Source organism: Fistularia commersonii, chromosome 10, assembly GCF_037954325.1.
Source record: "Fistularia commersonii isolate RoL2024-O1a breed Wild chromosome 10, RoL_Fcom_v1.0, whole genome shotgun sequence".
Classification (NCBI taxonomy): domain Eukaryota; kingdom Metazoa; phylum Chordata; class Actinopteri; order Syngnathiformes; family Fistulariidae; genus Fistularia; species Fistularia commersonii.
Window position 1 is genome coordinate 9,689,368 of NC_141293.1, and position 60,948 is coordinate 9,750,315.

The 60,948-nt window shown below is 39.9% G+C and overlaps 1 protein-coding gene across 2 annotated transcripts; it reads left to right on the forward strand.

The window, feature by feature from the left end:
- The first annotated feature begins 23,924 nt into the window (after window positions 1-23,924).
- slc9a1a (solute carrier family 9 member A1a) lies at window positions 23,925-55,306 on the forward strand. Of its 2 annotated transcripts, XM_086153668.1 has the most exons (13): window positions 23,926-24,747; window positions 37,246-37,718; window positions 39,314-39,564; window positions 41,947-42,164; window positions 42,870-43,075; window positions 45,420-45,509; window positions 47,091-47,161; window positions 47,322-47,498; window positions 51,418-51,544; window positions 51,767-51,868; window positions 53,945-54,026; window positions 54,280-54,336; window positions 54,785-55,240. In XM_086153668.1, the coding sequence occupies exons 1-13, from the start codon at window positions 24,456-24,458 to the stop codon at window positions 55,105-55,107; spliced, it is 2,469 nt and encodes an 822-aa protein (XP_086009794.1). In that variant the 5' UTR covers window positions 23,926-24,455; the 3' UTR covers window positions 55,108-55,240. The 2 variants fall into 2 exon arrangements, with proteins under 2 accessions (XP_086009795.1, XP_086009794.1); XM_086153669.1 differs by lacking the exon at window positions 54,280-54,336 and having other exon boundaries at window positions 23,925-24,747; window positions 54,785-55,306.
- The last annotated feature ends 5,642 nt before the right edge of the window (window positions 55,307-60,948 follow it).

Sequence of the window (60,948 nt, forward strand, 5' to 3'; positions counted from 1 at the left end):
GTCTTACATAAATAGCTATGATAAACCATTGTGTTACTAATGAGAGAACTGAGGTATTAAAGCTTTTATACTTTTCTCAGTACAGATGATCATTTCTAAAATGTACTTTTCAAGCATCAGTGTAAATGCAGTCTTTCTCTCTGGCTCTTCATCCCGAACTCAACCTGTCCACCCGTACCTGTCAGATACATTACTTCTAAAGTGAACTCCAGTCGGTATGAGTGTGTGTGATTTTCCAAGTCTCGCTCTTATTTTTCTTCCTAGGGTGAATCCGGACAGTCAGCGCTGACTGGAAGCAGGTCAGACTTCAAAGATCTTGTCGATAGTACGCCTGCCAAACCGCCTGCCCATGCGTTCTGAGAGGAATCTGTCAAACAGCTGGCACAAAGCAGCTTTGGTTCCCCACTCTAGCTAATCACCTCAGTCAAAGCAAAGTCTTCCCCCTGGAGAAATGAAACCTATAAATGTGGCCCTGGCCTACATGAGATGATTTACATTACCAATTAGTTAGATTATGGTGGGTTCCACATCCTAAAGAGCTACTTCCACCTTAACTGTACCCCTGCAGGTTCAATCAAAATGGTTTCCACATGTCTCCCGGTTGCCGGGTGATGCATTGCGCCTGTATCGACTAATAGGCGATACCAAGCAGCGAGTCACCTGGGAGAGATGATTTGCAGACTCGGCCCTGCAGTTACAAGCTCCACACACACCTCGAAAGAAAGCCCTCAACATCTTTTCCTGTTGTGTACCACGCAGGATGTAGTCTGCTGAATGGAGCTGTTGTGTTTCTGTGATCTGATGTACTCGTGCCTCCCCGAAGAGGACACAGGCCTCACCTGGCTGACGCCAGAGGTGTTGAGAAGCATAAGTGGCTTCGTGACAGGTCCAATTGTCTCCTCGGGCCTTGGAAGTCCGGTTCTCCTTTTGTGATCGTTCCTAAACAGGAGATACAGACCTTTTACCGGGTTGCGTGTCCGAGCCTGTGGCAACATGTTCTGTTTCATTCTGGTGTCCTGAAGCAGCGAGGCTTTTTGAACAGTTGGGTGGTCAGCTGCATATAAATGGTCCTTGTCAACACTGATCTTGTCCCAAAACATGAAAGTTAAGTGGACAAACCTTGTCAGGATGTGAGCCATGGTGATGCGCTTGTCTGCTGTCTGTTCCTTCTCATCACCTCAAACTGATGGCTTTCAACTATTGTATTTTATTCAGTTCATGGTCCTATTTCTGATGTTTAAAATACAATGGGATACTCAAATAACTATTCAAATTCATGATTTTGAACTGATTTTTTCAATTGATTTATTTCTAAATTTAGTCTTGTCATATCTAAAGCCAAAAGTACTCCAGGTGATGAACAATAAAACATGTAAAGCATGTAGATCCAAAATTATTTTAAACATATTAGGGTATTTTTTGGTAGACCATTTTTGTACAAGCAAAAAATCTGACTCAATGACATAAAATCACAAAAAAAACAAAAAAAAACAAAGTGTTATAATATTGTGTAAAATATATTCCACTGGATTTTAAAACATAAAGTTGTACAAAGATTCAGAGGGGCCATATGTGCACCAAATGTTGTTCCAGTTAATAGGATGGAGAGCAGCAGCTTGGTGCCGGGCCAGAGGATTTGGACTCAGGTGCCAAAGTGCTTGTTGAATTGTTGATCGTAACAGCTAGCTGGTGTTTTCGCCAGAATCGAGGTAACAGTCTGTCCAACAGATCGTAAAACCTCAAGTCATGGACCGGTGCCAAGCGTTTGAAGTCTTTCATGTCCCAATCTTTTTACCGATGTGTATTCATTTTGATGGATTTATGGTCGTTGCTAATAGCCATGTGGCAGAAGAGGGGCATTGTTACTGTTGCTTGAACTTGTTACTATCGTTTTATTTACATTGTTTAATTCTAGAGACAATTTCATTGCTCTCGATGGATGCAAAAGCTCGACAAAGGTACAAAACTTTAAGCCTGCTCTTTTGCAAATATTTCCTCAATCCTGCTGTCGTGTGATGTACAGTGTTTCATGGCTGAGAGTAACAGAGGTGGTCCCCGGCTTTTTCGACCCTGTGAAGTCTCAGAGAGGATGGATTTCCCTGATGCCATCGCCCTTAATCAAAATCACATTGTCTACAGCTAGTGACCCACAGTGAAACCAAGAGGTTTATCCTGAATTTTACTTTAATTAGCCCGGCTCCTCAAATTGAGCGGTTCCCCCCCATCCTCTGCACTTTGATCTACTAGATCTCTTGCAGCTTTAGTGCCCCCTAATCAGCAGTGGGTGGACTGGTCCAAGCCTCCCCCAGGGGTTGTATAGACAAAACTGACCCACAGTACAAGCATTGAGGGGTGAGTCTCAGTGAGAAAAACAAGGCCAGATTGGCAGACGCGGTCTGGCTCCAACTTCGGATAACCTCAGGGTACTCCCAGGCCTCATGTCACATGGTTATTAAATCAAAGAGCTGCCGTGAAACTACTTGCAACTGCTTTTGACGCCTGTGTCTCAAACACTGACAGCCTTTATTAGTCCATTATGAGGACGACAGGCCAATGCAAACTCGATGGTAGCCTAACATACCCGTTCATCAACCATGACACATCCTCCCAAATCCTGTCTTTCAGTTTTATGATATATTTGCGGTCACGGAAAAGATTATCCATCATGAATAAAAAATGATAAATTTATCCTAGAAAACCTGTTTACAGCCAATGCTGATCTATGAATCACCTGTATAAAGTTTATTAGCCGTTTGATATCAAATGATGCAGGAAAAGAGTTTCACAGCATTGTAATACGCGTGTGTGCGCTCCCTAAAACCTCCAAACAATACAATGGATGTCTCACCCCTATTCTTTTTAATATAATAAGTACTGTTGGACTATCAAAAGCATGTAGATTTTTCATTAATTCTCCACTTCTTCCCAACACACAATGACAACATCAAATTAAGAGAAATTCATGAGCATAGAAATAGAAGCTTGAGCTTTAAGTCGCAGAAGAATAAACACGCTATCACTTTCAGGATAAATCAACAGATGAAACAGATGGATCAATGACTTGTTGCCCTCTAATTGTACTCTACTGATACTTAAATTCATATTTATTTTGACTTATCACTGTTATGCTGCTGTGACAAATGAATTTCCCCTATGGGGATCAATAAAGTTTATCTTATCTTATCTTATCTTATCTTATCTTATCTTATCTTATCTTGTTACACACTGGTTTAAATTATTTTGTGTTCAAAGACAGTGCTCTGGTTAGATGGTTGTTACATCTCCACTTGGTGAGAATAAATTTAAAATTAATAATAATAAGAATTCAGGTCTCAAGAGGTAAATAACATTAATAAATGACAGGAAAGCACACTTTGGTGTCACAGAAAAAAACACTTTAGCTCAGCAGGTACTGTGCATCAGACAGAAATGCTTAATTTGGTCCCCCACTGAATATGGTATGTTCAAACAATCACTCAGTTTGAGAATGACATTAGATTTTAGTTTGATATCCAAAGCGAATGCTTTAATCAGTTTTCTTCTCTCATTTTGGTAATGATACCAAAAAAAAAAAAAATAGAGGTCAAATTTAGCAAGGTTACCATGAAGAGCATTTTCAGAGCTTCATTTTGTAAAGTCAACAGTCCAACAGAAGGCCTTTTTCTTGGTCAACATCCTTGCAAATTGAACTCTGTCACATCTTCGAGAAACAAGCTAGACTGAATCTGTCCCGTGGGTCTACTGGTCATCTATCAAGCAGCTCTCAGAGGTTCTGTGGCGTAAACAGTTTGGGTTAGACCCTGGCTGGAGACCTGGGACCTTTATGCCCTCAAAACAAGGCCAAATGGAGCTTGACGTCCATCTTTGCCATTTGCCTCAGACCTCCCACTCACAGGTTGTTTTCCAAGGGTCAGATGTCTGCTATGGTCCATATCTTCTGTCACTCTGTGTGGGACAATTGCATTAATTGTGCCTTGTTGTAATCCCACTCAGGTAGGTCCTTCATGACCTTTTCTCATACTTACTCCTCCAGTCTGTACTCACATTTAACCTCTCAGAAAGATAGACACATTCTACGATCTTCTGAAATGTTCCTCTAATTAGGACGACAAGACAGACAATCAAAAACACCCTCTTAAAAACAAACGTGACTTAAACATTGAAGAAGCACCATGTTTTGAGATAGTAATACACAACTACTGCTCTGATATCACATACGGCAAAAAAAACACCCACCCAGGCTTTGGATCTGTGCATCCTCCCGTTATTCTTAACCTTTCTAGTACTGCCTTTATCAGTTGGAGGTTTCTGTGTTTTCTCCAGGGACAGGACATTCACAATGAAGACGCTATAAACAGGAAACAGAGAACTCCTTGGTATTGTCTCACGGCTCCCAGGAAGAGACAATTCCATTTCAGTGAGTGATACAAACCATGACACACGCACGCACGCACGCACGCACACACACACACACACACACACACACACACACACACACACACACACACCTATAACCCACACAAACTCCTTATTTACCTACTTGACACCATAAAAGTCCAACTTGTTGACGCCACAAGTGAAAATTTATCACAGTGAGTCTTGCTTCCTGAGGAAGCACAAGGAGAATTGATCAGAATTCCAAGGAGGCACATGCAAAAATGTTTGTATATTACTTCTATAAGTCTGTGCTATTCAGGAACACGGAAAAGAAACAAAGTTTAGGTCAGGCTTTTCCATTTTTATTTCATTTCCTCGTTATGTAGGTTTGCAGGAGACGTTTTATTTTAATTTGCCGGATTTGATATTTTGGCGTGTTGCAAGAATAGTGAGGGCAAACATTTCCTTAGAAGGTGATGATTTGAGAGTCCCTGACCATTACAGATAAACTCTTCACTGAATGTTTTACAGGACGTCCTCACATTATTGAATAGAACATGTCTCTCGAGCAAAACTCCTGCGGTTTTAGCCTCTGCGGCTTAAACAAACACACCCACACACCAATGCAGATCATTGGAGTTCAACCTGACTGGCTCGCAGCTGTGTCAGCAGGACTGCAGAGATCATGGCAAAAAAACCAAGGGGTGAGGGATGAAGGGAGATAAGAGCAGAAGTGGAAAGGAAATGCTGGCCCCACTCCTCTCCCTGGTTGAGAGGACTTATTGAAAATGCATGAAACAAGTGTTTATTCCAAATTGAATGCAATGTTATGATTAGCTGCCATAGAATGGCTTGGTGTTTGCTGGTTTTTGTTGCTGATAGCAATATCTCAAAACTCTAAGACGGCAATGGGTCAAATTGACCTACACTGAAAGGCATCAGTACACTTTGGAGTGAAGACACACATTTACAATCTTTATCAAAAACAGACCAGAGTGTGCGTTGTGGTGGTGGTGCAAAGTTAGTCAAGGGTCAGTCGGGTTACCGACTTCTCTTTGCCATGCATGTTTTCCCCGTACTCAGGAATACCCAGTATAATCAATGATTTATCTCAAAGTGGGGAATTCTGGGGGAAAAAGAAACGCAAATTATTTGGGGGATGAAATTCTTGTAATGTTGAGTTGCAAAATGACACTGGAGCCCAATGGCTGGTTATTAGTGCTAATGCATTTTTACGTGTCTGATCTGTACGATCATAGGTCAAAACTGAAAAAATATAAAATAAAATAAAAAGAGGGAAATAGAGAACATAAAGCCTATGATCAGTAGTTCTGAACTGGTGGGTGTGTTGCAAATGTGAAGCCGGAAACAAAAGTTATCGCAGAAATAGTACTTTGTACTTCAGAGTGAGAACTTATGAGTCATGCTTTGGTTTTATGTTGAAGAAGATACATATCCAACAACACTGAATCTGGAACAAACATAAACATCTTGTGGATTTTATTCAACCAAAGGCAAAAAACAGGAACCAAAGTCAGTTTGTATAGTCTGCTATTTCAACTGGTTTCTACCGATTCATGATTCAAGATAAATTCCTCTATATTCCACCAACTGTTGTCATTACCTTGTACCTTCATAATATAGCTCATTTTCTGCTTTAAATTCATGAAAGCACTGTGTATTAACGCACTATATTTTGTGAATAAAAAAGTTGTTTCTAAAATGTCAAAAAAATTTGGGACCAAATTTCATTCTAAGTTTGAATTGTATGTCCTGAGGCAGGAGCGGTGAAAAACTGCTTTACCTGAAACTGCATCTGTTTTGTCATTTGCTGGACATGAAGCTGATTTTGGGTGGCACAAGAAAGTCCCTGGTTTGATTCTGACTGGAAGCCAATCTCCGTGGAATATGCACATTCTCTTGATGTCTGCATGGGTTTCCTCTGGGTTCTAAAGTTTGCCCCCCACAGTCCAAAAGCATGAATGAGGTTCATCGGAGACCCCAAATTGCCCAGACGAGTGGAAGATGGTGAATAGTTGTATGTCTCTACTCGTGGCCTTGCTTTTAAATAAGAATCCTCGCGTACCTGTCATTCTGGCAATAATTAGTTGCAACGTTTGATTTGGCATTTGATACATTTGTTATATCTGAAACCTGCCCTGAGAGAAATAGGCTTGGACACAATGATCCTGGCACCGGTCTGAAAGCAAAAGTGGCCCAATGAGTAAATTGTCAGAATGGAAATGTTATTGATTGTTTCCCTCTTTCTGTGTGCAGAAAGGAAACAAGTGCAGCCATGCATCGTTATTCCCGCTGTGTGTTCAACAGACTGTGACCATTAAGCTATTTTGTTCATCAGACTTTAGGACATTAAATTACAAAATAGAAACATACACATTTCTGAGGTGATCGTGCTACAAGGCACACACTGAGCTGCGTTTAATATCAAAAACTGAAATTCGCCCCTAACACTGTGGCCCATTTTCACTCAGAAACATAGCTCATCAATAATTCCGTATGTGATGGTAGCTGTGATAGACCGAGTCTCATGTTGCATTCTGCCAGCGCAAGGTACCTAAGCATGATGGCTGTCCTCTGATAAACTCTGCAAAATGAAACCCGGTGACTGCAAGAAGTCAGGATTCACCAATGGGGATCTGGAGAGTGGCTCCTCTAAAATGTTGAGTTAATTGATATGTTTTTATTTAAAAATCCTTGCATAGAAGTTGCACAGAGTAATGCTTCTTATATGTGGACTAACATCAACTCTACAGTACGGTGTTGAGGCTGGTGACCTCTGTTTTATGATATCTATCATTTACAGGGGACATTTAACACTGGCATGTATTCCTGTAACCCATACAAGCACAGAGCACCTGCTGAGGGGTATTTTGTGTTTTTGCATTGGGTGAGCGTCATATTCACGTGAGTAACTCAGTCGGGTGTCTGAGGAAGAGTTCTCGTCAGGTGATATTCAAGCCCTTTTCTCTATCAGATGAGTGAGGACTGTAATGGTTGCACAAAATAGGAATCATCCATTTTTACAGAGGATTTTCCTCTTGCAAAAGCTCAGGGTTCATGTTTTCTGCCATAACACAGTAAAAAATGGGGAGTGGAGTGTACGCTATGAGGACTTCAGAGAGATTAAAGAAGATTAATGCTGAGGGAAAAAGGCTGGATATGAAAGTTGTCACACTCTGGTTGACAGGGTCAAGAGGAGCCCAGAAGTTACTGTACTGGAATTTTTTTGCAATCAAATTAATAGTGTGTTTGAAGTGAAACCCCCTCACTTAGAGTCAGACCTCTCACTCGCAGTAAACTCTTATGTGTTCTATTATGTTTTCCATCTTAACAGTGTCTCATATATTTCATTCTGACCTGCACACTGGGATTAAATCTGTTGTCACTTATAAAATGAAACACGATACAACAGTTGTTACTGCAAGTAAAGTCTTTATTGTAGCAACACCTTACTTTTGTGCAGTCAAAAATTTTAATGCGTGGATAGTTTCCTCCTAACCATGGAAATACTCTTGTGAAACCTTAACAACAAGGAGTGCGGTTCATGCTCTTGTGCAAAGAAATCTGTGTTTCTTCATCCCACTCCTCGCTGACGTAGAGAAATCCCCACAAACATGTCCTTTAGTCACTTCCAAAACAAAAAATGGCACAATCGTTACTTGTTTGTGTAGTCTTTTTTTTCTGCATGTGGCTTTTGCTTTCGTGCTGCGACCGAAGACAATGGTTCTGTCAGAGCAAGCCTTGTTGTGAGTGAGACACAGATAATGTGGTCAGCCAGCGATGACAAAAGAATGTCTCAGAGCAGACACTTAGCGCATCTGAATAACCCGATTGTAACCGAGACGACATGCTTATGTCCTCAAACAAATAACCCTCAGCCACCTGCTGAAGTCCCAGTGTGAAAGTGTGTCTTTAACAATTCAGATGAGGAACATCTTTCTACTCATTAAAATGTCGGAATTAGGATGTCGACACACATATTTCAGATATTTTCATCAAATGTTGTGTTTATTTAGATTTACTGAAGGGGCTTTTTTTACTTGGGACTTTTTCTACTGGTCATATTGGTTAAACAGGTCGCTGGTCTATCCTGCACATATTATTCATGACTGCATACAAGGTCAATGTAATGATGGCATGAGACAAATCTGAAAATGAATTAGTAGTTGTCATGAAATAAAGACATGGAATCTACTTTTTGAAAGCTGCAGCTTTCACTCGGAGTTCATTTGTGATTAATGACTAAGAGTGAATATTCCTGACCTTTGTTTCATGAATGCAACCTAATTGTAGCCTTTTAATTTCAGTTTTTCTCAACTTTTGTTTCCTTGTCACTAAAATGTCATGCATCAAAACATATTCCCTACATTACCGCAGCACGAAGTGGAGTGTTGCCTTTACGTAGTTCCAGGATGAGCCAGCCTGCCATCCCCAAAAAGCGCCATTCTACACTCCATGCTAATATTTCCCTTATTTTGCATACAGAATAAATTCCTTTCAACATTATTGCTCTGCACTCGGATTTGTACATCTGGAAATTCATCACTGGGCCGTTGATCACAGTTTGCCTATTGTGTTTCCTCCTGGGTGGCGACGGTTTGTCCGGCGAGCATTGTTCTTGGCAGTGACTAAACAGAACGGTTGTTTTGAAAGGTCTCTATCACTTCTGAGGGTTTGGCATGTTTCCATTGTCGGTAGCTAATGGTTTAATCTTCAGTTTGGGTTCTGCTTCCCGTCATGTTTGCCATCTTTTTTTTCTGCCTGGTTATATCATGATGTGCGCTGACTGATATGACTCATGCGTCTCTCTTTTACCACTCAGAAGATGGTCCTTTCATGAGAGCTATTATTTATTTATTTTTCCCCTGTGAGCTTACTAATTGTTTAATTTCAGCATAATAGTAATGTTTTCATACCTGAATGTATGTTTTTTTTTTTTTCCCAAGAATCTCTGACTTTCATGTCCTCGGCCACCCTCCGCAGTCCTGAAGAGTTCAGCTCGGCCCACTTCACTCTGCTCACCCACCTCTGCTGTGGTTTTGGGATTTGTCCAGAATGCTTCTCTGCGGTCGGCCTCCACTCAGCCCAGCTGAAACGGAATAGGAGCTGTGTTTCCTCTCATCACAGTAACGCCTGCCTGACACGCTGTCACATTTACACACACAAACACACAGATTGACACATAATGGCTCGCAGTTAGACCTGGGAAAGTAAAGTACACCGGTCCGTCAAGTGTTCAGGTCAGCTGAGGCTCTGCGGACGCTTCCTGCAGGATGCGCTGTTGGCCTCCGGGTTGCAGGGAGGCAGCTTCAGTGCCCTAATGCAATATTCAAATCCAACGCCGGGCGCTGTAAAGCTGTCCTGTCTCATCACCGTTCACGGTGAGTCACGCTCCCCACGCAGCCTCGGCCTCCGCTGCCTCTTGACATTCTCTGTAACGCCGCAGGGCAGTGAAGGCCGACACACAGGCAGAGACATGGAGGAGCACGCACACACTCATGAGTAAGCAAGAATGTATCTAATAGACAAGCTGACACACCTGATTCAAACTGAATATTCCGATAGATTTCTAGAAAAACGGGGAAAAAAAATTATTTGGTTTTAGAATTTGTGTTTAGCATTAATGAAATGTTTTAAAAATCATTAACAGTCCAAATATAAATTTCCTGATTCTTTTCTAAATATTTACTTTCACATGTATATCTATTAGCTGCCGTGAGATATCGGTACCTCAAGTTCAAAACATTAATTCTATAGATTTCATCTTATTACTTGTTATTCTATCATTGTGTTAAAGATTCTTTGAATGTATTTAATTTTCAGTTCTACTTTTATCATGACATGGCATATCTTCTTACAATATTCTTTGAGCTTTCTGTGGTGTTTCATCTCTGAAAATTCATTAACGTTTCCTCACTTTACTTTAATGTTTAGCTTTAACGGTTGACTTTCATTACATTGATGTGATATGAAAGTGCAGCAGAGAAATCAATCAATAATGTATCTCCGTGCATGTCTTTCAAAGACCGGGTGACATTACTGCTCTGTTTTCTTTCCACTTTGTTGAGTTATCTAAATACATATTCCAGTGCTGTGGGGTTTTTGCACTGACTGTGGTAGCACTCTTGAACCTTTAGATTCTCTATTGTCCCTGTGAATTTCAATACTACTGTGTGATATGTATGATGAAATAAACCTGGCTGCATTTATACCAGCACCCCTGCATGTTTAAGCATGGAAACATAACTCAAGATGTAGGTTTTGGTGGACGGAGACGATGTCGGAGCTGAAAGGGATCCAACGTACCTTGAGCTGTTGGCCAGCTCTTCCTGCCTCTGTCCATGAACTATATCTGTTCACAGACACGGTTGTTTCGAATTCTCTCTCAGCCATAAAACAAGTCATCACATTCTCATGGCAAGCCTTTAAACTTGTTTCAGTCCTACTCCGATAGGTCCCATAGTTCCCTTTATTTTAACATGCTGCCTCCCAGAAATAGCCGCCTGCATATTTCATGAGTACTGATATTTTTGTCGTCCCTGTGCTTAAATTGGAGCGGAGTGTGGCTCCGGGAATGGCTGCTCCCTTTTTATATATCCACTGGTTTTCCCTCATGTGGTTTCACTATGGGGCAGAGCGCCACTGAACTCTGGAATGGACTCGTCACCCGGAGCTGACACAGCAGCCACGGTTGTTTGGGTAAAACTGAGGCGGGCCAAAGAAAGTGACAGAGCCTTGCGACACGTTTGGAGAAGAGAAAAAGGAAAAGACAGTGCAAGAGTGACTTCACCAGTGAGGGGAAAAAAAGAGAGTGAACTGTCGATGTTTAAGTCACTGCAGATTATAGGCTCAGCAGGAAAATTTCAAAAAACACTCCATTTTGAATACAGAACTAAAATAAAATATATCTGTAGTTGTATATATGTAAGTATATGTTGAATATGATATGTTATCGTCTGTTTTTTAATTCGTTTGTTACGATAATCATGTCAGCAATTTAAATGTAATTTTATTGCCATGACGGTATTGCTGATGCCACCTCAGGGGGATAAGGTTACTCTCACCAATTTTCATATCCCAAAGCTTAGAAGGCTTAGTCAAATCCACCTTTAGGTAACCATTTGTCAGTGAAAGTGTAGTCTGTAAATGCCACATGCATTTCAAAATAGTTTTTGTGACTGAAACCAAATGCATATCTTTGCTAAAATCACTTAATTTCAACATTTTGACTATTTTCCGACATTTGATGACCATTACAGTGTACTAAACTGGCTCTACAAACAGGCCGAAGTGGGTGCGACTGCACAATTTTAATGGTACTCTAAATGATGGGTTGTTCTGTTTAATAATACACAAAAGAAGGAATTTTGTGGTGTTGTAAATTATACATGAAAACAGTCGTGGTGAATAACAGAGTTGCCGTGTTAAGGTACATGCTGGAACATCTCTTGCATGACTGCACCTCAAGGTAGGTGGGTGGGTGGGTGATTTTCAAGAGCAAACGTTGAATCAGAACGTTAAAAGTCAACAACTTTCTCAGTGGTGTGTGGCAGGAGTGTAAATTGTATTTACTGTATTGAATGCATTTATTTGGAGTGATACTATGTTTTTTTCCACACCATATGATTAATGTCAGTTGTTTAGCCTGTAGTGATGATAATATATTGCTTATATCATAAGTGGCCTTGGCTCGTCCGACTTGATACAAACCATTCACCGTCACTCTCCTCCCCCAGCCTTGCTGATGAAGTCATAACTCCTACTTGTTGGAAAAACAGTCTGGGATCAGTAGGGCCCTCTACAGGCGAAGTAAAAAACTCCTCTAATAATCTACAACCGATGGGGTGATCGGTGTTCTGATGTAATGAAAAGCTCTGGGATGATAATCACATGTGAGATGCTTTGCCTCCAAACTGCTCAATCCCTGCCGAATATGCTGTGTGTGTGTTTCTGTGTGTGTGTGTGCACAGGGAAATACCTCTGAGCCAATTTTACAGACCACTTTGAACTTCAAAGCAGATCCCCCTCCACCCACCTAGCTCTTCTGGGTAGTGCCAGATGTGACCTGGGCAGAACTGCTGAGTGAGTGCACTGTTCATGGTAATGAGGTAAGAGTTATGGTGGGCCCCGGAGCCACAGATCTACCTGGAGCCCAAAAGAGAGGAACACCTTTGAAACCTTGACTTGACAGAGCGGAGCAAAATCTGGCTTGTGTACCGACAAACCTTTATTGAAACTGTGTGCAAGCGAGTGTGTGTTTGATATGCAGAGAGAAAACAGGAACGGGGGAGGCGGTAATTGATGTTTCATTTTCGATTCTGGCCCTTCAGCTCCCAATTTAGACCGACCAAGTGTGTTCCTCCCAAAGTTCGGAAAAATCAAGACAACTTGTTCCTGTGAGTTCTCCCGTCTAACAGAGAGTGAGGCTGATGTTTTTTTGAATTTATCCCACCCAGAAAAACCTTTCGTGTGTCACTGTCAATTTAAGTTCCCAACCTGCAAGGAAAGGACATTACATACAGTATCCAGACTAGTACTAGTGACAGGTAACTGATATTTTCTTAGTTGATTTAGTTCACTGTGAATGTCCAATCTCTCCAAGGTAATTGAGACCAGGAAGACCTACATATGTACAATCTCATTATTGTATTTGAACATCATATATTACATATATAAGTGTAAATGATTTATATCACACATATAAATAAGTCCCATGCATATCAAAAAATAGAAAAAACCCTACCAAGCAATTAACAAACTGTTGGGGTGATGACTTTCTGTCTTGGTAGTGTTAAAGTTATTCATTCATTTACTCATTCACTCATTCCTGCTGGAATCTATCCCAGCTGTTATTGGGCGATATGCGAACTTCATCCCGAGCCTGTTGCCAGTCGATCACAGGGCCACATGTAGTGAAATACAAAAATTCAGCCATCTTGATAATTTTTAGGATTCCAAATGATCCCTCACTAAGAGCAACATTGCCTTGGGAGGTTTTGCCAATCCTCTGTTTTTCAGCTACCACTACATGTAGAAGTATGTTGTCTCCCAGTAAAGCAAATAGAATGGAACTTTATTAATCCTGAAGGAAAGTATTTTGCCGCAAGGCTCTAACATTACATACATTCACTCGAAACATATTGATTTTATTGCTGTTAGGTTTCCTTCTTGCAGAAAGGGGAGGAGTTATATATTTTACTGGCCACAGGTAAGAAAGACCTTCTGTGCAGTTCTGTGTAATATTCCCTCAAATTTTTCATATGTCTGTGCATACAGACAACCTCCCTGAGCACACTGAGGACCCCTATGAGCAACATTAGATGTGCACGCTGTGGCCACACACCAGTATCACACCTGGGATCATAGCTTCCATTTGGTCCATATTTTTCCATCAGAAATCTAGCTTACTACTTTAGCTTTACTGCATGTTTTGCAGCGCAGACCTTTCTCACTCAAAAAAAGAAAAAAATCTCACCCAGTTTCACCGCTTGTTCTTCTATTTTGCACATACTCCGACAGCCATTCCAACTTAAAAGAGGCGCATTTTTCACTGCCCGCTTGTTTCGCCATGATAAGAGGTTAGCATGTTAGCATTAGCGTCACATTACTCCGCCACACTGTATGATTGTTATACATCTTGTATGGGCAAAGCATATGCGCAAGTACTGTCAATGCCGTGATTGGCGGCATAGCGTGATTGCATCGTATGATTGGCTGGACACCTTTAAATCACAGAGTTACACAGCAAAATGATACAGAAAAAAATGTTGTATATCTTATTCATTTGCAGTGCGCTAACTACGCTCGATAGGTTTTCATGAGCACTGAGAGTGTGCGAGCAGTGCGCAATTGCACAGTTGCGCAACTCGGAGGGAACATTGGTTCTATGGTGCTCCTTGGTGGTCTCGGTCTACGGCTGAAAGTGCTCTGGTAGGACTTCAGTACAGCATGAAGGGGGTGAGAGGCCTTGTCCCTGATACAGAGCAGCTTCTTCTGCATCCTCCTCTCAAAAACCTCCACTACTGAGTCCAATTCAACTCCCAGGACAGAGCGAGAGCTTATTTGGACTGTTAGCGTTGTGATAAAACATCTGCGGCATGGCTCTGCAGACATTGAAAGACCCAGATCTCCTGGGAAAGAACCGGTGGCTCTGACCTTTCTTGTATACGGCATCTGTGTTTTTAGTCCAGTCTCATTTGTCTATATGGACTCCTAGATACTTGAACTCGTCCACAACTGTCCTGATGATGGAGATGGGGTTTTGGACATGTTGTCTGTTTCCTAGTCCACCACAAACACCTTTGTTACATTGAGTTGCAGGTGGTTTAGTCCACATCACAAACCTGTCCACCATACTACTGTATATACACACTCCATGCACAAATATTTGGCAAGTTGTATTTTTTAGTATTTTGTGATATACAACTGCAGTGCTCTTGGTCAATCCAAAATGTTACCAAACCCTCAAACCTGAACATTTAAGAAAAAGGGAAGTTTTGGCTTTCTTAAGAGAATATCTATATGTACACCATTATTAAGCAACGATAAGTGTGAATAATTATGCAACTAAATGAAAGAGGTTTTCAAAGATTTACAAATATATCTCAGATTTCAAAAAACACCTCAGTAACCAATATAACCAACCGTCTTTTCATTAGCAGTCACAAGCCTTCTATTCATGGAGTCAGTCAGTTTCTTGATCTAGTCAGAATCAACCTTTTGTGCAGTTGCAACCATAGCCTCTCATATACTGTTTAGATAGGTGTACTGTTTACCTTCACTATAAATTTCCTGCTTAAGAAGGGCTCAAAAGTTCTCAATAGAGTTTAAGTCAGGTGAAGAACCGGGCCATGTCATTAATTTTGTTTTTCTTTAAGACCTTTACTGGCCAGCCACGCAGTGGAGTACTTCGATGCATGTGATGGAGCGTTGTCATGCATAAAAAAAGTCTTCTTGACAGATCCAGACTTTTTCCTTTACCCCTACTTGAAGAAAGTGTCTTCTAAAAATTGGCAGTAGGTCTGAGAGTTGAATTTGAGTCCATTTGCAACCCGAAAAGGTCCAACTAGCTCATCTTTAATAAAACCTGCAGATACCATTAACCCACCTCCACCTTGCTGGCATTTGAGTCAAAGTGAAGCTCTGTGTCTGTTACTGATCCAACCACAGGCCCATCCTTCTGCTCCATCAAGAGTGGCTCCCATCTCATCTGTCCACAAGACCTTTGGAAAATCTGCCTTCAGATATTTCTTTGCCCATTCTTGACGTTTCAACCTATGTGTCTTGTTCAGAGGTGTTTGGGTTTCAGCCTTTCTTACCTTGGCCATATCTCTGAGACTGAACACCTCGTACTTGTTGGCATTCCAGATAGGTTTCAGTTGTGGAATATGGCAGTACTGGAGGATAATGGATTCCTGGTAGCTTCATGTTTGATTCTTCTCAAATCTTTTCCAGTTAATTTGCGTCTAATTTAGCTTTGATATTTAAAGAGTGCTACATCTCGCTAAGAGACTCTTTACAATTTTGACTTTCAGAGTCAATTAAATCTCTCTTTGAGCCTATTTTTCCTCAGGAGAAGAATCTGCCTGATAATAATGCACACCTTGATGTAGGGTGTTGATCTCCTAAGGCAACACCCTCCCACAAATTTACATCATCCCATATGCATTAAATCCAGTAAGCATTCAAGTTTATACATCTTGGAGTTGGAAATTGTGGCCAAAATTATGATGAAATAATAGCTTATCTAATAATTGTGCGCACAGTCTATATACCTAAATGGATAATATGTAACAATATAGTCGGATCAACCTGCATGGCGTCCAAATTAATATTTTTTGGGAGAGGGCGCCCTCCGCTGATAATTTGTTGCCAATGCATGTTTTCACTAAATCCAATAGTGACATGTGTCTGGCTTTTGGAGGCGCTGCTGGATCGTCAGAAGATGGTATGTGAATTTTTGGGATACATTTTTTTTTGTCCTCTGATATATTTTGTATCTGGAAAGGAAAAAGGAGATTAATACTGTTATCAACACTCCTTGAAGCAATTTGTTCACTTTGTTTTTGTTATTTGGTTTATATTTATGTAAATTGCAAACCAGTTCCTTTCTGACTGCAGCAGTTTCTAAAATATGTCAGTAATTTAGGTCCTATTTCCAATATGAGTCATAGACAAAAGCTCAGTCGCTAAAGATTAAATCATAGCAGACACATTATTGTTGTTGGTCTGTAGGGGGGGAAATCATTTGGAAGAGGAAATAGCTTGGAGACAGAGAAGATAAATGTGGAAGCAGATTCTACTCATGTACAATGTATCTAAGTATGTAAATAAAGAAGACAAGGCTGTATAGTGTACCCAGTGCATAAATGTAAAAGGCACATCCAATAACATTTTACAAAAATGTATATTAACTTTGATCCTTTATACATATAACTTTATAACTTTAAGCTAATGAACTTGAAACATCCTGATCAACATAGACCATATACTGTCATTTCACAGTTTGTTTTATGGCAACAGATTCATTTTGTATAAGGCAAAAATACAGTTGTTTTTTTTTTCTGAAGGCTTAACAGTATCAAAGACTAAAGGAGCAGACAAGAATATAGAGCGAACAAGATCTTGTTGTTTATTGTCAACTTTTAACTTTGACCTATTGCTCTAATTTGAAAACTATATTTGTGCCTGCTAGTGGCAACATAACCCATAATCAGTGTAAATATCATAGTGAGCCGTCTCTCAGCAGATCCAGGCATGAAAGTGGACAAAACACAAAAACTGAAAGATAAAAATACAATTCAGTCTTGTTGATATCCTTTTACCACACACCCTGACACTTTTCTCTACCTGTTGCAATCTGCTTGCACAAGATTCTCCTTGTTTTTCCACACTATCCATTGCTCTGGACTGTTGACCTTAAGTACTTACAATCCTTATCTCTACTATCTGTAAGCTCACTGTTCCACTCCGGCCCCTCTCATTTGCACACATGTACCTGTGTACACACAGAATTATTATTACTATTTTAATTTTTGTGTTTTTTTATGTACAGCCAATCCTATATAATGTGGAGGAAATTAGAATTAAAGAGAAATCAGGGATGCCTGAGTTCAGAATATAGTAAAGATAAAAATTGGGATATTTTGTCCAGCCTCTATAATTTCTAGTTATTTCAAAATAATCCGCTTGTTTATGCTCAGCTGCTGTAGACTGATCATTTTGCTGATGTAACCCAGGGAATGAAGAGACATTATGTGGATGTCTGTCTGACTCACGGTGTTCAGTGACCACATGGCCATGATTATTAGAATATACTTTTGCCTGAATGTAAGATGACGGAGATGATTCCCTGAGGATGTTGGCTCTGGGAGCTGCTGTGATCTGGCATAATGAGTCCTGTGATATTTGCGGTGTTTGAGCAGAGATAAGGGCTGGATATTATCCCAATGCCTAAGCGCCGTAGTAAAAGTCAGCAAATCCTTAAATAGGCTTCCTAAAAAGGGGCTTCTATAATGCCATTAAAACTGTCAAAATATTTTGCCGGTGTCTTTGCCAACAGACGTGCTGTCAGAGCTTGTCGTCATTTGCCAAGCTTAAGCCAGGAAGCGACGTGTCATCATTTGTGTTTACCAGGTGTCTGCAGGGTCACTCATCACAAATCCAAGAGGTGACAGCTCTGCATCCTACAGAGAGCCTCCTATGTAAAGTCATGCTGTGCTGTACAGCCAGGGAAGGTTTTCATTTAGCAGCTATGTGCATCAGCCCTCCGGTGATGCCCACCTCAAAAGTCCTATGCAAAATCTAACAGCTTCTACTGGCATAAAGACTTTCGACCTATGATAATAAAATGGTTACTTCAATTCAAGCAGTGACGTGCGCGGAGGTTCATGGCTGGTGAGGCACTGACGTCATCACAGTCAGATTTACAAACACACGAACCCCACAGAGTAGCTTATTCACCATTTTACTGGCAGCAGTTGACGTGTTTTGTTTAAACATCATATCAGCATTCTTTACGTATACAAACTGTAGCATAGAAGAAAAAACACATGTAAAAAAAAAACGTTATTATCTCTTACCTCTACTTATAAATGAAGTCCATGCGCCGCTCCTTGTGAAGCATCAATAACTTGCTTGAAGAAGTCTTCCGTTTCTTTCTTCAGTTTTAGAAGTCTCTCTGTCTCGATGGAATCACTTCCAGTGAAGATAGTCCTCCTTGATCTGTCCTGTTCCGACTGTATGTTTTGAGTCTTTTTAGTGCTAAGAATGACCGCTCTCATAGCCGGAACGGTGACTATCAGCCAGAGTAACTTTGTCGCCTCAGGAACAGTTTGAATGAGATCCTTCTGGGCCAAAAAGTTGAGAAGCTGCCCAGGAGATTTACATTCATCCCTCACCGTTTGTGAACTATACAGCCCGATGAGATCAGTAATAAAAAAATAGTTGGATGGCTACACTTGACTTGCTAACTGTTTACTGTAGCTTGCTATTGCTGATTCTATTATTCTGTGGCCTTGTAGTAAGAAGGATCCCTGGGATCACCAGTTGCCCCTACCATGAGGCACCGTCACTGCGTGCCTCACTTAATGTCTCTTCGCAGTCGTTTTATCATTACGAGAAACATGTCACAGTTGTTGACGAAAAACATTAGACACATCAGTTAAACTGTGGAAATTTAGTTCATATATTAAAAGTGTTTATCTTAATAGTGACATCCACAGAGACAGCACTATGGTCTCAGTGCATAGCATGGCAGCACAGTTAGCAGAATCATTGCGCAATCCACAGTGGGCTCAGCTGGTTGCAAGTCTCTTCTTCACATTTGAATGGTAAATGTGAATTTTTTTAGCAATTTTGAAAAAAAAACAACTAAAAATGGAAATAACTTCATTGTACAAATCACGGAATAAATATAACCTTTTCATTTATTATTTTCATTTTTTAATTTTCTTTCCATGATGACAGGTGAGGCCCTGACTCTACTGACTGCATGTCACTGAATTCAAGACACATAATCTGAAAATTTCCATGAAACCTTTTACTAATTTTGAGCACTTTTTAAGGATAATTTTTTGACATTTTCTGATTCTTTTTTTCTTTTAATTAAAGAAACCATTTAAGGCTGTTAGGGAAGTATTCAGATATCTGTCGGTCTCATGATTGTGGAAACTATACAGTTTTTCTCTGTTTTGTAATGTAATTTCTTAGTCTTTTTTTCTGAATGTCTTTCCAATTGAACCAATTTTTTACACACACTGATGTTTAAATTATATATTTTTTATTCGATTTTAAGGAACTATCTTACAAAGGTTTATTAGTTTGACATTCTTTTTCTTTTTTGTTATTTTAATTCATGCCCAGAAAGAAACAGCAAGAAAAACAAATGTGTAATTGCAGGTTAGGAGCAATAATGACCTTTTCCAGTCATGTGGCTTTAGTCGACAATACCAAGAAACTAGTGGGATGCAGAAAAACAGAAGGGACGAGGTCAGAGAGGAAAGACATAAAGTAGCCTGGGGTGGAGGAGGGCTGAAGAGGTTTATGAAGTAAAAGGCTGGAAGAGCTCAGAGGAGAAATTGATTTACATCTTGAGGGAAAGCAGGCGTGTTTTGGATGGAAGCTTTGCCCGTGAAGCTTCAATAAAAAATCTTTTCCCGATGGTCAGTAAATAACTTTCTCATTGCAGCTCCCACCTGCTTTAGACAAAGGATTTGTCTTAGTTGTATTTGCCTTGAATGAAAACTGATTCTTGCTTCAGCGTAACCACAGAACTGGGTTCTGGGGGCGTTTGGTTCACACTCGCCGTATTTTCCATTAATAGTCTCTGCATAACAACATTTGTTCAGCCTTGTCCTCCCAAGTGTGGTTATTTCCCTAAAATCCACTGACCGAAGCACCTCCTTTTCTTGACAAAAAAAAAAAAAAAATAGAGGCCTTTTGGCCCTGATGGCATTTCTGTGTAAAGATCTGTGTTTTTGTGGCTTAGGGCAGGGCTCAAGAAATATTCCACAACAAGAGTTGATTCTGAGGGTTAACAGGTATGAGTAAGTTTTCACCATTTTGTTACTGACTTACATACATTCATTTTAGCCTCTTCATATTGACATTTCATTAACATCACTCCAGGTTGCAGGTCTGAAAAAAATATATTACGCCGGAAGTAACTGAACGTTTTAAGAGGTTGCTGTGTTTTGTGGGAGGCTCCTAGTCCTTTGGGGTTGAAGAATTTCAACCATGCTTTGAATCCAAATCTTCCATTTTTAACTGGCACAGAGGATTTTTATTCATTAATTTTTGTTGACAAAGTACTTCTTTACCTAAGTCCTTTTTTCAAGGGAATCCCTTGATTACATTTGAATTATGTCTTTCTTGTTTCCATTGATTCTCAATTACCATTTAAACCCCTGTTTTTTTTTTTTGTTCCTTTTCATATTTCCTCATTTGAAAATGGTCAACATTGCCAACATGCTGCCAAAAATTATCTTTAACACTTGATTTTTTTTTTTTATATATATTGACATTTCTCAATGGTTCTTAAAGGTGATTTTTTTTCAAGATTAATTTCTTGATCATTTTAAGTAATTTCCCTGTAAGTTGTATGCCACGTATTAATAATGTTTAACGAGGAAAAAAATTGTCGGTAAAATTATGCACATTTTACTATACTGAAAATACCACTAAAAATAATGAAATATTAGTGGATAATTATAATATTTCAAAATAGATATCCCAGTTCGGCTCATGTTCTCATTTGATCATAATAATTGCTTCGAGCAGAAGACTGTGAAGCCCAAGAACAATAAGAAGAGAAAAACACCTTGCAGTCATAGAGCGATATATAAACGTGTACTGAAATACAGGTCATAACTGTTTTGTCTCCTGAGCCAGCAGAACTGTCATTAGAGAGCAGCGTACTGTCATCATCTCTGACCATACCTTACAACACCACAGCCCCGGAACCTCGGATGAACTAGGAATTATGTGAACAATTTTTATTTGTGAATCTTGCCTTAGAACAGTTGCTGCCTTTATGCCTTTCGCCAGCCCATTTTGTGTGTGTGTCCTGTGCACAAAACTATTATCAGTTCTCATGCCTGAACCTCACCACAGGCCTGATTGTTTGCAGCAGCAACATTTTTAGCTGCAGAACGTTTAGTCACTTATTTTATCCTATTTTCAACTTTGTTGCAAGAGAGAAAGAAACCAACAGATTTGGTGAACTTATATCCGAAGGCTTTTCTCCATACTTCAGACTAATTTTTCCGAGAGTTTCAATCGATTCGAAAATAACTCCCAATCCGCAGCCTATGTTACCACATTTAGATGGAGTTTTAAGAACCTCCCCAATGAGTCACATCTTAAACTTGTAGTGCAGGTAATCTTTTGGGTCACACCCACATGTATTTCACTCCAACAGCAGCTACCCTGGAGAGTAAACTGTTGGTCTGAAAGACTTGGCTTTATCTCAAATATCTTATCAGTTTGTCGTCAGCAGGCATGAGTTGCACTGAAGAGTGATAAGGAATAAAAATGATTTTCCTCCAACTCTTATGGGCCTTGTCTTGGCTGAAAAGATTTCTGACATCTACAGCAAGTATGATTATTGACACATCTTTAAGAGATGATTGCATTAACTATCTGAAGCCTGAAACTGCACACAGGCAAAGCATTTCCCATCTTTTGAATCTTTCATGTACTTTTTTGTCGCTGTTAGTCCTCTAATGCTGGCATTATGTTTTGAGCTCTCTACAACAACAACTTCAGTGTTGTCAACTTCTCGTCCACAGAAAGTATTTTCTGTACTTGCCAGTGGTAGAAAACGCAAATGACACCAATTGCTGTTGGAAACAATAGGTAATATATTTTTGTGTCTGTAGCATGAATTTGAATCTGATTAAGCTAATGCAGGGGTGGGCAAACTTTTTTGCTCAGGGGTCGCATTGACTTTTAAAACTTGATTGATGGGATGTGTCAGCACAAGATACAATTAATGTAAAAAAAACAAACAAACAAACATTTGTTAACAGTACATATCAGACTCGTCTGACATTTGTCTGAACATTGTCTGACGTCTGATTGCATTTCATGCACAAACCGTTTTTTTCCTTGTAGGTTGAAATCCAGGTCATTCATGTCATTCCCGTAATTTATTATGTTATGATTTGGTGCCATGTAAATAAAATCTGAATTGACTTGACAAGATAGTCATCAGTAATTTTTTTTGTTTGTTTTTGGCATTCATATACAAAGCTGAATGTTAATACAAATTTAGAGTAAAGGTTATCAAATATGTTTTGCCATTATACCTGTATGTGTGTAGACCCGTGAGATTACAAGTCAAAAACTCAAGCTTGGTTATCAGGAGGCTAATGCAGCTGCAACTTAAGCCTCAAGTTTTCTATTTAGTTGCAAAGACACAGTAAGAGACCATGGAGTTGTAGAATTTTAGAAAGTAGAATTCAGTTTTCTAAGAGTGAATTTGCAGTGACAAGATAGAATCAAAAACTGTGCAAAGAAAGCAAGATTGTTACTATAACAGGTTGTAGGTCTTTGTTGTAGGTTTCAAAGAGCTGATCAGCAAAAATATGTTGTTGACATAGATTCAAATTTTCACATTGCAAAAGTACTACTTCTGTCCACGTACATTTAAGTCATTTGTGCAGTGTTTGCAAACCCAAATTAAGAGACATTACTGTCAGGCATCACTGCATGTGTAAAAGCGCAGGGAGGCGAAATAACCGAGCAGACTGTTCCACCTGTGTTCCTGCATCGAGCTGGAGTAACAAAGTTGCTCCACTAGAGGCCGTTATCGGGCTCGAAGCTTTAGGCCCTTAATGCACTCCAGACAGTCTCACTGGAAAGAGGGGACGGAGAAAATGTGAGAACACAAATGCAGGAGGATGTCTGTTCAAGTCCTGTCATTTGTGCACAACCCAAGGCCTTGACGTACCACAAATTACTAAATAAACCTATATTCACTGACTACACATTTCTGTCCTAAGAGATGCCAGGTCTGGTCCACCAAATTACTAATATAGTAACTGATTCTCAGTGGTTTTAAAGGGGAATCCATAGCATTCTGTATTTCCTTTTCATGACTTAGAAGAAAATAAGGGGGAAACACAGATATTTCTTGTGTCTTCTTTATTTTTTTGCCACTTATTTATAACCCTTTTCCCTTGAGACGCCCCGAACCTCCATTCCTATAGGTGTCACTGTGAGCCTCCACCCCTACCCCCTCCCCTCCCAACCCACTCCTCCTTCTCCTCCTCCCATCCAACCAGACCTCCGCGAAAGGGTGTGCGTTTTTGAAGGTTGAACGAGGCGAAGCGGCGGCGGCACTGCGGAGACTGAGGGAGCGCCTCCCAGCACCCACCTGCCCTGGGGAGGGGGAAGCCGCTGGAGCCGGGGCGGAGCGCGACGCGCCAACCCACTCGGGGCCAACCCCAATCAAGGTTCCCATCCTCACCGGAGGAGGCGTCGTGTGTGTTGGGGAGATAGTCCTCCGCACGAACAAGCAACACAGGGGGAAAAAGTTGTCAGTCGTTATTTAACGGCGAAAATGCGGCGCACGTCTTTTCTTCAAGGTCAGTCTCTGAGCGCGGCGAGTCGGACGGCCAGCCGGAGGAGAAGCGAAGGCGAGGAGGGGGATGCCGCCGCGGCTCGCCCGCATCCAGCGTCAACTGTGACATCTTCTACTGACGAGAACGGTCACTAACGGGCGAACTTGTAAGGAGCAGCGGAGGGACAGAGTGAGGGTGGAAGAAGACGGGACCGGCTTTCGCGGTGAAGCTACCGCGCCGCTTCCTGCTTGCGTGTCCCCAGCTGGAGGGGCTGTTTTACCTGCTTGAGCGGCACCGGAGTCAAGCTAGCTAACGTCGTCGCGGGGGCTCCCGGTTCCCGGACCGAACCGTACCATACCTAGTCTCGGAGTTATCCCACCGCCGGTCGAACACGACGAAGTTTTCAACCGACTTCCTCGAACTCTCGTGTGACCCAACCCGAGTTTTAACGGCGAGCTCTCTCTCTCCCCCTCGCTTCGCCGCCTTAGCAACATGCCTCCCTCGGGACGCTCACGCAGCCCGACTGGCTTCGGGAGGAGTTTACCGGAACGCGGTCTACTCCTGCTGCTGATACTGGCGCTCCTAGAGGGCTCCCTGCTGCCCCTCGGAGCCGCCAGCTCTCCGGATGTCAACCGCCAGGGGAACTTGGGTCACAGCGAAGCCGCGGAGAAGCAGCACAACTATACTAAAAAGCCCTTCCCGGTGCTGAGCGTCGACTACGAGCACATCCAGATACCCTTCGAGATCTCCCTGTGGGTCCTGCTGGCGTCTCTGATGAAATTAGGTGAGAACCGCGTGGACGTCGTGTTAGTCGCCTCTCAGTCCGGACGAAGGTGCGGGTCCTCCCGGCCGGGACTGAGGGTGTGACCCGGCACAGGTGAAGAGTTTTATCGGTCGGTGTGACTAAAGTGCTCTCCTAAAAAAATCATATATTGAGAGAGGATCGATTAACACTGATCATCCCACACTAAATATGAGATGAGATGAGATGAGAACAACTTTATTAATCCCGAAGGAAATTGTGCCAGAGTTTCACATAAAAAAACATAACAGTAATAGGTAACAGTAGAAAGGAGAAAGAATAAGAAATACAATGAAATATGATTTGTCTTAACTAATATGTGTGTGTGTGTGTGTGTGTGTGATTGGTTCATCTCGAATCAGATATACTACACACAGCTGAATAAGACTCGAGTGCTGTCTTATCTTTTCATTAATCATTATTAGTATAATCATTTCTTTTATCACCTCTAGCGTTACTGTGTTTGTTTTCAGTCCTGCATCTGTATGGAATCTGTGGTCGTGAAAAAGTTGCAGAACAGGTTTTGCGCAGGACAACCGATCAACTAAATTGGGTTGTCCCTCAGGGGCAATTGGAAGGACAGAGAATGATGTAGCTAATACATATATGCAAACGTCTTGAAAATATATAGGAAATAAATGCATGCATTCATTCTTTATCTATACTGCTTATTCTGCACTCAGGAGCTTATCGGAACGGTTAATGGACTATAGTCTGTTGCCTGTCAATCACATGTAAAAAATAAAACTTATTTTTCACTCCTGCAGTCTGCTATTCTGGAGAGAAACAATACCTCGGAAATAAGCCAGTTCAAAATATGTATGCTAAATATAGCCCACTGTATACTGACCTTTCTTGCAGTATCTACTAATTCCAGTTTATTTAATTTAATTTAGCCCAATTTATCCTTAAAGGCCCAGGCTCTCCTGAATGCCATATAACAAAATAGTAGAATTTATGCCAGGCACTAATTTTACAAATACAAGGGACTTTTTTTTTTTTCAAGGGGTCCTTGATCTTTTAATGTGCTTTACTCACAAAATGAAATTCATCTTTCGCAGTATTTCATGAGATATAGTTTGGGGGGGGACCCTCAATTTCAAGCTTCAGTGTTTTTATTTCACCTGGGGATCAATAAGTGGTTATTCATTGTACAATTTATCATTTCTGGCTACAATACAAAGAGTCTCCATTCTATTTTTTTTTTGTTTAACTAGTTTGAAGCATAGGATGATGTGATCTGAAAGTCACTATTCTTCATACTAATGAAAGACACTGACATAAGTTGAGTTAGAGGGAAAATCTATATTGCTGGTGACGCATCAGATTTGTCAACTTCAGAAGGCAGACCCAGAGCTTTTACTATCCTCAGTGATGACTAAGCTCCTAGATGCAGCAGTTTGGATACTGGACAGAATCCGTTTTCAATTTGTCAATGCAGAGTATAACCTAGGTTGGGGTATTTGAGAATGATGACAGTGATGGTTATCGAGTGATGTCTGGTCAGGTATTTGTTTCCCCTGATGCTTGTTGCTGCATCTCTGACAGCAAGCATCTTTCCAGTTTTTTGTCACATTACTGACTGATGTGGATAAAGCTAGACATTGCAGCACAGAGTACATCCTTAAACAGATCAGTCTGAGAAAAAAAAAATGTTAGTTGCTGTGCTCATTTGGGAATTTCCTTCCCAGGATTATTTAGACATTTTTGAAAGGGCTGCTTTTGGTAAACAGAAAATTAGCATCACCATTACAAAAAATGTGCCACTCTTTACGTATAACAGACCTGTCTGCAACTTAGTGAAAAAAGTTGTGAAAACAAAATTGAAATCATGAAGCCATTACCTGGAAATTAAGTTTTAAAATTGTTTGGAAATATTTTCCAAAAGGTCAGATCAGAGATGCTGTTCATATAAAATCTTAATGAAAAGCTAAATGTTTTATTCAGTTGCGTTTCATGTATGTTTCTATTGATATTGATTTTCCATACCTCCCAGCCCTACATCAGTGATCTGACTGAGTGCCATCCTGTGTGTTTAGGGGAGCAAGTTTTCAGAGGGGACAAGTTGCTCCAGATACTTCACATGCAGGAGATAGCTCAAGGATACAATGGGAAAAATGAGGAGAGAGCCATTTCAAACTGTTACTGGTGTGTGAGCTGACAGCAGCATTGGATGGTGACATTAAGCCTGTGATGGCTGCAAATGGGATGTGGGTAATTTAAGGTTGCTGTCACGGTGCTCAGCCTTGTCCCAGCTCTGAAATATGCTCTCAGACCATATATCTTAACGGTCCGCTTAAAAGTGCATCCGCAGTCCATTTGTCTTGTCTGCTCCCCCGCTCCTGCGCGTTCACAGAATTTTCACAGGAGTGCTTAATTCAAAAACTTAAATAATTTAATTTAGGTTTTGGATGATTAGATCCAGAATAAGTAAAAAAAAGTCAATCCTTTTCTTGCAGTATGAAGGATTTTTGTTTCCATATCTTCCCCTTTGGCTTTTCCCTTCAGGGGTCGCTGCAGTTATATGGGTACAACAGGTTTATTCAAAGTAAAATAGCTAAACCAGACACACGATTTAGCACTTGCTCACCAGAGTCTCCTTATTCTTCCAGTGAACTCCCCAGAGTCCAGTTTCAACCATAAATTAAATATATTTTTAGTGTCTTTTTCCATTTTAATGTCAGGATCTTTTGGAGTGACAACATAATCTTTTCACACTTGTAGCTATGATTTGCTTTTGCCGTCTTGAATTGGTGTAAAAGAGGTCTGAGTAGAAAGTGAAGTTGAAGGAAATATGAGGTTTCATGCCCTCATAATATAATTTCCTCTATAAATCAGGGTTGCAGAGGTAAATGTCTTCTCTTGCTGTCACAATAGGAAAAAGTCACCCCTGACTTAACAAAACTGACTTCAGTCTGTTGTGTCATGATGAGGATGTTTGTGGTGAAAACTGCTCTTGCTACTTTGTATTTTTTATAATAATACAATACTTAAGAAGCAACCAGACACACACCTCATGATTTGAATTTGAACATAGAGGAACACTTTGTAGAGCTAGATTGTCCCCTCGAGAAGAGGCAGTATATATGAATACATCGAAGAGTATATTTTACCATGCAGACAGAGCCATGACTATACATTACTTAAATGTTGTTTAATATTACTTTTACAAGTTGTGTCTTAACATGGATACGCAAAAAGTGAATAGATACACCAATTGAGATAGACGTTCCCATTATGTAACTCACAATAATTTCAGTATCCTGGATACAAGATAAAGTCTTAATAGTGATGACTTTAGCTTTTAGTGATCAGTGTTGCAACAAAATAAACCAGTCAATCCAAGCACATGTTCCACGAAATCATTATTATCTTTATCTTTCTTTCCATCACAAAACCAGTTTCTCACGTATGCAACTTCATCAACTTCATTGAAGTGGTGTTGATACCATTGGCAAACTGCTTTCAGTTCCCTAAGAAATGCAAATTAGGCCCCAAGGACAGAATTTCCAGTTTTGTACGTCTCATTCAACATGAACAAGGAAACGAATCACCACAAACATCATGGACGGTATTGTTTAACCACCAAAAATACCATTGCGTCTTCTGTCTTTTCTAATTAAGAGCAGCAATAATTAATAATTAATGAACATTTTCTGGGCTTTTGCTGTGGTACAATTAACTTTCAAGCCCTAATGAATTTACACTGCTCCTTGGATGATAATAGTAATACATTTATTCATAAAACCCTTTCCATCAAAATGCCCTACAAAGAAGACAAAACAAGACCATTAGTTAATTTCATTTATTGTCTATTCTGCCAATTTTGGAATTGAGTATTTGGAAGGGTCAAGCAGGAAAGACCCTGGTGGTCCTTGCAACTCAAACTAATGGAAAGGATGAATATGAACCCAGTATCTAAACAACCTTTGATGGAACCGTCATCCAACTTTTTATATTGAGCTTATTTCAAGCTTGGTCATGAACCTGATAACCTTTCCTAGTAGTTTGTGATAAGGAGGGCAATGGGACCTTACAACCGTCAATAAATGTTCTGCTGGCCATGAAGCTCCATTTATTCCCACTGCCCTGTAAAGGACAAAGGTTCTTTTATTGCTTATTGAAAGCCAAGATGGGTTTCCCTCAATCCTCGTTCACAACTGGTTGGAAAGGTGTTTCTTTGCTCAATGCCCCATGAGATGTACTCACTATACACGTCCCAAGGCACTTTGAAGGCTAGAGTTCTATTAATGTGTGTTAATTTATTGGAATTTGCCTTTTTTATCTGATATTTTGTACATTACAGAAAGAAATCGGTGGGAAATCTTATCTATCTTTTTGATCTAAAATGTAGATTTCGATGGGTCAAGTTTCTCAGTAAACACAATAAAGGAAAAACAACTACCATATTTTCCGCACAATAAGGCGCACTGGATTATAAGGCGCACCTTCAATGAATAGCCTATTTAACTTTTTTTTTTCCATTTATAAGGCGCACCAAATTATAAGGCGCATAGAATAGAAGCTACAGTAGTGGCTGGGGTTGCATTATGCATCCACTAAATGGAGCTGCGGTAAAGGGAATGTCAACAAAACAGTCATATGTCAGTCAAACTTTATTAATAGAATACAAACCAATGTTCTGACAACTCCTTTCACTCCCAAAACAAGTTAGTGCATTCACAATATGGTACCGTACGTACCAGTAGCTCTTACCAGTATTTGCGCCACCTATGTTCAAACAATGTTTTTCCAACTCCATTTGTCACAGCTCAAAGCTTTTCATAAAAGGAAAGCACCGAGAAGGATCGCCTCTAAATTCATAGATATTAAATTAGCGGGCTAGCGCTGTTGCCTTCATTCGAATTGTGACCGTGGTGACACTTCTACTTGCTGCTCTCTGTTTAACAACCCACTCTTCAAGTTTGTCCTTTAACTTAAGTCATTTCACTTTGTTCCCTTGGAAACTCTGTTTGTTCTTCTTTACTTGGTGCAGGTCATCTTGTTGTTTCCTCCACTTCCGTACCATTGATTCGTTAGTGTTGAATTCTCTTGCTGCTGCTCTATTCCCATGTTCTACTGGGTGACTGAAAGCCTTGAGTTTAAACTCTGAGTCGTAAGCATATCTCTTGAAAGGTGCCATTTTGGGGTCTTTATACATACAAACACGTGGTGTGGTACTGGAATTCCCCTTTACCGTTTTTACCGCTGCTACTTCAATGACACGCACACACACACACACACACACACACACACACACACACACACACAAATGGAAATGAAAATGCATGCTTTGCGCAGTCATATATCCCAGCATGCACTACTTCTTCTACGGGAGAAAATGGAGTCGGCTGCTGCTTCCCATAGTTGCGAGACCTCTTGCGGCTCAATATTTATCCATATATAAGTGCACCGGATTATAAGGCGCTCAGTCGTTTTTTTCAGAAGATTAAAGGCTTTTAGGTACACCTTATAGTGCGGAAAATATGGTACATTATCACAGTTATACAGTTAAATACGCTGTCCTTGCATTTATCTGCCCATAAATCTTGAAATACATCTGACCCCCTTGAACCCATTGATTCCTCTGTACAGAAGTGATGATCAATGATCTTCTTGGGTTTTATGAAAAGTCGTATCTGAGCTGCAATTATGTAGTATTTGTCAACTTGTAGATTAACTGTAGATTACTTTGACAATCATTGAACGTATTAAGATCAGGAAGTCAGAGGTTTCAGGTTTCTTTATGTTTGATGACAAGAAGATGAACATGCTTTGGACATTTCAGCACATTATCTTAGGCTTCAGGAAACATCATACACCAATGCAATTGATCATATAGATATTCACTCAGGAAAAAAGTCTTTCCATTTTTACATTCTTAATCCTTTACGTATGCAAAGGGATCTTTAGTATTATGCCAGCTGATAATGAAAATAATGAAGTATTTACTGGCTTATAGATACATTTCAGGCCAGTAAATTAACCTCTTTTATCAGATGTTGCAACAATATGCTCAGCATTTAGGGATCAAGAGAATGATATTATCAATGTTTGTGTACCTTTTGTGAAAAGAATTAGGTTAGAGATATTTCTTAGAGGTTCTAAGAAGTCTCTTAGTTAGACATTAAAACCATAAATTATGGCATGCAGGTTCATAGATCTGTCTATTGTCCATGAATTTGTATCTTTACTTTTGATTCATTGGTATTAGCAAACGGTTGTATATTTACACACTCAGTTGTTACTGTAGCAACATTTGTCCTTTTTTTCTTTCCTCAGTTAAATCTGAGCCCAGTGTTTATTCTCCTTTCAGCCTGTCTTTTATCACAGAGGGAAATATCTGCATGCATTGTTCCCGAGTTCGTCATTCACTCTATTTGCAGTTTGGTGCTGAGCAGTTAGTGTGCAGACAACAGAGGATATTCTCTCGTGTGTCCTCTTACGGAAACCATCACCACGGCTACTGGAACATTAAAACATTGTTAGAGCATCATTATAATGTGCTGTAAAATTGAACTAAACTGCAGAATGACTCTTGACTCATGGCTTATCACAAAACAAGTAAATAAAGTATTATTAATTCTTGTATTATTCTGTATGCCAGTACTTAACAGAAGAATTTGTCCATAATTTCAGTTGTTAGAACAGACATAAGGCACTAGACAAAGTGACACCAGGGGTAGATGGAGAAGACCACCTCAATGGATGGAGCAAGTTTAGAGGTGAAGGAACTAAGGTACTGTTTTTTTTTTTTTTGTGGAGTCCAAAGTGAAAGGATATTACAATCTCTTGATAGTGTCCTTATCACTGAAATAAGTGTGGGAAAGATAGCAGGTGACTAAACATGCCATGGAAAGACTGAGTCACTGATTTGCGATATAATTATGTTGATCACTGTTTAGAAAAAAAAAGATTTAAATCTTATCTTTTGGGACTTTTTATGATGACAGGGTCTGGTTGGGTTTACCTTACTTCTCATCCTTAAAATGATGATTTCTGCATTAAATCTAAGGACACTGTGCCATATTTTGAAATCTAAGGCCCTTAAACAAATAAAGTTTAAGCAATGACAAATATTGATTGTTGAATTGATTCCAGAGAGACTTTTTAATCATTAGTTAAATTAAGGCTGCGCTTGAGAGCTTCATGCAGATAAAAAGGATTTACTCCATGTCAAACCAGAGAAAAAAAACAAGTAGTTTGCTAATGATGCTGATTCAGAGTTACTGTCTTCTATGTTTTATAATGCTACAAAAATATTTTTTATAGAATGATAACTATGTCTCATGTCACTGGAAATCTAATCTCTAAATTGCTTTTAAAGATCAAGCAAAATTGCTGTTAACTGTCTCATATAGAAAACAATTGAGCTATAGAAGTCTTTAGGAGTCCAACTAAAAAATACAATTAAAAAATCAATCACCTAGACAGTGTCTACAAATTTAGCAGACAACTTTCTAGAGATGTGCAACAAATGACCCAAAACTGGCCAGAATTTACTCAGAATAATACTCAATACTCACAATGTTTTTTTTTTTTTTTAACATTTTCAGAAAACTATGTTGTCTGTAAATATAGCAAACAGAATGAGCATTACCCTCGCATGCCAATGTGAATGCAGGTAAGGCGTCAATTCACACACTTGTGCTTAAGACTGCCATTTTTATGTCAAAGTCAAATCTCACCCCCATGGCAGAATGCATACTGCAGTCTGTCCAGTATGTTTAGAGAAGCACTAAATATTGGCCTAGCTTTGTGCAAACCAAGTATATCTAAGAAATGTAATTGTCACTTTCAGCCACCCACACCCTAGTGCATACCGGTGTTGAAGTTAACCACCACCGAGCCCTTGTTAATAATTCAAACAAACACTTGTGTTGTGCTGGCAACCTGAGCAGCATAATGGTCTGCATCAAACAATCAAACAGCAACTCAGAAAGCTTGTCTTTCAACCAACACTGAACTCTTGATGCTTTTTCTTGGTCCTTCCTGCGTTTGTTACACTGTTCAGTGTCTGATAAAGTCTGCTTGGCAGTTTGATTTGTGGAAAAGTATTTAATTAATTCATCACCAGTCACTCTTTTCAAGGAAGACATTGTTCAGACATTTTCTGTCTGAGCTCATATTGAGTAGACACAGTCACCTGCAGTGGGCAATTAGTCACCTGGCAACAGGACACAGCTCCATGTCTAAGCTGCCATGTGTCTGTCTGGGTGCACATGTGAGGGAGATGTTACCCTTTGGTGGGAGACTCATTGCCGGTAGGCGAGGACACATCAATGACATTTTGTTACAAGCAGCCCAAATGAAGCACCTGATGTCATGGTAAAAATAGACAGGAACTTTAAGCTTTCCTTGTCTTGGAGGTTCCTGCTACACACTGGGCTGCTGATGTGAGACAAAATAATAAAAAGGCACATATTCAATGAATAACTTTACAAGTCACTTACACACATTTAGCATTCACAATACATTTGGAGTGTATTAGAATAAGATAAATATCACTGAACATCACTGCTTTATCTTAAATATTCCCAGTGCTGACCTCATCTTTGTAATCATTTAGCAATTCCCTCTGATTTCAATAGTTTTTTTTTTGTGCTGATGATCCCCCAATCTTTGGGAAAATTTATGACAGGATTTTAGACAATTTTACAAATGATGTCATCAGTTAAATGATTAATTTCTTTTAAATGTTTTTCTGATTTTTTTTATGTAACTGCCTCTCTTCAGGTGGTGTTTTGTTGGTGATGTTAAAAAAAGGTGAATTGCTGCTGATTAAGTCACAACTGTTCCTAAACCGTGAAACCATGCATTGTTAAACAAAAATTCCAACAATCAGGGCATTACCTAGCCACAGCAACCAGTCGTCTGAAGCTCTGTGGAGTCCCTTATCTTATCTGTTGTCATGGCCCTTAAGTTTTAAGGGTGCCATAATGGGAGTCACACTGGAGAGACTCAAGAGAGCCACACTTTGTCTTGTCTGTACTGAAGGACATGGGTCTGTACTGAAACACACCCTGTCACCCTGCAACAGAGTTGCTGTTTATTGCTGAACTTAACTGTGTTTTCGATATTCAGCTTGTTATTAAAGACAATTTTGAAAACCAGCAAAGTTTAATTATTGGCTCCCATTTATACCCCAGACTTTCACAGATGTATCAGCACATATCTGTTTTATCTGCATCCCCAATTAGGCAGAGGAGTTGTTTTGTACAAATAGTTAGTCTCATTTTGTCCCTTAGTGTCAGTGTCAAAGCTTCCATTGCAGTTTGACTGCGATATGCTAACTTACATTAATCCCCTTTCGTTATTGTCTTATTCAATTACCACAACCCAATGTCTTCCAAATGTCTGAATTCCAATGTGCACACAATACAACAGTGTAACATATTTTATTGTTCAGATTTATTGGTGGGTGACAAAGACAAACACCCCTTCTGTGTGGGTGACTTGTCATAAATGCATTTCAACCTAACCAGTGCATCTGACTTATATAACTGTAAATGATGATCATTAACCTGCCCCAACATTGTCAAACAACCCTTTACAATCAAAGCTTTAGTAAAATATTGACTGTTGTTATTTGAAATACTTTCCATTGACCTTTTATTTCACAATCTTAACAAAGATGCATTTATATGATTGCTTGAAGTTGCTGGTAATGCCTGACCATTGTGGCCTATTTATGGCACAGCACTTGGCAGGCAGGGGGGGCGGTGTGTGTCTGTTGTGTTTGTGTGTGTGTGTGTGTTGGGATCTGTAGGTTCATTATTTAATGTCACCTGGAAGAATTCTTCCTCGCAGAGGATCATGAGGCGCTTTGTCTTCTAATACTCCCAGTTGGTGCTTGCTGCACCCCCTCAAATTCAACGAATTAAAGTTAAGTTCTTACTTTGGTTGCCACCAGAAGCAATGTTTTATGGTTAAAGATCTCTGCCATGAAATAACAGCTGAGGTACTCAGCGAAGGATCTAGGCAGTGTATTGATTTCTACTAAATCCTGTACAACTGCGACCTCATCCCCGTCATTGAAGCTGAAACCAGTGCTGTAATTTCATCTGTCTTTTGTATTTAAATGTCAAGCTTTTTATACAGCAAACAAACAGCTATCTGCTAATATGGAAGAATGTCATATTGATTTTTTTATAATTGATATTGCCCATGGTGCTATGTTGTAATGACTATGATTTCTGAGCAAGGCTTGTGATATAAGTTTTTTTCATATAGGAAGTGCTCGTCATTTTGATGACACCTATTAGAGGAGGCCGTATAGGATGAAGGCCTTCAGTAAATACGACAACACTGGCTCTCAGTCAGTCATGGAATTCACATCCTGCTCAGTCACACATGGTTTCAGCATCACAATATGTGCTTGTTAAAATGAACCGACCACTGAGCCTCTGCAGGGGCGTGGGTGGTTTTTATGTTCTGCCAAAGTTAATTGACGAGAGAACCCCCCCCAACCCCCTGTGACAAGTCTTTGTTGTTGAATCCAGTCCATAGAGATTCATTCAGGCCAAAGGCTCCCACACTGTCTTGCCTCAGAGCTGCAGCCATGCAGCTGGAGATTCCCTCTGAAACATTGGCGGTCTTGTTTTCAAGCTTTGTGAGAGTGGACCCCCGTCCCACAACTACCTATTGTAAGCAAAGCTTTAATTCTAAGAATAGGTAAACCACTCGTGGTGTGTTTAAGTGCAGCACAAATCCTGAGAAATAGCAACATGATGAGTTCTAACCATTGGCCCATTTCCCAGTCTAAAATGAATTATGGTCTCAGGATGGAGGTTTCTTGTGCATTCGGTGCCGCAGTTTCCCTTCCTGTAACCATTCTGCCTTGTTTGAACTTTGCGCAATGTCAAAATTAAATAAAGCAAAGTCACTGAGTCAAAAATTAGCTCACAGCATGCTGCCACTGTCTGTCAGAATGGCACCAATGCACCAATGTGTGCAGGCATGAGCATGAAAGTGGGTTTGCTGTCACCATGTGTCAGTCTCACCTTGGGGAAGGTGTGTGTGTTTGATGCTTCCATACAGCATAATGATTCTATTTTTTGACATTTACTATTGAACCTGAAAGTGCCATGGCACGTGAGCTGTGATTCAATAGCAAACAGGTTGCAGAAGGTATGCAAATGCGAGGATAATTGACAGGGTAAGGATTTTTTTTTCTCACGTCAGCAGCGACTTTGTTTGAGCTGATTGATCTTGGGCGGCCAGAGCCGCAGGTGGTTTTGAGTTACTGCTTCTGCAGCTGTTTCTGACATGTGAGATCTTTACATTGTATTTGCATTTTTTCCACGAATGCTGGCCGTCACAAACTCGACAATATAATGTCACTGTACTCAGAAAAGATCCCTGCAAAAGGCAAGGTTTTTGATACTCAATTGTCAATTACCTATCAGTGCTTGTACAATTTTTACAGATTCTTCAAATAAGTCTATGCTGAGTTTCAGTGATTTCAACAATTTTGGTCGTCATTTTGTATGTGCACTTTCATTTTCTTTTAAATATTATTCTCTTTTTTACATAACTTCCTCAGTTAATTATTTCGTAAAATTTGATCAATAAACTTTGGTTAGCACACTGGTAAGTAAGTTAAGTCAAATAGTGTGGATGTAATTATATACGTTTCTTAAAAGATATTGATGAGAATTGCAAATGAAAATGATGACCACAAAGCATGCTTATATTTCTGTTTCAATTAAAAATGATCACTAGAAGACATTTTGTTCTGACTTTTTACTGCTCTGTGAGGACTTCTTACTGCTCTCTGACTTTTTGGATCAAAATAAGCTAATTATGAGGAAGCTTTCCTGACTTGATTTGCACAGTCACTGCTGATAAATTTCTGTCTTCATCATCGTATCAGGTAATTTGATTTGTTGTCTTTAGTTTGTCTCTGTGTCAGTCAGATTAAACAAAACCACCAAGGCTGGTCTTTATCACGGTGGAAAGTTGGAACAAACAGGCTAAAATATATTAGTTTCTCACCTATAGCAGCTCAATTTGTTTATGGTTCACATCCTTTCTCAGACCTCAACTTTAAACAGCACGGCACATAACTTTTAACAATGGAGTCTGTCTTTCTCCTATAGCGGAAGCTGGAAAAATAACAAAAGGTGCTTACACACATAAGTTGTTGGTCTGGCCATTATGCCTGACAGTAATTTGATCTTAGAAATTGTGGGAATGTCTGGCATAGTCCCCAACATTAGAAAAAAAAAAAAAAAGGATTTCACAGCAATGATTCAAATTCTGGGGTTGCAAGAGGTCAGGTCAGCTCTGCAGTTACCTAGATTGTTCCTCAAACAATGAACATTCAGACATTTACTAATTCAAGTATATAGATCAAATCTAATATAAATAATTATATGTATTATATAATAATAATTTGCTATAATTCCATATCTTTCTCTTCTTTGTCTCTTCGCACTGCAGTGAGGCTGATCACTTTTTGTCCGTTTCCTTTCCCAGGATTCCACCTGATTCCCCGTCTGTCTAGCATCGTACCAGAGAGCTGCCTGTTGATCGTGGTGGGTTTGCTGGTGGGGGGGCTCATCAAACTAGCAGGACAGAAGGTGCCCCCAGTGCTGGACTCCAAATTGTTCTTCCTCTGCCTGCTTCCACCCATCATCCTGGATGCTGGCTATTTCCTGCCCATCCGTCCCTTCATGGAGAACCTGGGAACAATCCTGATATTCGCTGTAATCGGGACACTGTGGAACGCTTTCTTCATTGGTGGGCTGCTGTACGCCGTTTGCAGGAACCAGTCGGACAGTCCGTTTAACCAGCACAAGCTTGAACTACTGCCCAGCCTGCTGTTCGGTGCCATCATCTCGGCTGTGGATCCTGTTGCAGTCCTGGCTGTGTTTGAGGAGATCCACATCAATGAGCTGTTGCACATCCTGGTGTTTGGTGAATCACTGCTCAATGATGCTGTAACAGTGGTGAGTAAATCAGAAATAAAGACTTCAATATAGGACTTGCTTTTGTAAGTTAAGGTATTTATCCATCAGTGCTGCAGTGAGGTACTCTGGTGGCTTAGATGCTCTGAATCTCCCTCAGACAATTCATATTTGCACTTAATATGCTTGACACCCTCCTGAGCTCCAATATTATTTAATTTGCATTTTTCAACACCAAATACTGTTTAAAACAGAATTGTTTTGGCCAGGAAAATTAAAGTAAGTAAAATTGAGAAGTAAATTAGCAGACCAGTCAAGCAATCAAGAAAAAGAAAGTAGGGCATTCAACTTAATATCCAATGTGTAAGCTAGGACAACAAAATTTTAATTTGGGGTTTGTTTATGGAGTGTCATGAACTTATGAAGTTGAAGAGAACACGTTGACTTCACTCAACATTGTTTGCTAAAATATATAGACTGATATATTATGTGTATATATAGACGTCTATGCATGTGTATACATGTATATATGTATATGTGTATATACATGTTTTATTATTATTATCATTATTTTAATTTTTATTGTTATGATGTTCAAACGTCAAATGAAAAGGAGTCCTGCAGTATCACAATTGTCCACCTTGTCTGATGTTAACTGGTGGTAGGTTAACTGAAAATGTCTGTATTTTTCGTCTGTAGAATAACTGAAGCTCTTTTGCTTAGAGATGTGAAGCGAAAAATTCGTCTGTTTACAGTTTACCAATTGTTTATACAATTATCAACTCACTGTTGTGTTCATGGGCTTAACAGTTGTGACCTTGGGAGTCACGTGATGAATCCCTTAAATGTCACGGAAAATGTTGTGTCATTTAATTCTGTTCATAACCTCATGGGACATCAGCTGTCCTCAGCTCGTGAACCACTGACTAAACATGTCACCACATCGAAGTCCTATTCGCCATCTGTCTCCTGGCCTTTTCCCCAATTGCCTCATTTGCTGTATTAATTTTCGGAGGGGTCTGTAGGGAATTAGTCTGTTTAATTAAACCAACTTTCTTCGACATCAAAATGTGCAATATGTCCCTGGTCCCCATGTCCATTTACCGAGGGCCTTTCCCTCAGGACATGGCGCAGTCGGCAGACGTGACCTTGGAGAGACCTCAAAGAACAGTCATACCGGAAGGCAGGGGGTTAGAGCTTATCAGCCCAGTAGTGTTTGCCAGACAATCTGCTTTATTCACCTGCCAGGCATTACCAGTCTGTGTTTCCAAATAGTGAAAGACAAATTTAAGTAACTTAAATCAATAAGGTATTCGTACACATTCATTCACATTGTATGATACATTATATAAATGTCACATGAAGTGTATAATGTTCGTATTTTTAGAGACAATGTCTACCCACTTAACTATGGCATTGTTTAGCCGGTAATCTCTCATTCCGAAGTGAGTATGCATCTGCAAGGGTGGAGTTTTTCCATTATCCAAGTAAATGCACAGTTTTGGGGCAATTTACCCATTAACTATGATCTCTTTGAATGATACCGCCTTCTATGGAAATGTTGATCTGAGATGCCTCGGAGGTTAGTTCTTACTTGTGGCATGTTTTTTTTTTTTTTGATATCCTCCCCCTCATAGGTGCTGTACCACCTGTTTGATGAGTATTCCAAGGTTGGCACAGTGACGGTGATGGACGGCTTCCTGGGGGTCATCTCCTTCTTGGTGGTTGCAGTCGGAGGTGTCCTTGTGGGGGCCATCTACGGGATCCTGGCCGCCTTCACGTCACGTTTCACCTCCCACACCCGCGTGATTGAGCCGCTTTTTGTTTTTGTGTACAGCTACATGGCCTACCTGTCGGCTGAGATGTTCCACCTGTCTGGCATCATGGCGTAAGTTCAGTGTCTCTATGAAATCACATTAAATAAAAACTAGAGATTCTATTATAATGGTAATAGAATAAACTTTATCAGAGTGCTATACCTTTGCATTTCTCAGCCAGTACAAAGCAAATGTAAATGTAGAAGAGCATATGCAAACCATGAATGGATGGTGACAGTTCATAAAGGAAAAGGATGCTTCCCAGGGCAATTTATAGTGGTCAAATGAGCCTTGATTTAATTCTTGTGGCTTTGAGTCCTCGATGCCTTACACGTAATTCAACTTTGACTATATTGCACTTGGTGGTGAAATTAAAGGCCAATTGTATTCATAAGCAAGTTTAGCTGTTTAGCATATGAAATAAAAACAAACAAAAAAAAGGTTGGATCAAACATAATTACATTATTATAGACCCTAGTGTTAAGATTTTTAAATACTTTAATAGTTCACATTGACATAAACAAAATAAAGCCTGTAGTCCTCATATGAGGACATTTTATTATTGTTTTGAAAAACTATTTGCTCCAAGACAATCTTTTTTTTTCATTATCATTTTAGTCCTTTCAATCCCAATTAACAAGAAGGTACTATCGCTGTAAAAGAAATAAAAGATTTGTAATTTAAGAAAGCAAGTTGTCTGGAGCAAACACTTGTTCTGTCACATTGAAAAGTAACATAGCCTGGCTTGCTGCTTGTTTTCTCTTAGATTTACCACCCATCACTATAATAAACCTATTGCAGATTACTCAAACACAGATGTATTGATCCATATTTTTGGTGTTCCATGACCTTGCAAGCAGTTTACGTAATGTAATTCCGTTGTACCGTAGCTGTCCCTCCCCAGTCATGGGGTTTATGTATGTGGACCTTGATCTAGTCTCAGTGTTTAAATGTCACAGTCTGCATGCAGCCTTGACACCGCCTGGAAAAATCAATTTCTGCTATTCCACCTTGACAATAATTCAAGAGAACTTCCTCGCATATTACAGGTTGCATAACCAGTGGTGCACTGATTTAAACGAACCCTAAACAGAGGCTGAATTTATGGGCCTCCCAAAATTCGGCGATGTCATTTGTCTTCCGGTGGTCCTGCCCATACCATATCAGTCTACTGTCTGTTTAGGAAGTAGTGACATGAGGGACAGGAGCAAATGATGAAGTGTGTGTTCTTGCATGTCACTGCTGATACATGTGTGCTTCAAGGGCAGGCCATCATAAGACTTGAACCCATTCTCTTGCACTTGACATCAAAAACCAGACTTATCAGTGTTTGATATGATCCCTCTATAAAGATGAAGTGCAACAGCCGCCAGGCAGGAGCTTCTTTTATCTTTTCCCTTAAATGTTAAATCTGCACCAATATTGACAAGGACTAACTCAGACATTGGCAGCTGCTAAGGCTTATGGCAGTTTGATGTGTATTTTTGGTGTCCACCTTTTGACATACAAAGAAGAGCATTGCAAGATGTTTGTAATAGAGAAGTGGTTAGAAGACACAGACATTTCTGTTGGAGTCACATGATCACATAGTGCGTGTGGAACTGAAGACGGGTAACTGGAGCATTTCTCAATGGAAAAGTCTGACCTTGGTGTTGCAGATTTAAAGAACAATTCCTATTTGTATCCACTATCCACTCAAGTTTCTGTTCTTGAGTTCTTGGCCTGCTGGGTATTATATGCTTAAATATATGTTGGATATTATCTTAATTGTGATGCCATTGATGTTGGGGATTTATTTTTAGACATGAAAAATTCTAGATAATTTTATTGATTATTTTGGTCATTGATCATTGCCTGGTAAAATTCTTGGTTTATCAAATTGCTGATTTGGGAAAATTTCATGTCACTTGATTCATATTTTCATCCTTAATGACTTTTCATTTGGAAAAACGGCTTAATAATAAATTAACATAAATAAAAATAAAAAAAACACCCTGAAAAGTTTACATAAAATATCTAGAATGTCAAAAAGAACTTGCCTACAAAAGAAACCTATAGCAAGCTATGTGTGTAGAAAAAAGCAATACGAGAATAATGCAAGAAAAAGAAATGAAAAATGTACAAGAAATCAAAATGTTAACTAAAATGGGAAGTGTCAGAATAAGAGGAACACAATCTTTTGCAATGTTTTTTTACAACAGCTTTGATGGGGAAACCTTTTCCATATTTATTATCTTGAAAGAAAAGAGGAATTAAAGTCCTTCATAATTGAGTGCACTTGGTACATTAATCTGATTTGCATATGCAGCTTAAGCAGGTTTTGTAAGATTTGATCATCTGGGAAAAATATTCTTCTGGATATTTTTTCAGTTTTCGTAGCTCTTTTTTGATTGTACCATTTTGATTATAAGTATAGAAATATGTATTTACTCTCCATTCAATTCTCTCTGCAGGCTAATAGCATGTGGGGCTGTGATGCGACCATATGTGGAGGCCAATATATCCCACAAGTCCCATACCACAATCAAATACTTCTTGAAAATGTGGAGCAGCGTCAGCGAGACACTGATTTTCATCTTCCTCGGTTTGGCCACAGTCGAGGGACAGCACAACTGGAACTGGACCTTTGTCACCGTCACCGTTGTCCTGTGTCTGGTGGCACGGGTCATAGGTCAGTATTCTCTCTTCATATTATTCCTACAAGATGTAAAGTCACCATGAAAGGTTGTGAAGTAATAGAGGGACAAATGATCTGAAAATCCTCCATTGTGAATGTCAAAATAACTTTTCGAGGTTTGGTTCGAGGCAGGTTAATTGAGATTCGACCAAAGCGCTTTCCAATAAGGGACATGATTTGAATGCAAAAAGGTCACGTGTTCCTGAAACAAAAAGAGGTGCAGCTTATTTAAAATGCTAAAAGACCCACGTCTCGTGTCCATGTGAGAGAGCAAGCATTAGTAAAGATATCCCTCTAACTGCATGACTGTCATGACACTGTCAGCTGAAGATTTGCCATGTCAGGGTTAATGGTGGTACAGTGAAAATTAACTTAATGATGAAGTGTGCTGAGGCTTGCTGTCGCAGATAGGGTTTTATTTTTTGTCCTTTCACAACACAAAATTCACTCTGCAATAGTGATAACAATAATAAATCTTTATTTAGTTTCTTTTAAAAAAATCATACAAAAATTACTTGTAAGAGTAAACGGAGTAATTGATATTTTTATAAATCAACAAATTATTTTGTGAGCAATTTTGCAATGCAAACTAACCAACAGTTTGGCAGCCCTAAAATGGCAAGAAATCACCTTGAAATTTGGGGGAACTATAGTCACGATTGAGGAGAGTTTAAGTCAGTTTTTTGCTGTCCTTCCCAGGTGTGGTAGGCCTGACCTTTGTCATCAACAAGTTCCGAATTGTCAAGCTAACCACCAAGGACCAGTTTATCATAGCCTACGGGGGCCTACGGGGAGCCATCGCCTTCTCCCTGGGCTTCCTGCTGGACGAGAAGGAATTTAAATCACTAAGAGAGATGTTCCTCACTGCGATCATCACAGTCATCTTCTTTACTGTCTTTGTCCAGGTATGAAGACCATTTTCAGCCATATAGCATCTCAAAGCAGTTCTCAAAATTTTAAACCACGCATTTAATTTCATGGTTGCTGGTCAATCGTTCTTAGAATGAGACATCAAACATTCATTCGTCTCAGGGAAGAGACCGACTGGCTGCTTCTCCTAGTTTATCATCACATTGATTTCTCAAAAGACCTTGTGTTTCTAGTTTAAACCGAACACGATCGGCAGCTGTAGGAAAATGTGTTCTCCGCTGTCTCTTTGAAGTGAGGTGACAGTCGGTGAGGTGATCGGTGTGTAAAATATGCTGAGTGCTGAGTGTATGAGGTTTGCACAGAACCAAGTTCCAATACGTGATACTATTTTGAAAAAAGAAACATACAGGCAGTGATAACAAACACGATGAACAATATGATCCCAAAAGAACTCTCATTTGAAATGAGAGAAGGAAATCTGGATGTGAATTCACCTCAGGATTGCAGCTGCTAAGATTAAACCCTGGAAGGCATGTTCCCCCTGCTTGGAGACGAGATTAGAACCATGTTTTATTCATCACTGGCAGATTCAGTCCTGGCAGTCAGATGAACGGATTGATGCAGAACAGGAAGTGGGGAAAATAGAGTCAAAAGTACACCGATCAGCCATAACATTATGACGGTTGGCAGGCCAGTAAGCGGGATATTTTGGGCAGCAAGTAAACATTTTTGTTCCTTATTTTGATGTGTTGAACTCTGAAAATGGGCAAGTGAAAGGATGTCATTGGCTTTCCAGGGTTGAACTGTGGTGGGTTGATGAGTGGGTCAGTTCATCCCCAAAACTGCTACTCCTATCCTGGTTTCCAGTGGTCGTGATGTTCAAAAATAATCATAAAATTGATCTGAGCTCAGGTTTTTGGCCTTTGAATTACCCAGATCTCAGTCCACTTGAACATTTAGGAATGTGCTGGACAAACAAGTCTGTTCCATGTAGCACCCATCCCGCTACTTCCAGGATTTAAAGGATCAGCTGCTAATGTTGTGGTGCCAGATATTACAGAACAACTTCAGAGTTTTGACGGCGTCTGTGTTAGTGTTTGGCGGTAAAAGGGGGACCCTCACCCATCAGGTTGGTGGTCATTATGTTGTGGCTGATCGCTGTATGTTTGGAGCAGGCTTGTGGTAATCGGCAGTCAGAAATTACTAGATGTGCTTATGAGTTTATGGGTTTGTTTGAATGTGTGGTTAGTCATTTCCCCTGCAGATTAGAAAAGGCCTCACTGGCGTAGCTATGATTTGTGGTGGTGAGAGAATGTTTATGTTTGTACAAGGATCGACGTTTACCAAGCATTTAGGGACAATGAGTCACACAAACCAGCACTGCTCTGTATATAATGACCAAATATGAGCAACTGCTACACCTACTTGTTATGGTGGGACATTTTTATGATTGATTTGCCCAAGTCAGACTTCGATTCTCTGACAACAGGAAGCTGGGTATTTTCCTATTTTTAAGTTGAGTGTAAGGGGATCTAGTGGGTGCAGTGTCAAAAGGTTGCTTTTCCTCAAAAAGCTAGATACATAAGCAAAACAAGGAAATTAATGTCCTTGTGTTGTGTTGTCTTTTTCCTTGTAATAAGCATAAACAGGGTATCGAGTGAGCTTCATCCATGACTAATAGCAGGACTGGCTGTTTAGAATATCCTTGACGTTTGTGTTTTCTCCTTAAGGACACACATAAACTAACTCCATGCACTAATGCCTCAACACATGACTGACTATAATTAATATAACCGACATTTAAACATATTTTAGATCCCTGTTTTTTTTTTTTACACATCGATTTATTAAGTTGATTTGTCGACTGATTGATCATGGGATTGCATATTTCCTAGATAGAAAGGAAGTGTTTTCATTTTTGTCACATCTTACACACCAAAGCATGGAAAAACACATGACCAGTTTGAAAGGGGTTGTTCATACTCTTGTTTTTATGCACATAAGCCCTTTAAGTTAATGTTCGTTCATATTTAGCAGTAATTAAGATAGGAGATATTTTTTTTTTACTGATTTTAAAATGAATACCTTTCCCACAAAACACAACACTGGTCTTTAATGCTGCATATATTGTTCAATAAATGTATCATTTTGTTAAACTGCTGATTTAGAACTTCAAGTGGAAAAACATTCTGTTTTTTTCTTTTGAAAATGTCACCAGTGAGTGAAATTACAATGACGGGTTTGTCCTGAATATTGCATTATAAGGGAAGACAGAATTTCACACACATTTACAATTGCATTCACTGCCCAGTAAAAAAGCTGTCATTGTAGTCATCCTTATTCCCATAATTCATCTATTACCCCATGTTCTTCTCTCAGGGAATGACCATCAAACCTCTGGTGGAGCTGCTGGCAGTGAAGAAGAAGCAGGAGGCCAAGCGCTCAATCAATGAGGAGATCCACACCCAGGTATAAAACCTAACTTCAGCCTTCCTCAACTGATGTGCATAGACGCAAAGCCAAGGAGACACAAGTGTCATGAGTGCAGAAATAAGTGAGAGCTGTGGAAAAAGCTGAGATTAACAGCCAAATGTTGGCAGATAAAGAAACTGTACCGAATAAACAAAGAAAAATTGAGATGCTAAGATTCAGTCAGATCCACTTTAACTGAGCAAGTACAGACAAACACAGAATGTGTACAAATTTGTTTAACTTAATCTGTTTTGTTTTATTTTATTCCATTTTATTTTAATTTATTTTTTGTCAAGGTGTCACTCTTCTACCACCAGATATACCAATGCACTGCAGGCAGCAGAGTAGGAATTTCATTGTAAGGGGAAACATGTTTCTAATAAATGTTTCTATAAACAGTTTGAATCCTGAATCTTGGTCATGTGAAACACTTTAGTTTGCTTCCACCTACTGGCAGTATGGTGGAACTCCCTCTTAACATGAGTCATGTCCAGGAAGATCAAATAAGAGTTTTCAAAATTGTCAGACAACCTAGAACACACCTTTTCTCCCCCACCTGTTTTTCGTACTTGAACACATCCATGATTGACCGATTGACCAGTATCCCTGAGCGTTTTTTAAGCCGTTAATGCAACCTTGTCAAGCACACGTACACACACACACACACACACACACACACACACACACACACACACACACACACACACACACACACATACAGACATACACAGACTCAGAGCCCTCCCATGGTTTCTGTGGTGAGTCACCGTGCCTGAAGCAAGCAGAGCAGCCCGCAGTAATGGCCTCTCCTCCCATGCAAAACACAGGTGATTAGGGTTGTCCTGCTGCTCAGGGGCACAGCATCCAAATTGACTGCTTTCCAATCTTTTTGAGTTTTTATTTTAGGAAGGCTCTGTGATACCACCTGTTCAAGAGATCTTCAATACATTTTCAGGTGTCACGATTGAATCATATCAGACAGGTCTAAATGATAGCCACATCTTTACTCTGCAAACTAAAGGTGTGCTTAGCTCGCTATCCCTTTACTACCTGAGCAGTCTTAGAAAAAAGTAGAATATCTTTCAAGAATTGGGTTTATAAACCTCTCCCTTCAGTTGTATTTTTTTTTCACAAATCAATGGCTCTGCTCCCCACGGTAGCAGTGCTGATCAGGTATTTAATCATGACAACACTGGAGCAGCTTTCTAAAGTAGCGAATGCATCAGTGGCTGTTTTGCAGACACACTGTCACTTTAAAGTGAGGCACAGTGTACGGTCTGGCTGCTGCTGGGATTTCAGCCATTAATTTTATTTTAAAGCTCATCTGTCAAATATTGGAATGGAAAAAAAATGGAACCATGGGGATGTGCCGCTGTAACAAACACCAACATGACACTATAATCAGTCTATGAAGCTACAAAACAAAAGTAGAATTCTGTGTGCAGTGGAATGAAGCTGTACACACTCAAATGTGGGAAAAGCTATTAAAAAACCCTGAAGTTACAATCAGTTCTTATTAAGTTTAAATCTATTAAAATGATAACCCACTCCCCGTCTTTTTATTCTTTTTCCATATAGTTCCTTGACCACCTGTTGACTGGAATTGAGGATATCTGTGGACATTATGGGCATCACCACTGGAAGGACAAGTATGTGTCATCACAAGTCATCTAAAAAGCCATTCCAGAAAGATTGTCAGGAATTTAAAATGAAGATTGCCCAATTAAATGACATTTGAAATTCAGTCTGCTTGTGACACTTCCTCGAATACTTAGAATACTTTCTCCCCCCATTTTTTCCTCTTTCTAGACTGAACCGCTTCAACAAAAAGTATGTGAAAAAGTGTCTGATTGCTGGTGAGCGCTCCAAGGAGCCACAGCTAATTGCCTTCTACCATAAGATGGAGATGAAACAGGCCATTGAGCTGGTGGAGAGCGGAGGCGGGGTGAAGCTGCCTTCTGCTGTGCCCTCCACAGTTTCCATGCAGTAAGTACAAGTAGCTGCATGCCAGAGTTTTGGAAAGAGCAATGTATAATGTGTCGCAATGATTGTCATGTCGAAGAGTAGACAGAGGCCATGAGTGATTGCATTCACTGAGCGCTCGTAAATCGTATTGCTCGATGACACAATTCCTTATGTATGAAGAATTTGATTGGAGGAGCTTCCAGACAGACGTGACCCAGGTCCTTCGAGACTCATAGGATAAGGACTGGGACATCACACATACGAGAAAAGAATTAATGCCATGTCTTGAACACACACATGGGAAAGACACACAGTGAATTCAGAGAGGAATTCATAGAAGGAATGTGAAACGCTGATAATAAAAAGAAATTTAGTGAGAGAAGGGGTGAAGAACCAGATCGCCTGTAAACTTGGTGTCCTTGCAAGGTTAGAGACACAGTGCTTATCTAAAGATTTATTTATTGTCTGCAGAACCGATGTGGTCTTTAATTACTGTGGCTTAATAAATCCCCTGAGACTAGAACAAAGTGCTGCACAGATAACAGCTATGCAGGCTTTAAGTAATCAAATATTAAAGGTTGATGGGGGAAAAAAGGGATCTTACCAACCTGGAGCCTATTTCAGAGCTGCTGCACTCAGTTTAATTTTGAGTAATATACAGAGCATGGGATGAAGTATGAGGATAAAGAAGATGAGACATGCGTAAGGAGGCTTTTCAGACCCATTCATCCTTAGTCAGATGTCAAGCTCTATTACCAGAAATTCAGATTATATCAGAGGGGCATAGAATCACTGAAATTCACTGCGTTTGAGGTGCAAGCTGTAAAAAACTGGGAGGGACTAGTGGAAAAAGTGATGCCCATCTTGAAATGCTCTTTGTAAGCAGTATAAGAAATATATCCAAGATTCAGTGAAATTGATTACAATGTTGAACATGTAATTTATGTTCCAAATTAGAAATAAAATGCGGTCTGTCCCTGGGTGAAATAAAAGCAGGGATTTGAGTTTCCTCACTAAGACAAGGCTCAGAAGATAATAAGACAAGATAAAATAAGCGTTATTGATCCCCATAAGGGAAATTATTTTGTCACAGCAGCGTAACAGTTATAATGTCAAAAATAAATATGAATATAAATATAAATAGAGAGAGAGTTAGAAGACCAAAGATAGCAAAGACATCCACAAATAAATACACAGCGGGGAGAACAACAACAGCAACAACATCAGGGATAAGAATGGACAACAGCATGGAACAGTAAGGGTGAAAAATAGACAAACCAAAACTAAACAATATAAATAGGGACAATAGCAATGACAAGAATAAAAATAAATAAACAAAAATAGGCAGGATGCTTGCGGGCTGGGACCAACAAGGATAAGAGAAAATAATGAATTTGTTCAGTATCGATACTTTTTATCCTGCACTTGGGGTCATGGGTGGGCTTCAGCCTCTTCCAGCTGTAATTGGGGGAGAGGCAACGTTCACCCTGGGTCAGCTGCCAGTGAATCACAGGGCTACATGGAGAGAAATTAAGCCATCCACTCTCTCATTCTAATGTCTGGGCAATTTCCTGCATGTTTTTGGACTGTGTGAGGAAACCGGAGAACCTGGAGAAAACCCGCTTAGACACAGGAAGGACACACAGACTCTCAATCAAACCAGGGACCTTCTTACTGCAAGGCAGAAGCACTAATCGCTGTGCTGCCGTGGGCTTGTCTGACTAATTCGGTTAAATGTCAATGAAATGATTGTGACATCATAGATTTACAGTGGGGCAAAAAAGTATTAAGTCAGCCACCAATTGTGCAAGTTCTCCCACTTGAAAAAATGAGAGAGGCCTGTAATTTTCATCATAGGTACACTTCAATTATTAGAGACAGAATGGGGAAAAAATCCAGAAAATCCCATTGTCTGATTTTTAAAGAATTTATTTGCAAATGATGGTGGAAAATAAGTATTTGGTCTCCTACAAATAAGCAAGATTTCAGGCTCTCGCAGACCTGTAACTTCTTTTTTAAGAGGCTCCTCCACATGTTACCTGTATTAGTGGCACATGTTTGAATTGGTTAGCTGTATAAAAGACACCTCAAACAGTCACTCTTTAATCTCCACTATGGCCAAGACCAAAGATTTGTCAAAGGATACCAGAAACAAGATCGTAGACCTGCACCAGGCTGGGAAGGCTGAATCCGCAATAGACCAGCTTGATGTGAAGAAATCAACTATGGGAGAAATTATTAAAAAATGGAAGAGATACAAGACCACTGATAATCTCATTCGATCTGGGGCTCCACGCAAGATCTCACCCCACGGGTCAAAATGATCTCAAGAACACTGAGAAAAAATCCCAGAAGCACATGGGGGGACCTAGTGAATGACCTGCAGAGAGCTGGGACTAAAGTAACAAAGGCTGCCAACAGTAATGCACTGTGCCACCAGGGACTCAAATCCTGCAGTGCCACACCGGTCCCCCTGCTTAAGCCAGCATATGTCCAGGCCCTTCTGAAGTTTGCTAGAGAGCATTTGGATGATCCAGAAGAGGATTGGGAGAATGTCCTATGGTCAGATGAATCCAAAATAGAACTTTTTGGTTAAAACTCAACTTGTCGTATTTTGAGGAGAAAGAATGCTGAGTTGGATCCAAATAACACCATATCTACTGTGAACCATTGGGGGGTAAACATCATGCTTTGGGGCTGTTTTTGTGCAAAGGGACCAGGACGACTAATCTGTGTAAAGCAAAGAATGAATTGGGCCATGTATCGTGGGATTTTGAGTGAAAACCTCCTTCCATCAGCAAGGGCATTTAAGACGAAACATGACTGGGTCTTTCAGCATGACAATGATCCTAAACACAACGGCCGGGCAACAAAGGAATCGCTTCCTAAGAAGGATTTCAAGGTCCTGGAGTGGCCTAGCCAGTATCGAGAGCTCAAACCCATAGAAAATCTTTGGAGGTAGTTAAAAGTCTGAGTTGCCCAGCGACAGCCCCAAAACATCACTGCTCTAGAGAAGATCTGCATAGAGGAATGGGCCAAAATACCAGCAACTGTGTGTGAAAACCTTACAGAAAATGTTTGACCTCTGTCATTGCCAACAAAGGATATATAACAAAGTACTGAGATGAACTTTTGCTATTGGCCAAATACTTATTTTATACCATAATTTGCAAAGCATTCATTAAAAATCAGATTTTCTGGATTTTTTCTCATTCCGTCTCTCATAGTTCAAGTGTACCTTTGATGAAAATTACAGGCCTCTATCATATTTTTAAGTGGGAGAACTTGCACAATTTGTGGCTTACTTGATACTTTTTTGCCCCGCTGTGTTTCAAATCAAGATTTGTGTGTCGTCTTCGCAGATTCTGCAGGCCTTCCGTCTCAAAGCGTTTGTGATAAATTGAGAAGTTACTGAAATAGGGACCTAAATACCACTTAAAAGATGAGGTTCAAGCCAGTTGTTTTTTACTGAATACAACTAAAAATTGGAAGTGAGCGACTAAAAGTGTTTGCAAGACTCAGCACAACAGGAGGAAGACATTGCCCTCTGTCACTGGCTCTCGGGCCAAGGACAGACAAGATCAGACCTGTCAGTTTTTCCTGCTGTGCTGTAAGGAAGAATGATCACATCACTTAGCAGTTAACAAGACACTTACTTTGCATATCATGAGAATCTGTTACAGAAATGGCTGAAGTTACACCCAACACTTCGGGTCTTCTCAGTAAAATGGCAATCTCCCATTCATGGCCTCTAATGTTAGCAGATTTGTCATCTTTACAAGGCAAAATGTTTAGGTCATTTGGATTTCAGCATATCAAGACAAATAGTTGTGTGTTTGTTGCGGCATGTCTGATCCAACCTTGGATGTGTCTGGTGTCCCTGTTTGTCCGCATCGCAAAATCTCTCCTTTTTTTTTATTTCTCCCTCCTTGCTTCCCAGAAACATCCATCCCAAAAAGCCACCTCCCCCCAAGCCCGTAGAGAGGGCTTTACCTCAGCTGCCCAAAAGCCGAGAGGAGGAAATCAGAAAAATTCTCAGGAGCAACCTTCAGAGGACGCGCCAAAGGGTAACACCACAGTTGCATTAATGACTTGTCCTTCTTAGCTCCCCTAAGCTGTTTGACCTCTGTCATCGGAAGATTTTTATTTATTTGGTGTTCGGAAGTAAACTGCAAATTCATACATTCACATTAGACTAAGATTTTCAGATAATTCTCCATTTGTGTCTACAATCTTTTTGCCTCTATAAATATACAGCATAAGTAATGTCCATGCCTCCTCTTCCTCAGCTGCGCTCCTACAATAGGCACACCCTGGTGGCTGATCCCTATGAAGACGGTTTCAGCGACTTCCTTCTCAAAAAGCAAAAGATGATTACGCTGGAGAAAAAGGTAGGGCCATCAGTCAGCTCTTTGGATCTCGCCATAGCCTGGTGGCAGCGGTAACGATTCAGGGCCTGGAAAAAAGGAAACAAGGGTGTCGATTTAGAGACATTTTGAATACGGTCGTGGTATCTATGGCAGCAAGCACCCAGCGGATATTTCAAGGAAGTGATATGTATGATATTCTGATTGAAGCCCAACTTCAGTCCACCAAGTTAAGTTTCTCAACATAAATGGATTTCTTTGTGCAATTGAGCCACCCAACCACAAGCACACATTTCATTAACCTGTAATTGGTTGAATCTATTTTTGCCATAAGTACGAGCAGTGACGGGCAGTACCACTACTTTATGGCACTTTTTCCCCATGGATACCAATGCTTTGTTGCAGTGTTGATTGGTAACTTTATTGCAAGGGCAATATTTTTATATATGAGAGAGAGAGAGAAGTGTATATACATATATATATATATATTATAAATATTATATTATTATCATGATAAAAATTGACTATATGAATAGTCTACGCAAAGATCTTTTATATAAAACAATGATTATTTATTACCTGACATATACAGAATTCTTTGATCCATTCCATTCTACCTCTCTCTGAGCTGCCACCTTATTGTGGTGGAGGGGTTCGCACATCCCAGTGACCCTGGGAGTTACTGTATGTTGTCAGGGTCTTTATACCCCTGGAAGGGTCACACGAGGCAAACAGGTCCTAGGTGAGGCACCGGGCAATGTGTGGCTCAGAAGACCCTCATGAGGAAGACAATCATGTTCAGGCATAAAGGTGTCCATATGTGCACTTGGCACCAACACACCTCAGGCCACAACTCTTTGATTGACCTTGTGGTCATATCGTCAGACTTGCGGCCGCATGTCCTGGACACTGGGGTGAAGAGAGGGGCTGAGCTGTCAACTGATCACCACCTGGCGGTGAGCTGGCTCCGATGGTGGGGGAGGTTGCCGATCAGACCTGGCAGACCCATATGTGAGGGTGAGGGTCCGCTAGGAACGTCTGACAGAGTCCCTTTGCAGAAGGAGTTTCAACTCCCACCTACGGCTGAACTACAACCTTGTTCCGAGGGAGGGGGGGGACATTGAGTCCAAATGGGCCATATTTTGTGTTTCCATTGTCGGGGCGGCAGAGGGGAGCGGCGGCTGTAAGGCAGTCGGCGCCCGTTGGAGCGGTAACCCTCGAACCCGCTGGTAGACCGCAGCAGTGAGGGATGCTATCAGACTGAAGGAGTCCTATTGGGCCTTTCTGGCCTGTGGGCTGCTGCTCTGCTCCGGCTGCTGCCCCCGAAACCCGACTCCGGATAAACGGTGGAAGATGGATGGATGGATGGCATTCTGTTTTGGAAACCAAACTGCTAATCAGTATTTTCTGATCCACAGAATACAAGAATATGAACCTTTAAGTTTTTCAACTCCATGAAAGCGTGATGAACCTAAGAATCCCAGGATTTTTTTTTTTTTTTTATAAATTTACTTTTAAATTACTTGCTCTGATATTGTGTTAAAGGTTTTGAGCAAAATAATTCCCGCCTTTCTTAAATGAAACTTCATTTTTTTTTTTTTTTCTATCATGTTTTATTTGATGTTTTTTGATATGTTGCCCAATATGGATTTGTCAGTGTCTGAGTCTGAACACATCAATATGTCAAATGCAAAATATCTGATAGGTTTGTTGTTTCTACATCCCTATCTGGACACCAGTGTTTCCGGGATTATTATATCTGGTTAAGTGTAGGTAGTGATATCAATATCAATGCCCTTTGGTTTAGATACAGATAACATTCGACCTGGGTATTGTTTTGTTTTCTCAAGTTATTAATAAACTAAAAAAAGACCTCTTCCAAAATTTCAAATTGCCACACAAGCTGACATTGTAGCATCTTTTGATCCTGATAGTTTGGTGAGGATTTATGAGGATTTTATGCTACCAAATATTTTCTCCCAATGTATTTGAAGTTTGGCTTCACTGGGTTTAATGGGAATAAGGCCACAACTAAATGTGGGAATGTGTTCATTTCCTGTTTAAACAGTCACTTCATGTGTTTTCCATGTGCTTCTCTAGATAAAAGAGATGAATAACTACCTGACAGTGCCTGCTGCCCCCCCTGACTCTCCCACCATGTGCAGAGCTAGACTGTCTTCAGGTAAATACAGTGGTCTCAGCCCAGCACATTGCAAAAAACCACTCCGTCTCTCTCGCTGTTTATTGCAAGAAGAAAAATCCCACCCGCCGATTGATGGGACACAATGTGTTTGCATACCAGACGGGCATTATAGCAGCAATCAGCGCTATAGCTAAAGCCAAAGCTGCGGGTGGAGCAATCAGATATTTCCCCGCTGATGGAAATATGTTTGCATGTGCCGGCCGGCATGTAAACCAGTGTGGTTTCATTTTAGGCAGAGATACTGATTTCAAACCTGCTCAGCAGCAGAAAGGGGAGAATATAAGTGCAGGTATGTAGTGAGAGCAGAGAAGATGGAAATTTCAGTTGTGATAACCCCAGTGACTCCCGCACAGTGCTAACCCGCATGCTTCCATCGTGTTGCTTTTTTTTAATATTTATTAATAATGCCTTACTAATGGGGTTGAGACAGGGGGGTGGAAATGCTTGTATTCAGATGATTATTGGTGATGTCAGAGTGCAGTTCAGCATGCGGTACACACATCTTGAGTTCTGAACAGTTTTTCCAGCATGTGTGAACATCGTGATGTCCTTTGCGTTTAAATTTTTGGTTGCTTTTTTTTAAATGTTTTTAAAGGCCTTGCTTGTTTTGAGTTATTGCAGTGTCATTCGTATGACCTGTGTTGTAGATGTTAAAGAAAAAAATATATAGACATGAAATCTAGTTTTGGAATTCCTGCCAAAGTGTTTTTTTTCTTACTTTGTCATACTCCCTACAGATCCACAAGCTTACAGCGTAAAGCCCACCCTAGACAGCGTGCCCACTATTCAGGTAGACCTGGCCTCCCCTCAGTCTCCAGACTCGGTCAACATGATGGATGAGTTCAGATGGGCTGCTGGCCAGCAGAAGCAGCAGCAGAAGGGGGAGGAGGAGGAGGAGGAGGAAGAACCGGGTCTCATGATGAGGCCTCCCAGGGGGCCCAGTGGATCCAACAAACTGGGAGACCTGGACGGGACCAGGGAGCAGCAAAAGCTGACGAGATGCCTGAGCGACCCCGGTCCGAGCGCAGATGAAGAGGAAGACGAGCCCTTCCTGCCCTGATGCTGCTGCTCGGAGGCTTGGGGGGCGGTGGGGTTATCGGGCCGCACCCCCTATTTCACCGGTCAGAAGGGAGGTGGCTACTATGCCGCTCTGTTCTACATTGTATCTTTGGTTCGGAAACCAGATAAGCCAAAACTGCTGAGGCTGTTTGAGCCGTTAATAGAAAAAAAAAAGCCACCTGCTTGAGGGAAAAAAAAAAGAGCCGTTAGTTTTATATCGTCATTGCTCTTTATTCTTTTCTGAGAGAGGTCATGGTCGATTGCGAGACATTCAGGAAAGAACTATGCATTACCAAAGGTTTGGACTGTTTAGCATCACATGTTTTTTTTTTTGTTCGTTTTTTTTTTTTTTTTACAATTCAGTTATATCGCCGTGATTGTTTTAATTCATGTTTTTACGAGTTGTCTGAGAGGCTCTTGTTCTCATTGAAATTAACAGAATGTTCTTTTTCACTTTCACTTGCCATTTCAGGGGTAGTAACATCTGCATGGGATCAGATACAAGTGAATTTGTGTATCTTTGTTCAGTGCGGAGGTTAAAGCTGGATGCATTTAGTCACTTACCACTTTGTTAAGGAGCACACAGCTCTTTTAATTTCACGCTTCCAAACCCCCCTGGCCTTATTAAAGAGGTGAGGAGGGTGGGCTGAGGGGTTACTCATGATCACTGTCATTTAATGGAGTTTTCACAACGTGACTTATGTATGTGGTGTTGACTCACATCTCTCACATTCCTCTTTCCGTTCTCAGCATGTCATATCAGTTGACGCCCTTTAAAAACTCAAGTAAGATGTCTTAGTTTCAAAGTCGTGTAAAGAAAGAGTGCTCATCCAGCGCTTCTCGGCTTAGAAGATGAAAGCTCTCATGCTGGTTTTGAGTCATATCATATCATTTTTTTTATTTCTTTTTTTGATGCTCAGCGTGTGTGCCCTTCATCTCTGTTCAGGTGTGATCCATCTTTGCCTCCGGATTTTCTGAAAATCCAAGGTTGTGGGCATGTCGTGGCCCCCCAATAAAGTAGACATCTATGCAGTAAGGTGTACGTCACATGTAAAATAGATTTACCAAAACCCTTTAAAATTAAAAATGTAAACCTGCAAAAGGTTGAGGTGTGAATTGCTGCTGGAGCCGGGCATTCAGATAACTCACCACTTAAACTACAGTCCACATCCATCATCTGGTCTTTAGGGATATGGAAAGTCAATCTGCTGCTTAAAAAAAAAAGTGTAAAAAATGAAGTGAAATTATTGATTTTCTAATTAAATGATTGATTAGCTAATGTATCACTTAATTATTAAAAGTATCCCGGCATATTCCAGAATTTTTTTCATATCTCTAGAATGCGTGGAAGTATAAAAATAGGCTTTTCCAAATTCAGCTGTTATCATTATAATCATTATTGTTATTATTCGATTTGATGAATTGTCTTCTCTTTCAGGAGATTTCTCTGCGATTAAATTGATTATTTTGAAATAATAGATTGATAAAACTGCTGGGTAAATTCGAAATTGCAAAATCTCAAAAATCAGTAGTGAATACAAATTATTTTTACAATTTGTGTTTTTTTTTTCAAGTAAGAAAAGACAGGGCTTTTTATTTTTCATTCTAAGAAAACTGCAGCGAAGTGACGGGTTTTCCATCCCTGTTGTCAAAAAGAAAGATCGATAGGAAGAACGAGCGACACGAAGCCTTCCACCACCCTCACATCCTCCTTTTTATTGGTGCTTGAAGGACAGTTATCTTCACATACAGGGTTTGGAGATGTGGCAAAAACAAACAGACCTGAGGGTTTTTTTTGGAGACCCCTCTCCATGCTCTGCTAAGTAAGTGGGACAATGGCTGAGAGAATATGAATATCTTCTTATCCTCGTTTGTATTTTTCATACGTGATGTGACGAGCGAGGTAACATCACGACATCCTCCCATCTCCCGATCACTTTTCCACTCACCCCCCCCAAAAAACGCTATTTTCATACCAAATGCATCTCTTTAAGCAAACACTTCCTTGGTGTCGTGACACGGAAATGTTTTATCTGAAGCCATAGAGCCTGTAGAAGAACCCTCTTTTATTATATTTATGTTTGTAAGCGACATGTTTGCCTTTGTGTCTTAACTTGAGCTGGTGTGTTGAATGTGTTTTGCTGGCCATGATACTGCCTCACTGGTACCACCCGCTGGACACTGGGTTTCCCGGAGACGGGGTTAAACCCTCCAATTCCTCCGAGCAAGCAGATATTTGGGGTAAAAAATAACACAATATCAGTGTCAAGTCATTAAATTTTTGATGCATAAAATGCTGATTCGCAAAGGTTTCAATGAGCCAATGTGTCCTGACACTGATTTTACAGTATCTGCGAGAGGATTATTTGCTGATTTTAAACCAGTTGATTGATTCATTGATCCAGCTCTGCTCACCATCGATCACTTCGGCCTTGTGAATTTTGTCAAAACACTCACGCTTTCTGTGCCCATCTGCTTCACCGTGGCAGCAGCTTTACAGGGATGTCCTTGTCCCGTGCTTTTATTGTAAATGCTGTTCAATGAGTTACTCCGGTTGATTTATCACGGCCTTTTCTTTATTCTCTCTGTGCTATTTTACATCTGATGTTTACGTGTAGAAAGCACCCTTGAGGCGTCACATGTCAAACTGTGAGTTTCGAGTGCATCAACAGCTTTGAACCTTAATGAAATACAGCTTTAATTTTTGATTCCAAAGTTTTATTTTTTTCACATGACAGGTTGATTCATCATTATTGAATGATCTAAACATCTTGATGTAAGATGCGCTAAGGATTTGATATGATTTACTAAGGCATAAGGGACTGATTTTACGTGCAGATGTTCTCATTTGCAGTCATGATATACCAAGATTGTAGAAGGTTCCCCACGACTGGTAAACAGTGACTGAAAATTTAAAATCAGTGAAGATGCGAAGTGTAATTTGATGTTAGTAGCTTTTTTTTTCTCCTCTCACAAACGTGAAAATTCAATCACATTTATGGATTATATTATTCAAATGGGATTGTCAGTTTATGCATGATAACATGCTGTGTTTCCCTTAATTGGAAACCAATTACATTTATTTTAAATGTGTTTTTCCTCTATATTATCAGTAACTCTTAAATAAGGTCACAGTTTATAAAAATAGGTGTTTGTTGTTTGTGGCAATAAGTACATATTCAGGCCTCATCAAGTCTTTATTGCCATTGTCATATATGAAATGAAATATTTTACATAGTCTCTTTTTTTGATTACAAGACTGTACTGTGTGCTTATAAGAAACCTAATAACAGCTAATGTAAGCACCTAGTCAAGAATGTATTAATAATGGAAGAATTTGTAGAATGTGGTTTTTAACATTAACTTTAATAAATTGAATATGTGCATAGTTGGAAAACTAAGTATCAATACAATCTGTAAGTTAACACATAAATGACTTTTCCATAAACAATGGATGAGAAACTTGTAAGATAAAATTGGTATGTGGGTATGTTTCTTATAAGTGCTCACTAATGTCTTATAATGAAAGAAAAAGACTTTTAATTCTTAGGTCACACTCAATAACACAATAATAATATTAATCTGAGCATCTTTTAATGCATCAGTAATACCCAATTACTGTTAACTCATCCTCACAACAAGCACCAGGTGTTGCCAGAAGGTGTATTTTGATCATTTTGTTCAGGAAAAGAGCGGAACTCTCCAGATGGTCTGATAGAGAAGAGAAACATGTTAAAATCTTAGTCCACCATTATTCCGGTGTGGGCAAACCTTGATGTGACTGATTGCGGTGGTTCCTTTGGAGGTCAATACCAGCCAAGTTGCCAACTCCAATACAGCTGGAATTGGCGTCAACACGCCACCGCCACCACCTGAACAATGTCCTCGCCCTCTTTACTTCATCTGGCTTCTGTCTTGTTCCAGTGACAACATAAGCAGCACTTTAACAAAGCAGTACCTTTAACTCCAGACAACCGTGTCAGCCAGAGCAATAAGTGGCTTTCATGAATCCCCACCTTCTGTTATGAGGTGATTTTGTCAGGCAAAGAATGTATTTAACGGTGGGTTTTGAAGAGAAAGGAAAAAAAAATATCCAGTTAAGTGGAATGTTTAACCAAACCCACTGGGATTTTCTTAAAGCCCAGCGATGCCAAGCGATAGAATGACAGTGGATTTTTATTTTCCTGTTCTTCAAATTTTTGTCTTTCATCCTGTGTTAATCAAATTATTAAATTTTGCAAAATGTTTTATTTTCTATATGCTTTAATGGAAATATGTATATGAATGGGGATAAAAGAACTATATGATTCTAATGTACAAATCAAATGTGCACTTTCTTGTTATTAATCTTGAGCTTTCAGCATTCCATTCCTGTAATAACCCCCAAAACTAACAACTACAAATGAAACTATGTCAAAATCTATATACCAAATTAAAGTTTTACTTTATATCAATGCCATGTCGCTGTGTGGTAATTTCATTAAGACTTACTATGTGTCAAAAGAGAAAAGATGACCTGATTGATTTGCTCTATCTTAGCAGCTATTATTATTTCGTCAGAACTGCTGTTATTACTAGTATGATCTGGGATCTGTCTGAGATAGATGTCATCTCTCTGACCAAGAGCTTACCAAGAGCATGGAGGAATGTTAGGTTTGTTTAAATCATTTTAAAGAATGTGGTCCAGATCTTCTCTACACGGAAAGTGTCATCAGACAACTGTGTTGTGATTTGGCGCCAAATAAATAACATCTGGCTTGTCTCTTCACGAGTCAAGATCACTAATAGTATCTTTGCAAACCAAGGTTCATTCCCTAGTTTTTTATGAAGTCAGTCGGATTACAATATTTTTATTTTATTTGCACCAATTCATTAAAATATTTTACCATTTTGCCAAACAAAATTGTCATTGGCATGAGAAGCTTCATTTAGAGGACATTAAACATGTCTCAAAAAGCTGAAATGTATCAAATGAGCAATTTCTAGCTCTGATTTGTTTGGAATTAATGAAGTAAAACACCAAAGATCAATTTCTTTCCCTTGACTGTCAAAAGTTACCTTACTTTCAGAAAACAGTAACAAATGTGACTTTAGGATTATACCTACCTGCCAACCAACCTACCAAACTATTACTGTTGTGTTTTTTACTTGAAACTCTGGCACAACAATTTCCTTCGGGATAAATAAAGTTGTTCTCATCATCATCTCATCTCACTGTGCCTGGGCATAGAATTCATTATATATTTAACATCTTTATATATATTAAACATTATATCGGGCATGTGATTTATGTAGATGTAGACACCATAGAAAGTATTGTTTACACATTCAAGCCAAATATATATTGCATGATATTGTGGTGTCTCAACGATGATATAATGGCGGACACGTAGAGGAGTTTGATCCTTTGATTTGAAACACCAACAAAATACAACTAAGACTTGAACATCCGGGATCATCTATATATATCCGGCTTAACCACGCGCCCCGACCGTTAGTCCCATGGGGTGAGAGACCATGCCCCCTCGTGTCCGCCACAATATATATATATATATATATATATGCTCACCAAAAAAACATTAACTTCTTGGCAACAAAAAAAAGAACAGACTATTTTCCCAGTCCTACATTGCAACGAAAGGCAGATTCAGAGGCCATAGTCTTGGTTTTGTTTTCATTGACTTTGGTGTTATATGTGTGTTGACTATTGGCCAATCGGAGGACCTCTAGGTAATTTCGGACAGGTGTGCATACTACCTTTGTAAGGGGAGTGTTTTGCTTGAAAAAAAAAACAAAAAACATATTTTCCATTATACCTGAGACAACAGAAGTGGAAGGACAA

Bases quoted from the DNA above. Each gene is read 5' to 3' on its own strand.
- slc9a1a (XM_086153668.1), top strand. From the start codon at position 24,456: ATGCCTCCCTCGGGACGCTCACGCAGCCCGACTGGCTTCGGGAGGAGT. The intron at 47,499-51,417 runs GTAAGTACAAGT...CTTGCTTCCCAG, and splicing joins CCCTCCACAGTTTCCATGCA to AAACATCCATCCCAAAAAGC. The intron at 54,027-54,279 runs GTAAATACAGTG...GTTTCATTTTAG, and splicing joins CAGAGCTAGACTGTCTTCAG to GCAGAGATACTGATTTCAAA.